This window comes from Elephas maximus, chromosome 7, assembly GCF_024166365.1.
Source record: "Elephas maximus indicus isolate mEleMax1 chromosome 7, mEleMax1 primary haplotype, whole genome shotgun sequence".
NCBI classification, from domain to species: domain Eukaryota; kingdom Metazoa; phylum Chordata; class Mammalia; order Proboscidea; family Elephantidae; genus Elephas; species Elephas maximus.
In genome coordinates, this window is record NC_064825.1 from 59403999 (window position 1) to 59476087 (window position 72089).

General features: G+C 39.8%; 3 protein-coding genes and 1 pseudogene across 3 annotated transcripts; all 4 read right to left on the reverse strand.

Moving 5' to 3' along the window:
* Nucleotides 1-31141: 31141 nt before the first annotated feature.
* On the reverse strand, nt 31142-32869 carry LOC126079273 (olfactory receptor 56A4-like). Its single transcript, XM_049890195.1, has 2 exons — nt 32621-32869; nt 31142-31837 (listed from the first exon to the last, which is right to left on the reverse strand). The coding sequence occupies exons 1-2, from the start codon at nt 32867-32869 to the stop codon at nt 31142-31144; spliced, it is 945 nt and encodes a 314-aa protein (XP_049746152.1).
* Nucleotides 32870-40611: 7742 nt separating this feature from the next.
* On the reverse strand, nt 40612-41580 carry LOC126080062 (olfactory receptor 56A4). The gene has a single exon (XM_049891377.1). The coding sequence runs from the start codon at nt 41563-41565 to the stop codon at nt 40612-40614; it is 954 nt and encodes a 317-aa protein (XP_049747334.1). The 5' UTR covers nt 41566-41580.
* A 16028-nt stretch (nt 41581-57608) lies between these two features.
* Nucleotides 57609-58557, reverse strand: LOC126079268 (olfactory receptor 56A4-like; annotated as a pseudogene).
* Nucleotides 58558-68192: 9635 nt separating this feature from the next.
* LOC126079274 (olfactory receptor 56A1) lies at nt 68193-69143 on the reverse strand. Its single transcript, XM_049890196.1, has one exon. The coding sequence runs from the start codon at nt 69135-69137 to the stop codon at nt 68193-68195; it is 945 nt and encodes a 314-aa protein (XP_049746153.1). The 5' UTR covers nt 69138-69143.
* Between the last annotated feature and the right edge of the window lie 2946 nt (nt 69144-72089).

Sequence of the window (72089 nt, forward strand, 5' to 3'; positions counted from 1 at the left end):
GAGAATCAATAAAATCAGAAGTTGGTTTTTAGAAATTCTACCAAACATTTAGAGAAGAGCTTACAACAGTACTGCTCAAACTATTTCAGAACATAGAAAAGGAAGGGATAATCCCAAATTCATTGTATGAAGCCAGCATAACCCTGATACCAAAACTAGGCAAAGAAAATTGTAGACCAATATTTCTCATGAATATAGATGCAAAAATTCTCAACAAAATTCTAGCCAATAGAATTTAGTATCATATTAAAAAAAAAAAAAAAAAAACTCACCATGACCAAGTGGGATTCATATGAGGTGTGCAAGGATGGTTCAACACTAGAAAATCAATCAACGTAATCCATCACATGAATAAAATAATCACGTAATTATCTCAGTCGATGCAGAAAAGGCATTCGATAAAGTCCAACACCCATTCCTGATAAAAATTCTCCATATAATAGGAATAGAAGAGAAATTCCTCAACATAATAAAGAGCAGACGGCACTGGGATACAAAATTAGGAGCCCTGGTGGCATAATCATTAAGCATTTGACTGCTAACCAAAAGGTTGACAGTTCGAATCTACCAGCCACTCCTTGGAAACCCTATGGGACAGTTCTACTCTGTTCAATAGGGTCACCAAGAGCCGAAATCAGCTCAACAGCAAAGGGTTAGGTTTTTCGTTTTATACAAAACTGATAGCCATCATCATTCTCAACAGAGAGAGGCTGAAAATACTCCCCCTGAGGACAGGAACAAGACAAGGATACCCTTTATCACCACTCCTATTTAACACCGTGCTGGAAGTCCTAACTACAGTAACAAGGCAAGAAAATGAATAAAGGTCATCCAAATTGGTAAAGAAGAAATAAAACTATCCCTATTAGAGGAAGATATGATACTATACATAAAGAGCACAAAAGACTAAGCAAGAGAACTACTGAAACTAATAGAAAGATTCAGCAGAATACAAGATAAATGTACAAAAACCAGTCTGATTCCTGTACACCAATAAAGAGAACTATGAAAAGAAAATCAAGAAAGCAATTACCATTTCTAATGGCCCCTAAAAAGGTTAAAAAAAAAAAAAACTTAGGAATAAATCTAACCAGGGATGTCAAAGACTTATACAAAGAAAACTACAAAACATTACCACAAGAAACCAAAGACCTACATAAAAGGAAAAATATACCTTTTTCATGTATTCATGGATGGGAAGACTCAACATTGTGAAAATGTCAACTCTACCCAGAGCAATCTACAAATACAATGGAATCCTGATCCAGATACCAACAGCATTCTTTAATGAGATGGAAAAACTAATCATTAACTTTATATGGAAAGGAAAGGGGCTCTAGATAAGTAAAGCATTATCGAAGAAGAAGAACAAAGTAGGATGGTTCACACTACCTAACCTCAGAACCTACTATACAGCTACAGTAGTCAAAACAGACTGGTACTGGTACAATGACAGACACATTGGCCAAAGGAACAGAACTGAGAACCCAGATATAAACCCATCCACCTACCATCACCTGACCTTTAACATAGGCCCAAAGTCCATTAAATGGTGAAAAGAGAGTCTTTCTTAACAAATGGTACTGGTAAAACTGGATTCCATCAGTAAAAAAAATGAAACAAGCTCCACACCTTAAGCCACACACAAAAACTAATTCAAAATGGATCAAAGACCTACATATGAAACCAAAAACTATAAAGATCGTGGAAGAAAAAATGCTAGCGGCCCTAACCCATTGCACTTTAGTCTATTCTGACTCGTAGTGACCCTACTGGGCAGAGTGGAACAGCCCCATAGGGTTTTCAAGGAGCTACTGATAGATTCAAACTGCCGATCTTTTGGTTAGCAGCCAAAAGCTTAACCAAATATAGAAAACATAAAATGAATAATAACTGTGACTTTGGGATGGGGAAAGAGTTCCTAAATATTATGCCAATAGCAGACACTCTTAGGGGAGATCTAGGTAGGCTTGCCTATATCAAAATGAAGATCTCTATTTAACAGAAGACATCATATTAAAAAAATAGGCAAACGTGTAATGGATTGAAATATGATATCAGCAATGTCTAAAATGGAAATAAAAAATGTTCAAAAATTTAAATTTTAGAATATACAAGGAGCTGCTATAAGCCATGAAAATAAGAGCAGGAATGGGAAAGAATGTAAACAAATAATTCACAGAAAGAAAAACCAGAATGACTAAAAAATTTATTTAAAAAAAAAGTATTCAGCAATCAGAAAAATTAAATTAAAACAATGCAAACTATTTTCAACCATCTTATCCATAAAAATATTTGATAACTGTCTTGGTCGTCTAGTGCGGCTATAACAGAAATACGACAAGTGTATGGCTTTAACAAAGAGAAATTTATTTTCTCTCAGTCTAGTAGGCTACAAGTCCAAATTCAGGGTGTCAGCTCCAGGGGAAGTCTTTCTCTCTCTATCGCCCATCTCATCAATCTTCCCTCGACTAGGAGCTTCTCTGTGCAGGGACCCCATGTTCAAAATGTCTTGCTGTGCTCCCAGCAGTGCTTTCTTGGTGGTATGAGGTCCCCAATTCTCTGCTTGCTTCCTTTTCTTTTAACTCTTGTAAGATAAAAGGCGGTGAAGGCCACACTCCAGGGAAACCCCCTTTACATTGGATCAGGAATGTGACCTTAGTAAGGGTGCTACAATCCCACCCAAGTCCTCTTTAACATAAAATTACAATTATAAAATGGAGGACAACCACACAATACTGGGACGAATGGCCCAGCCAAATTGATACACACGTATTTGGGGGGACATAATTCAATCCATCACAATAATATTTTGTGCAGCTGAGGATATAAAAAATTAACCAACTTCATGAAATTCTGATTAGAATACATAGATATCCTAGAGACACCCTAGTGAAAGTATGTTTGCACCCTATGTTTCAACAACTCCACTCCTGTGTACTCCTATAGAAGAGAAATGATTCCGACTAAAAGGAGTATGGTAAAAATGGAAAATAAATGTGGGAAGGATTGTTAAAGGTTTAACTGCTGCTGCAGGTCTGACAAAAATATTTGCACCTGAAGTGTCTGTGGGGTTAAAATGTTATGTGTCCCCTCGCCTTTGTCACCCCACCAAGTGTGGTTTGTTCTTCTGTCTTACCAAGTGACACATGTTTGTAACGGCTGGTTGGGTCTTAGCCTTGACCGAGTGTAGGAGGGCACTATTACCTTTCTGTAAAGATACACCATGGGAGGCAGGTGTGGACTTCTGAGATCCTGGAACCTGGACCCTAGGCCCTGCCTCTCCACCCCATACTGTGTGATGCTGGACAAGCCAGTCTTCCTCTCTGGGCTGAAATTGCCACATAAGAATGGTCCTACCTTCAGACTGTGGTGGGATTAAATTGAGTCAATAACAAAAATATATATACACAATAAATTTTTTTTCACAGGTCCAGAAAAAAATGGTAAATGAGAATGTTCCTCAGAATATCTTTTATTAACAGCATGGTCTCAACCCAAATGTTGCCTACATAAGCAAAAAAAAATGTACAGACAATGTAACACACTCGGAGTTAAAGAAAATGAACTAGATTTGCATATACATAGTATCTTGGATAGGTTTATTTTTAAAGAGACTGTTAAGTAAAAGATTAAAAACAAAATGATATTAACGATATATACCATCTCTAAAAACCAAACACTCACCCACATTGGGAAAAACTCTTTATTATGTATACAGCTATGGATGAATAATTAAAGGCAAACTAGAAAAAATCAGTATTAAACGCACCTTTTGGAGAACGAGGAGATAGGAATTGAGTTTGAGGGATAGTAGTAAAAGAATAATAATATTTCATTATTAATATTAATAAATAAAAATGTTAGCATAAAGTTAAAGAGAGGTCATGATATTAGTGTACCATGATGCCAGGAGTGTGAGTACCTCAACTCTCGGAAAAGAAAAATGAATAAATAAAAGAACAAACCATTTCCCATAACAACTATCAACTTCAAATCAAATCACGTTCTGTAATCTTTCATTGGAGCAAAAGAACCGGTATATGAATATCCTCTGTAGAAAGAAAAAAAACATTTTATATCTCAATAAGTAAGTGTTTGTGTTTTATTTTGTTTCGTTTCATTTTTATCACTATAATGTCATGGTTACAGTCATGACAAGTCATCATCTGTCCATTCAACAGCATGGATAGACAATACTTATCCTCCACTGAGCATACTCTTGAAGCCCACAAGAATTTGTGAGTAAACTTACTGCATTTTTGGAGGAGGCTGAGAGTATACCAGCACATATGGGTGAGAATGAAGGGGGGTATATGTAAGTCCTTCATAAATGAACAAAATGAAATGAAGAATGCCAAATCTGTTGCCAGCAAGTCCATTCCTAGAGGAAGGAAGTTTTAGTAAATCCCAAAGTCATGAAAGCAATAAAACTTTCGAGACAGATGCAAACCTGGACATACTGTAAATACAGCTTGTATATGCACTGGGAAACAAAAGCATTTGTGTAACTTGCTTGACAAAGGTGAGGGTTATTTTCTTAGAGCTCTTTAACGTGTGGGCAAAGAAAGTGCTGATAAAGTGCAATGGTCAAGACCTGAGAGAAGGAAGTAGTGTCAGAATCTGTCAGCCTGAAATTTGCATTTGCTTTGAGTGGATGCAACAAAAGATAATAGGGGTGGGTACAATAGGGATGGAGTCCTGGGTGGCGCAAACAGGCTGGACTGCTAACCCAAAGAACGGAGGTTTGAGTTTACCCAGAGGTATCTGGGAGGAGAGGCCTGGAGATCTACAGGCATACCTGAGAGATATTGCGAGTTTGGTTCCAGACAATTGCAATAAAGCAAGTCACACAAATGTTTTGCTTGTTTTAACAGTTGATCACATTATATTTTAGCAGAGTGCCTAGTAAGTATTGAGATTCAATACACTGTGTTTTTATATCTTATCAGCTAGCTAAATGGATGTGAAAAAAAGCTAAATGCCAATGAAAGAGCGTAAATTCCACTCACTGAATAACTTAAGCAGGACGTTCTAGGGACCATACAGAGCATGATGTGAAAGACTCCAGAAAACCTGACCCCAAATATTCAGCAGGCATCTCTCACTGCCAGAGGCAACTCATTTTTCTTAGCTTTGTTTGCACTTGCCTTTAAAATTCAACAGGAAGGGAAGAGACTGGGAACACTTTACTTTCATTTGAGGGAACTTAATCCTCACCTGTGGAAACCATGGTGGTGTAGTGGTTAAGTGCTATGGCTGCTAACCAAAACGTCAGCATTTTGAATCCACCAGCCACTCCTTGGAAACCCAATGGGACAGCTCTACTCTGTCCTACAGGGTCACTATGAGTCAGAATCGACGCGACCACAAAGGGATATATCGGCCTTCATTGTGAGTAAGTTATTAATGGTAGTAGCAGTAGTAGTGACTTAGTCATCTAATGTCCCATAACAGAAATACCACAAGTGGGTGGCTTTAACAAAAATAAATTTATTTTCTCACAGTCGAGTGGGTTACAAGTCCAAATTCAGGGCGTCGGCTCCAGAGGAAGGCTTTCTCTCTCTGTTGGCTCTGGAGGAAGGTCCTTGTCTTCAATCTCCCCCTGGTTGAGTTGCATCTCAGGTGCAGGGACTCCGTGCCCAAAGGATGAACTCTGCTCCTGGTGCTGCCAGAATTCTTGGTGGTATGAGGTCCCCAACTCTCTGCTTGCTTCCCTTTCCTTTTAACTCTTGAGAGATAAAAGGTGGTACAGGCCACACCCCAGGGAAAAGCCCTTTACCTTGGCTCAGGGAGGTGACCTGAGTAAGGGTCCTGTTACAATCCCACCCTAATCATCTTAACATAAAATTACAATCACAAAATGGAGGACAAGCACACATGTCCTAACCAAGTTGATACTCACATTTTGGGGGGGGACATACTTTAATCCATGACATTCCATCCTTTGTTCCCCAAAAAACCACATCCTTGCAACATGCAAAACATATTCATCCCATCATATCATACCAAAAGTCTTAATTCCAAGTTCAAAATCCAAAAATTCTTCATCTATGAAATCTAGAATACAAGTATCTGCTTCCAAGGGTAAAATGGCAGAACAGGCACAAGCTAGACATTTCTGTTACAAATGGGGGAAACTGAAGGGAAAGAAGGCATAACAGGCACCAAGGAAGTCAGCAGAACACATTACATTAGCCCTCAAAAATTTGAAAATAATTCTCTGTTCTCTGAGACAGTTTATACAACAGCTCTCCTCCAGATTCTAGGTATTGGCCACACTCTCCGGATTTTGAGGGGAGGCCCCTTGGCCCTGGGCTTCAACTCTGCCTTCCAGGCCCACTGGGACAACAACTCTGCTTCCTCGGCTTTAGGCGCGCCATTCTGCTCAACTATCTGAGTGGCAACTCCACCCTTAGAAACACCAGAGACCATGGCTCCACCCTTCGAAGCCCCTGAGGTCATGGCCATACCTTTTGAGACTGAGGCAGCTCAGCTTCTTGTGTTCTTGTCTCTTCAGCTTCTGCTTCATGGTTTCTCGGCCTCTCAGCTCTTCAGGCCTCATGCCCACATCTGTCCTTCCAGGGCAAGTGTTCCAAAGCTCAGTAGCTCCATTGATAAGTGCCCAGAGGCAACCCACTCCACCAGGAAGCCTCCTGCACACAAGCTCTCAGCACCCTCACTCTGTGGTTCAGCTCAAGTACCATTTCTCTCTGGTCTCCTGGTTCTTCTGCTTCTGGTTCTCTGCTGTTGCCGCTTCTCTGCCACTGCAGGTTCTCTGCTGTGCTGGTCCTCTGCCGCTGTCACAACTCTATCTATTCACAGTTTAAAAACTGCTTCCACATTTTAGGTATCTGTTAGAGCAGCACATGCCACTGTCTCGGTACCAATTTTCTTAGGCTGGGTTCTCTAGGGAAACAAAACAGTAATGAGTATAAATATATATTAAAAAAAAAAAAAAAAAAAACCCAGTGCCATCAAGTAGATTATGACTCATAGCGACCATGTAGGACAGAGTAGAACTGCCCCATAGAGTTTCCAAGGAGCCCCTGGCAGATTCGAACAGCTGACCCTTTGGTTAGCAGCTGTACCACTTAACCACTAAGCCACTAAGGCTTCCTTAAATATATAGAGACAGATTTATATTAAGGAAACAGCTCACACAATTGTAAGGGCTGGAACGTCCCAAGTCCTTGGATCATGATAGAGCCCTTTCGCAATTCATGGAGCCACAGAAGCTGGTGAACCCAAGATGAGCAGGTGGCAGAGTAGGGATCCAGCTCACAGGTTGTAACAGTCAAGCAATCCCCAAGGTCAGCAGGCAAGACCGCAAGTTTTCTCCTGAGTCAGCTACAGGGGCTGGCTAACCCAAGATAGGCAGGTCAGGGAGCAGGACTCTTGCTCACAGGCCTTGACGATCTGCAAATCCCAAGATGGACAGGTAAGCTGCTAACTCAAGTCCCAAGAACCGGAAGTCAGACAGGAGATAGCTGTTGGATCCAGAACAAGCCAATAACCTTTGCAAGTCAAGCAGGAGAAGGAAGTAGATGGTGGAAGGTGGAGAGATGAAGGCTGAGGGGGCAGTGAACTGCCACAGGCCCCATCCCTGCCAGTACCACTCAGCAGATTTCATCATGGAAGTGACCACATATCAAATTTTCAATAGGAAAGTGATCACAGCATTATACAACTGCCAAAACACTGAGAATCATGACCCAGCCAAGTAGACATACAACCTTAACCATCACAGGGTCCCTGCATGGAGAAGCTCCTAGTCCAGGGAAAGATTGATGAGAAGGCAGACAGAGAGAGAAAGCCCTCCCCTGGAGCTGACACCTTGAATTTGGACTTTTAGCACTTTACTGCAAAGAAATAAATTTCTCTTTGTTAAAGCCATCCACTTGTGGTATTTCTGTTACAGCAACACTAGATAACTAAGACACAGAGTAAATGAGAAGGAAAAGGAGAAGAAAATGGCCTGGCTGAAGGTAATTAAGAAGATTTACTTATGAACTCTAGGCACTGCCCATCATTCAGGGCTGACATTTAAAATAGTGTGGCCTTTTCCTAACTGCACTATGCCACTGGTTACTACTACTGCTACTACTATTAATAATAAGGCACTTACACTGGATGTGGATTTGCCTTCCCAGCACGCCATGCTTCTGCCAAAACTATCATCCATGGATGTACAGAATGCCTTATCCACCGTCATGGTATCCCACACAGCATTGCCTCTGATCAAGGGACTCACTTCACAGCAAACGAAGAGCAGCAGTGGGCCCTTGTGCATGGAATTCACTGGTCTTACCATGTTTCCCATCATCCTGAAGCAGCTGGCTTGATAGAACAATGGAAGAGTCTCCTAAAGACAGAGTTAAGGTGTCAGCCAGGCAGCAATAACTTGCAGGGTTGGGGCAATGTTCTCCAGGAGGCTGTATATGCTCTAAACCAGCATCCAATATACGGTGCTATTTCTCCCATAGCAAGGATTCATTTGTCCAGGAATCAAGAGGTAGAAATGGGAGTGGTGCCACTTGCTATTACCCCTAGAGACCCAATTACAAGATTTTTGCTTCTTGTCACTATGACCTTAGGCTCTGCAGGCCTAGTGGTTTTAGTTCCAAAGGGAGGAATGCTCCCAGCTGGAGACACATCACTGGTTCCATTGAACTGGAAGCTAAGAAAGCCGCCTGGCCACTTTGGGCTCCTTATGGCTCTAGATCAATGGCCAAAGAAGGGAGTTACCACACTGGCTGGTGTGATTGATCCAGACTACCAAGAGGAAATCAGATTGATATTACATAATACAGGTAAAGAAGAGTATGTCTGGAATGCAGGAGATCCTTTAAGGCATCTCTTAGTACTACCATGTCCTGTGATTAAAGTCAATGGAAAACTACACCAACCCAATTCCCACATGATTACTAATGGCACAGACTGTTCAGGAATGAAGGTTTGGGTTTCCTCACCAGGCAAAGAACCCCAACCAGCTGAGGTGTTTGCTGAGGGCAAAGGGAATATAGAATGGGTGGTGAAAGAAAAAAGGTAGTTCTAAATACAAGTTACAGCCACGTGACCAGTTGCAGAAACAAGGATTGCAATTGTTATGAGTATTTCTGCTTTGTATCTGTGCATCAGATATTTTTGTTTTTTTCACTTATAAAATATAAGATGCAGCTGGGGGCCAAGATGGCTGACTAGGTAGAAGCTACCTCGGATCCCTCTTGCAACAAAAACTCAGAAAAACAAGTGAATCGATCACATACATGACAATCTACGAACCCTGACCATCAAACACAGATCTAAAGACTTGACCTGAGTGAAAGAGACTGAGAATGAACAACCACGGGAAAGCAGCGACTGTTTTCGGAGCCTGGAGCCAGCATCCCAGGCAGGAAACCCTGGCACCGGGCTTTGGACTGGGCACAGGAGAGCTAAGCACCGCATCCTGAGACGGCGCAAAACATGGGATGCAGCCCTAGCCCCCAGAAGTGACCTCGGGGGAAGCCCAGCCAGTGCACACAGGCAGTGCAGCAACGCGGCTGACAGGAGAAGTCACCAGGAGGCATCGACTGGTTTTGGAGCCTGGAGTGCGGCGTCCCAGCCGGGGAACCTTGGCGCTGGGCTTTGGACTGGGTGCGGAGGAACTGATCACGGCTTCTGAGCCAGCGCAAGCAGGGGATGCAGGCCTGACCCTTGGGGCAATCTCTACCCAGCCAACACACACAGTCGACGCGCCCCTCGAGAATCTCAGATAAAACAGTCATCCCAAGCAAGGTAAGCAACTTTGTCTACATTCCGGGGTGCTACTTACTCACTCCTATTTATCTGAACCCTCCCCTTCCCTTCCCAGGTGGCTTCATTAACATTCGAATTTCCTGAGCCAGAGAGAGAAGTGCGCTGCAGTTTTTCTTTCCTATTTTTTTTTTTTTTTTTGATCTTTTCCTAACCCGTTCTCCTGGCCTGAGACAAGTAGCTACAAAAAACCTAGGGACCAAAAATCCTTCCCTAATTGGACTAAAAACACAGAACCAGCTCCAGCCAAGCATATGTGATTCACAGTCTTGGGCTTTCATCCCTACAGGGAACAAGGTGGCTATTATAATGCAAAGGCATTTCTGACAGGGATCTGACTGTAATTGTTTCAGCGGATTACTGGAAAGACAATTTTCCCAGGCCTGATATCTCTGCGTATTCAACAGAGACCTCACTGACACACAACAGGGAACTGAGGGCTGAAGTTTCTCCAGACCACCTAGCCTCCTGCCTTAGGGGTATAAGGAGGGTTACACCTACCAATCTGTACAGGTGCTTGCATTGGGGGCCTAAGGTACAGCCGCAGAGCCCACCCACCAAAGTGCTTTAGGAATAGAGACACACCTACCTCACTGGCACTTGGGGGAAGCCTGTCAGCATCCTGTCCCCCCTAGAGTGTGAACCCCTTCTGCTACTAGAATCTGGTGAACACAACTATCACCACTACTTCTCGAGGTGGATAGGTGACAGTCTGTACCACACACTTGATGACCCAAAATCAGATTCTACTCAAGAATAGTGAATGGACTCTTAGGCTTACATATCTGGTAACAGCCCAAACCAGCTGGTAATAGGACATAAGTGATTCAAGGGCTACAACAATCAAGACAGTGCAATCTAGTAGCACATCTACGTATATTGAAAGAAAACAAAACAAGATAAGACTCAGTGAGCAAATGTAAAATAAAACACTACAATACCTTAGAGATGGCTTGGAGACAGCAGTCGATATCAAAACACATAAAGAAGCAGACCATGATTGCTTCTACAACTCCCCAAACTAAAGAATCAAAATCTTTCCCAAATGAAGATACAGCCCTGGAATTGCCAGATGCAGAATATAAAAAACTAATTTACAGAATGCTTCAAGACATCAAGGATGACCTCAGAAATGAAATAAGGCAATCAACAGAAAAAGCCAAGGAATACACTGATAAAGCAGGTGAAGAACTCAAAAAGATTAGTCAAGAACATAGTGGAAAAATTAATAAGCTGCAAGAATCCATAGAGAGACAGCATTCAGAAATCCAAAAGATTAACAGTAAAATTACAGAATTAGACAACTCAATAGGAAGTCAGAGGAGCAGACTTGAGCAATTGGAATGTAGGGTGGGAGATCTGGAGGACCAGGGAATTGACACCAATATAGCTGAAAAAAAATCAGATAAAGAATTAAAAAAAATGAAGAAACCCTAAGAATCATGTGGGACTCTATCAACAAGAATAACTTGCGAGTGATTGGAGTCCCAGAACAAGGAGGGATAACAGAAAGTACAGAGAGAATCGTTGAAGATCTTTTGGCAGAAACTTCCCTGACATCATGAAAGACAAAAGGATATCTATCCAAGATGCTCATGGAACCCCATTTAAGATTGACCCAAAAAGAAAATCACCAAGACATATTATCATCAAACTTGCAAAAACCAAAGATAAAGAGAAAATTTTAAAAGCAGCCAGGGATAAAAGAAAGGTCTCCTACAAAGGAGAATCAATAAGAATAAGTTCAGACTACTCAGCAGAAACCATGCAGTCAAGAAGGCAATGGGATGACATATATAGAGCACTGAAGAAGAAAAACTGCCAGCCAAGGATCATATATCCAGCAAAACTCTCTCTAAAATATGAAGGCCAAATTAAAACATTTACAGATAAACACAAGCTTAGAGAATTTGCAAAAACCAAACCAAACCTACAAGAAATACTAAAGGAAATTGTTTGGTCAGAAAATCAATAATATCAGATACCAGTGCAACACAAGGTCACAGAATAGAACATCCTGATACCAACTCAAATAGGGAAATCACAAAAACAAATTAAGATTAATTTTGAAAAGAAAAAAACACTCCAAACAGGGAATCATTGAAGTCAATATGTAAAAGATCACAATAATCAAAAACAGGAACTAAATACAGGTGGCATAGAACTGCTATATGGAGAGGGATACAAGGCCATATAGGACAATACAAGTTAAGATTTACTTAGAAAAATAGGGGTAAATATTAAGGTAACCACAAAGAGGTATACCAAGTCCATAACTCAAAATAAAAACCAAGAAAAACATAACAACTCAGCAAACATAAAGTCAAACACTATGAAAATGAGGAACACACAATTTACAAAGAAAAATGTCTCAGCACAAAAAAGTAAGTGGAAAAATGAAATTGTCAACAATACACATAAAAAGGCATCAAAATGACAGCAGTAAACACATACTTATATATAATTACTTCAAATGTAAATGGACTAAATGCACCAATAAAGAGACAGAGAGTCTCAGACTGGATAAAGAAACACAATCCGTCTATATGCTGCCTACAAGGGACACACCTTAGACTTAGAGACACAAACAAACTAAAACTCAAAGGATGGAAAAATATATATCAAGTAAACAACAAGCAAAAAAAGAGCAGGAGTAGCAATATCCATTTCTGACAAAATAGACTTTAAACTTAAATCCACCAAAAAGGATAAAGAAGGACACTATATAATGATAAAAGGGACAATTGCCCAGGAAGATATAACCACATTAAATATTTATGCACCCAATGACAGGGCTGCAAAATACATAAAACAAACTTTATCAGAACTGAAAAATGAGATAGACACCTCCACAATTATAGTAGGAGACTTTAACACACCACTTTCGGAGAAGGACAGGACTTCCAGTAAGAAGCTCAATAGAGACACAGAAGACCTAATTGCTACAATCAACCAACTTGACCTCATTGACTTATACAGAACACTCCACCAAACAGCTGCAAAGTATACTTTTTTTTCTAGTGCACATGGAACATTCTCCAGAATAGACCACATATTAGCTCATAAAACAAACCTTTGCAGAATCCAAAACATCTAAATATTACAAAGCATCTTCTCAGACCACACGGCCATGAAACTGGAAATCAATAACAGAAAAATTAGGGAAAAGAAATCAAATACTTGGAAACTGAACAATACCCTCCTGAAAAAAGACTGGGTTATAGAAGACATTAAGGAGGGAATAAAGAAATTCATACAATGCAATGAGAATGAAAATACTTCCTATCAAAACCTCTGCGACACAGCAAAAGCAGTGCTCAGAGGTCAATTTATAACGATAAATGCACACATACATAAAGAAGAAAGAGCTAAAATCAGAGAACTGTCCCTACAACTTGAACAAATACAAAGTGAGCAACAAAAGAATCCATCAGGCACCAGAAGAAAAATACTAAAAATTAGAGCTGAACTAAATGAATTAGAGAACGGAAAAACAACTGAAAGAATTAACAAAGCCAAAAGCTGGTTCTTTGAAAAAATTAACAAAATTGATAAACCATTGGCCAGACTGACTAAAGAAACAGGAAAGGAAACAAATAACTCGAATAAGAAATGAGATGGGCCACAAAACCACACACCCAACTGAAATTAAAAGAATCATATCAGATTATTACGAAAAATTGTACTCTAACAAATTTGCAAACCTAGAAGAAATGGATGAATTCCTAGAAACACACTACCTACCTAAACTAACACAATCAGAAGTAGAACAACTAAATAGACCCATAACAAAAAAAGAGGTTGATAAAGTAATCAAAAAACTCCCAACAAAAAAAAGGCCTGGCCCGGACGGCTTTACTGCAGAGTTCTACCAAACTTTCAGAGAAGCGTTAACACCACTACTACTAAAGATATTTCAAAGCATAGAAAATGACGGAATACTACCTAACTCATTCTATGAAGCCACCATATCCCTGATACCAAAACCAGCTAAAGATATCACAAAAAAAGAAAATTACAGACCTAGATCCTTCATGAACATATATGCAAAAATCCTCAACAAAATTCTAGCCAATAGAATTCAACAACATATCAAAAATATAATCCACCATGACCAAGTGGGATTTATACCAGGTGTGCAAGGCTGGTTTAATATTAGAAAAACCATTCATGTAATCCACCATATAAATAAAACAAAAGACAAAAACCACATGATCTTATCAATTGATGCAGAAAAGGCATTTGACAAAGTCTAATACCCATTTGTGATAAAAACTCTTACCAAAATAGGAATTGAAGGAAAATTCCTCAGCATAATAAAGGGCATCTATACAAAGCCAACAGCCAACATCACTCTAAATGGAGAGAGCCTGAGAGCATTTCCCTTCAGAACAGGAACCATATAAGGATGTCCTTTATCACTGCTCTTATTCAACATTGTGCTAGAGGTCCTAGCCACAGCAATTAGGCTAGACAAAGAAATAAAGGGCATCCGGATTAGCAAGGAGGAAGTAAAATTACCTCTATTTGCAGATGACATGATCTTATACACAGAAAACCCTAAGGAATCCCTCAGAAAACTACTGAAACTAATAGAAGAGTTTGGCAGAGTCTCAGGTTATGAGATAAACATACAAAAATCACTTGGATTCCTCTACATCAACAAAAAGAGCATCGAAGAGGAAATCACCAAATCAATACCATTCACAGTAGCCCCCAAGAAGATAAAATACTTAGGAATAAATCTTACCAAAGATGTAAAAGACCTATACAAAGAAAACTACAAAGTACTACTGCAAGAGACTAAAAAGGACTTACATAAGTGGAAACACATACCTTGCTCATGGATAGGAAGACTTAACATAGTAAAAATGTCTATTCTACCAAAAGCCATCCATACATACAATGCACTTCCGATCCAAATTCCAATGACATTTTTTAATGTGATGGAGAAACAAATCACCAAGTCCATATGGAAGGGAAAGAAGCCTCAGATAAGTAAAGCATTACTGAAAAAGGAGAAGAAAGTGGGAGGCCTCACTCTACCTGATTTTAGAACCTATTATACAGCCACAGTAGTCAAAACAGCCTGGTACTGGTACAAAAACAGGCACATAGACCAGTGGAACAGAATTGAGAACCCAGATATAAATCCATCCACTTATGAGCAGCTGATATTTGACAAAGGCCCAGTGTCAGTTAATTGGGGAAAAGATAGTCTTTTTAACAAATGGTGCTGGCATAACTGGATATCCATCTGGAAAAAAATGAAACAGGACCCATACCTCACACCAAGCACAAAAACTAACTCCAAGTGGATCAAAGACCTAAACATAAAGACTAAAACGATAAAGATCATGGAAGAAAAAATAGGGACAACGTTAGGAGCCCTAATACAAGTCATAGACAGAATACAAAACATTACCAGAAATGACGAAGAGAAACCAGATAACTGGGAGCTCCTAAAAATCAAACACCTATGCTCATCTGAAGACTTCACCAAAAGAGTAAAAAGACCACCTACAGATTGGGAAAGAATTTTCAGCTATGACATCTCCGACCAGCGCCTGATCTCTAAAATCTATTTGATTCTGTTAAAACTCAACCACAAAAAGACAAACAACCCAATCAAGAAGTGGGCAAAGGATATGAACACGCACTTCACTAAAGAAGACATTCAGGCAGCTAACAGATACATAAGAAAATGCTCTCGATCATTAGCCATTAGAGAAATGCAAATTAAAACTATGATGAGATTCCATCTCACTCCAACAAGGCTGGCATTAATCCAAAAAACACAAAATAATAAATGTTGGAGAGGCTGCGGAGAGATTGGAACTCTTATACACTGCTGGTGGGAATGTCAAATGGTACAACCACTTTGGAAATCTATCTGGCATTATCTTAAACAGTTAGAAATAGAACTACCATACAACCCAGAAATCCCACTCCTCGGAATATACCCTAGAGAAATAAGAGCCTTCACACAGGTATATGCACACCCATGTTTACTGCAGCTCTGTTTACAATAGCAAAAAGCTGGAAGCAGCCAAGGTGTCCAGCAACGGATGAATGGTTAAATAAATTGTGTTATATTCACACAATGGAATACTACGCATTGATAAAGAACAGTGACGAAGCTGTGAAACATTTCATAACATGGAGGAACCTGGAAGGCATTATGCTGAGCGAAATTAGTCAGAGGCAAAAGGACAAATATTGTATAAGATCACTATTATAAGATCTTAAGAAATAGTAGAAACTGAGAAGAACACATATTTTTGTGGTTACGAGGGGGCGGGGAGGGAGGGTGGGAGAGGGTTATTTACTGATTAGTTAGTAGATAAGAACTACTTTAGGTGAAAGGAAGGACAATACTCAATACGCGGAAGGTCAGCTCAACTGGACTGGACCAAAAGCGAAGAAGTTTCCGGGATAAACTGAATGCTTCAAAGGTCAGTGGAGCAAGGGCGGGGGTTTGGGGACTATGGCTTAAGGGAACTTCTAAGTCAATTGGCAAAATAATTCTATTATGAAAACATTCTGCATTCCACTTTGAAATGTGGCGTCTAGGGTCTTAAATGCTAACAAGCGGCCATCTAAGATGCATCAATTGGTCTCAACCCACCTGGATCAAAGGAGAATGAAGAACACTAAGGTCACAGGATAACTATGAGCCCAAGAGACAGAAAGGGCCATGTGAATCAGAGACTTACATCATCCTGAGACCAGAAGAACTAGATTGTGCCCGGCCACAACTGATGACTGCCCTGACAGGGAGCACAACAGAGAACCCCTGAGGGAGCAGGAGATCAGTGGGATGCAGACCCCAAATTCTCATAAAAAGACCATACTTAATGGTCTGACTGAGACTAGAGGAATCCCGGCGGTCATGGTCCCCAAACCTTCTGTTGACCCAGGACAGGAACCATTCCCGAAGACAACTCATCAGACATGGAAGGGACTGGACAATGGGTTGGAGAGAGATGCTGATGAAGAGTGAGCTACGTGTATCAGGTGGACACTTAAGACTGTGTTGGCATCTCCTGTCTGGAGGGGAGATAGGAGGGTAGAGAGGGTTAGAAACTGGCAAAATTGTCATGAAAGGAGAGACTGGAAAGAGGGAGCGGACTGACTCATTAGGGGGAGAGTGAGTGCGAGTATGGAGTAAGGTGTATATAAGTTTATATGTGACAGACTGACAATTTGTAAAAGTTCACTTAAAGCTCAATAAAAATTATTTAAAAATATATATATATAAGATGCAAACGGGGCTAGTATATTTTTGGTTTACGTATGTTAGTTATATCATGTTAGACACATTATAACTTTGTAATTGTGTTTATTCAGAGATTGTGTATGGTTTGGGGAGATGTGTACAGATGCCAAGTTGAAAAGGCATGGACTGTGATGGTTAAGATTGTGTGTCAACTTGAATGGGCCATGATTCTTAGTGTTTTGGCAGCTGTATAACACTGTGGTTACTTTTCTGTTTAAATTTGTACGTGATGACCCCCATGATGAAATCTGCTAAGTGGTACTGGCAGGGGTGGGTCCTGTGGCAGCTCACCACCGCCTCAGGCTTCATCTCTCTGCCTTCCACCATCTACTTCCTTTTCCTGCTTGACTTGCAAAGGTTGTTGGCTTGTTCTGGACCCAGCAGCTGTCTCTTGTCTGACCTCTGGTTCTTGCGACTTGAGCTAGCAGCTTACCTGTCCATCTTGGATGTTCCAATCTTCATGGCCTGTGACCAAGAGTCCTGCTCCCTGACCTACCTATCTTGGGATCGCCAGCTCCTGCAGCTGACTCAGGAGAAATCTTGCTCTCTTGCTTGCCAACCTTAAAGATTTCTTGACTGTCACAGCCTGTGAGCAGGATCCCTGCTCTCCAACCTGCTCATCTTTGGTTCACCAGCTTCTGAGGCTCCGTGAATTGGGAAAGGACTCTATCCTGATCCAAAGACTTGGGACTTTCCAACCCCTACACCTGCATGAGCTGTTTCCTTAATATAAATCTCTCTGTATGTATTTATTCACCTGCAAGCAAAATTTTGTTGAAGATCATTCAGAAATGACTGTAGCAGTATATCAACAGGGAACTGCCATAAATTCAGGCAGTTTCAGAAGAGGACATGGAACCAGGGATATCATTGCTGATGTCAGATGGATCCTGGCTGAAAGCGGAGAATACCAGAAGGATGTTTACCTGTGTTTTATTGATTATGCAAAGGCGTTCAACTGTGTGGATCACAACAAATTATGGATAACATTGTGAAGAATGGGAATTCCAGAACACTTAATTGTGCTCATGAGGAACCTTTACAGAGATCAAGAGTCAGTTGTTCGGAACAAGGGGATACTGATTGGTTTAAAGTCAGGAAAGATGTCCGTCAGGGTTGTGTTCTTTCACCACACCTATTCAATCTGTATGCTGAGCAAATAATACAAGAAGCTGGGCTATATGAAGAAGAATGGGGCTTCAAGATTGGAGGAAGACTCATTAACAACCTGTGTTATGCAAATGACACAACCTTGCTTGCTGAAAGTGAAGAGGACTTGAAGCACTTACTAACGAAGATCAAAGACCACAGCCTTCAGTATGGATTGCACCTCAACATAAAGAAAACAAAAATCCTCACAACTGGACCAATGAGCAACATCAGGATAAATGGAGAAAAGATTGAAATTGCCAAGGATTTCATTTTACTTGGGTCCACAATCAACAGCCATGGAAACAGCAGTCAAGAAATCAAAAGATGCCTTGCATTGGAGGCGGAGCCAAGATGGCGGACTAGGCAGACGCTACCTCGGATCCCTCTTACAACAAAGACACGGAAAAACAAGTGAATCGATCACATACATAACAATCTACGAACCCTGAACAACAAACACAGATTGAGAGAGGGAGAACAAACTAATACGGGGAAGCAGCGATTGTTCTCAGAGCCTGGAGCCAGCGTACCAGTCAGGTACGGCACAAGCACAGAGAACTGCTCCACCCCCCTGAACTAACCCCAGGAGTGGGACCAGCCAGTTCCGAAGGCGGCGTGGGACGCAGACGGTGAGAGAAGTCCCCGGGAGGCAGTGACTGGTCTTGGAACGGGGAGAGCAGCGTCCCAGCCAGGGAACCATCCCGCCGGGATTTGGACTGGATGCAGGTACGGCATAAACATGGAGAGCAGCTCCACCACCCTGAACTAACCCCGGGAGGGGGCCCAGTTGGGCCGCGCGGGCGGCGTGGGACGCAGTCGGTAGGAGAAGTCCCCGGGAGGCAGCAACTGGTATTGGAGCGGGGAGAACAGCGTCCCAGCCGGGACACTCGGTCACGGCACAAGCACGGGGAGCTGCTCCACCCACCTGAACTAACCCCGGGAGACAGCCCAACTGGTTCGCGGGGGCGGCATGGCAAAGCGGCTGGAGGGACGAGAAGTCCCCGGGAGGCAGCGACTGATTTTGGAGTCGAGAGTGCACCGTCCCAAGGGGAGCCTTGACGCTGGGCGTGGGGCTGGAAGCGGAGGATCTGACCTTGACTCCAGCAGGCCAGACCCCGCCCGGGGGCAATCTCCACACACCCAACACACATAGGCGACGCGCCCTGTGGAAATCTCAGATATAATAGTCATTCCAAGCAAGACAAGCAACTCTGGCTATATTCTGAGGTGCTACTCTCCTATCTCTCTGTTCCCTCCCCCACCCTCCCCAGGCGGCTTCATTAACATCCGAATAGCCTGAGCCAGAGGGAGAACTCTGATAGGGATCTGACAAAAAGAAAAACACCAAGACATATTATCATCAAACTCACCAAAACCAAAGATAAACAGAAAATTTTAAAAGCAGCCAGGGAGAAAAGAAAGGTTTCCTTCAAGGGAGAATCAATAAGAATAAGTTCAGACTACTCAGCAGAAACCATGCAGGCAAGAAGGGAATGGGACGACATATACAGAACACTGAAGGAGAAAAACTGCCAGCCAAGGATCATATATCCAGCAAAACTCTCTCTGAAATATGAAGGCGAAATTAAGATATTTACAGATAAACACAAGTTTAGAGAATTTGCAAAAACCAAACCAAAGCTACAAGAAATACTAACGGATATTGTTTGGTCAGAGAACCAATAATATCAGATATCAGCACAACACAAGGTCACAAAACAGAACGTCCTGATATCAACTCAAATAGGGAAATCACAAAAACAAACAAATTAAGATTAATTAAAAAAACAAATACACATAACAGGGAATCATGGAAGTCAATAGGTAAAAGATCACAATAATCAAAAAGAGAGACTAAATACAGGAGGCATTGAACTGCCATATGGAGAGTGATACAAGGCGATATAGAGCAATACAAGTTAGGTTTTTACTTAGAAAAATCGGGGTAAATAACAAGGCAACCACAAAAAGGTATAACAACTCTATAACTTAAGATAAAAGCCAAGAAAAACGTAACGACTCAACTAACATAAAGTCAAGCACTATGAAAATGAGGATCTCACAAGTTACTAAGAAAAACGCCTCAGCACAAAAAAGTATGTGGAAAAATGAAATTGTCAACAACACACATAAAAAGGCATCAAAATGACAGCACTAAAAACTTATTTATCTATAATTACCCTGAATGTAAATGGACTAAATGCACCAATAAAGAGACAGAGAGTCACAGACTGGATAAAGAAACAAGATCCATCTATATGCTGCCTACAAGAGACACACCTTAGACTTAGAGACACAAACAAACTAAAACTCAAAGGATGGAAAAAAATATATCAAGCAAACAATAAGCAAAAAAGAAGAGGAGTAGCAATATTAATTTCTGACAAAATAGACTTTAGACTTAAATCCACCACAAAGGATAAAGAAGGACACTATATAATGATAAAAGGGACAATTGATCAGGAAGACATAACCATATTAAGTATTTATGCACCCAATGACAGGGCTGCAAGATACATAAATCAAATTTTAACAGAATTGAAAAGTGAGATAGGTACCTCCACAATTATAGTAGGAGACTTCAACACACCACTTTCGGAGAAGGACAGGACATCCAGTAAGAAGCTCAATAGAGACACGGAAGATCTAATTACAACAATCAACCACCTTGACCTCATTGACTTATACAGAACTCTCCACCCAATTGCTGCAAAACATACTTTTTTTTCTAGCGCACAGGGAACATTCTCTAGAATAGACCACATATTAGGTCATAAAACAAACCTTTGCAGAATCCAAAACATCGAAGTATTAAAAAGCATCTTCTCAGACCACAAGGCAATAAAACTAGAGATCAATAACAGAAAAACTAGGGAAAAGAAATCAAATACTTGGAAACTGAACAATACCCTCCTGAAAAAAGACTGGGTTATAGAAGACATCAAGGAGGGAATAAGGAAATTCATTGAAAGCAACGAGAATGAAAATACTTCCTATCAAAACCTCTGGGACACAGCAAAAGCAGTGCTCAGAGGTCAATTTATATCGATAAATGCACACATAGAAAAAGAAGAAAGAGCCAAAATCAGAGAACTGTCCCTACAACTTGAACAAATAGAAAGTGAGCAACAAAAGAATCCATCAGGCACCAGAAGAAAACAAATAATAAAAATTAGAGCTGAACTAAATGAATTAGAGAACAGAAAAACAATTGAAAGAATTAACAAAGCCAAAAGCTGGTTCTTTGAAAAAACTAACAAAATTGATAAACCATTGGCTAGACTGACAAAAGAAATACAGTAAAGGAAACAAATCACTCGAATAAGAAATGAGAAGGGCCACATCACAACAGAACCAAATGAAATTAAAAGAATCATTTCAGATTATTGTGAAAAATTGTACTCTAACAAATTTGAAAACCTAGAAGAAATGGATGAATTCCTGGAAAAACACTACCTACCTAAACTAACACATTCAGAAGTAGAACAACTAAATAGACCCATAACAAAAAAGGAGATTGAAACGGTAATCAAAAAATTCTCAACAAAAAAAGGCCTGGCCCGGACGGCTTTACTGCAGAGTTCTACCAAACTTTCAGAGAAGAGTTAACACCACTACTTCTGAAGGTGTTCCAAAGCATTGAAAATGACGGAATACTACCCAACTCATTCTGTGAAGCCACCATCTCCCTGATACCAAAACCAGGTAAAGACATTACCAAAAAAGAAAATTATAGACCTATATCCCTCATGAACATAGATGCAAAAATCCTCAGCAAAATTCTAGCCAATAGAATCCAACAACACATCAAAAAAATAATTCACCATGATCAAGTGGGATTTATACCAGGTATGCAAGGCTGGTTTAATATTAGAAAAACCATTAATGTAATCCATCACATAAATAAAACAAAAGACAAAAACCACATGATCTTATCAATTGATGCAGAAAAGGCATTTGACAAAGTCCAACACCCATTTATGATAAAAACTCTTACCAAAATAGGAATTGAAGGAAAATTCCTCAACATAATAAAGGGCATCTATGCAAAGCCAACAGCCAATATCACTCTAAATGGAGAGAATCTGAAAGCATTTCCACTGAGAACGGGAACCAGACAAGGATGCCCTTTATCACCGCCCTTATTCAACATCGTGCTGGAAGTCCTAGCCAGGGCAATTAGGCTAGACAAAGAAATAAAAGGTATCCGGATTGGCAAGGAAGAAGTAAAGTTATCACTATTTGCAGATGACATGATTATATACACAAAAAACCCTAAGGAATCCTCCAGAAAACTACTGAAACTAATAGAAGAGTTTGGCAGAGTCTCAGGTTATAAAATAAACATACAAAAATCACTTGGATTCCTCTACATCAACAAAAAGAACACCGAAGAGGAAATCACCAAATCAATACCATTCACAGTAGCCCCCAAGAAGATAAGATACTTAGGAATAAATCTTACCAAGGATGTAAAAGACCTATACAAAGAAAACTACAAAGCTCTACTACAAGAAATTCAAAAGGACATACTTAAGTGGAAAAACATACCTTGCTCATGGATAGAAAGACTTAACATAATAAAAATATCTATTCTACCAAAAGCCATCTATACATTTAACGCACTTCCGATCCAAATTCCAATGTCATATTTTAAGGGGATAGAGAAACAAATCACCAATTTCATATGGAAGGGAAAGAAGCCCCGGATAAGCAAAGCACTACTGAAAAAGAAGAATAAAGTGGGAGGCCTCACTTTACCTGATTTCAGAAGCTATTATACAGCCACAGTAGTCAAAACAGCCTGGTACTGGTACAACAACAGGCACATAGACCAATGGAACAGAATTGAGAACCCACACATAGATCCATCCACGTATGAGCAGCTGATATTTGACAAAGGGCCAGTGTCAATTAATTGGGGAAAAGATAGTCTTTTTAACAAATGGTGCTGGCATAACTGGATATTCATTTGCAAAAAAATGAAACAGGACCCATACCTTATACCATGCACAAAAACTAACTCCAAGTGGATCAAAGACCTAAACATAAAGACTAAAACGATAAAGATAATGGAAGAAAAAATTGGGACAACCCTAGGAGCCCTAATACAAGGCATAAACAGAATACAAAACATTACCAAAAATGATGAAGAGAAACCCAATAATTGGGAGCTCCTAAAAATCAAACACCTATGCTCATCTAAAGACTTCACCAAAAGAGTAAAAAGACCACCTACAGATTGGGAAAGAATTTTCAGCTATGACATCTCCAACCAGCGCCTGATCTCTAAAATCTACATGATTCTGTCAAAACTCAGCCACAAAAAGACAAACAACCGAATCAAAAAGTGGGCAAAGGATATGAACACACATTTCACTAAAGAAGATATTCAGGCAGCTAACAGATACATGAGAAAATGCTCACGATCATTAGCCATTAGAGAAATGCAAATTAAAACTACAATGAGATTCCATCTCACACCAGCAAGGCTGGCATTAATCCAAAAAACACAAAATAATAAATGTTGGAGAGGCTGCGGAGAGATTGGAACTCTTATACACTGCTGGTGGGAATGTCAAATGGTACAACCACTTTGGAAATCTATCTGGCGTTATCTTAAACAGTTAGAAATAGAACTATCATACAACCCAGAAATCCCACTCCTGGGAATATACCCTAGAGATACAAGAGCCTTCATACAAACAGATATAGGCACACCGATGTTTATTGCAGCTCTGTTTACAATAGCAAAAAGTTGGAAGCAACCAAGGTGTCCATCAACGGATGAATGGATAAATAAATTGTGGTATATTCACACAATGGAATACTATGCATCAATAAAGAACAGTGACAAATCTGTGAAACATTTGATAACATGGAGGAACCTGGAAGGCATTATGCTGAGCGAAATTAGAGGCAAAAGGACAAATATTGTATAAGACCACTATTATAAGATCTTGAGTAATAGTAAACCTGAGAAGAACACATACTTTTGTGGTTACGAGGGGGGGAGGGAGGGAGGGTGGGAGAGGGTTTTTTATTGATTAATCAGTAGATAAGAACTGCTTTAGGTGAAGGGAAAGACAACACTCAATACATGGAAGGTCAGCTCAATTGGACTGGACCAAAAGCAAAGAAGTTTCCGGGATAAAATGAATGCTTCAAAGGTCAGCGGAGCAAGCGCGGGGGTCTGGGGAACATGGTTTGCGGGGACTTCTAAGTCAATTGGCAGAATAATTCTATTATGAAAACATTCTGCATCCCACTTTGAAATGTGGCGTCTGGGGTCCTAAATGCTAACAAGCGGCCATCTAAGATGCATCAATTGGTCTCAACCCACCTGGAGCAAAGGAAAATGAAGAACACCAAGGCCACACGACAACTAAGAGCCCAAGAGACAGAAAGGGCCACATGAACCAGAGACCTACATCATCCTGAGACCAGAAGAACTAGTTGGTGCCCGGCCACAATCGATGACTGCCCTGACAGGGAGCACAACAGAGAACTCCTGAGGGAGCAGGAGATCAGTGGGATGCAGACCCCAAATTCTCATAAAAAGACCATACTTAATGGTCTGACTGAGACTAGAGGAATCCCGGCGGCCATGCTCCCCAGACCTTCTGTTGGCACAGGACAGGAACCATCCCCGAAGACAACTCATCAGACATGAAAAGGACGGGTCAGTGGGTGGGAGAGAGACGCTGATGAAGAGTGAGCTAATTATATCAGGTGGACACTTGAGAGTGTGTTGGCAGCTCTTGTCTGGAGGGGGGATGGGAGGATAGAGAGAGAGAGAAGCCGGCAAAATTGTCACGAAAGGAGAGACTGAAAGGGCTGACTCAAGAAGGGGAGAGCAAATGGGAGTAGGGAGTGAGATGTATGTAAACTTATACGTGACAGACTGATTGGATTTGTAAACGTTCACTTGAAGCTTAATAAAAGTTAATAAAAAAATAAAAAGATGCCTTGCATTGGGTAAATCTGCTGCAAAGGACCTCTTTAAAGTGTTGAAGAGCAAAGATGTCACGCTGAAGACTAAGGTGCGCCTAACCCAAGCCATCGTATTTTCAATCGCATCATATGCATGTGAAAGCTGGACAATGAATAAGGAAGACTGAAGAAGAATTGACACCTTCGTATTGTGGTGTTGGCGAAGAATATCGAGTAAACCATGGACTGCCAAAAGAACGAACAAATCTGTCTTGCAAGGAAGTACAACCAGAATGCTCCTTAGAAGCAAGGATTGGGAGACTGCATCTTACATACTTTGGACATGTTGTCAGGAGGGATCAGTCCCTGGAGAAGGGCATCATGCTTGGCAGAGTACAGGGTCAGCGGAAAAGAGGAAGACCCTCAACGAGGTGGATTGACACAGTGGCTGCAACAATGAGCTCAAGGATAAGAACAATTGTAAGGATAGCTCAGAACTGGGCAGTGTTTTGTTCTGTTGTGCATAGGGCCAGTATAATTAGGAACCGACTCGACAGCACCTAACAGCAACAACAACATATATATTTTTGCACATTACTGGTTTGCTTATCTAGAGAACCCAGCCTAAGACAGACTCCCAAGTCTGCTGTGCTCCCAGCTCTGCCTTTTTGGTGATATGAGGTCCCCCCTCTCTGCTTGCTTCCCTTTCTTTTTAACTCTTCCAAAATAAAAGGTAGTGCAGCCCACACCCCAGGGAAACTCTCTTTACATGGGATCAGGGATGCGACCAGGTTAAGGATGTTACAATTCCACCCTAATCCTCTTTAATATAAAATTACAATCACTAAATGGAGGACAACCACACAATACTGGGAATCATGGCCTAACTAATTTGACACATACTTTTTGGGGACACAATTCAATTCATGACACTCCGTTGGGCAAAGCCTGTGTATTGTCGACAGCATTAGCCCTCTAAAGGGTAGGGTTCTTGCGAGAATTGCTCACATATGGCACAATCGCTTTTACTGGGTTTAAGAGAAGTAATTATTATATAAAGTCTTCCCTCAGTGTCTTCACACCAACGTAGTGCTTGTAGCTTCTTCTGGATTCACAATAGTACAGTGTGTGCTCTGGTATGTGACTCTGCTCTTGTGGACTCAGAAGATATTCCTGTAATGACACTGAAATATGTTAGGACTCATTTCAACACTCGATTCGTTTGTTAATCGGACAAAGGTTTTATAAACAATTGCTCTGGTCCAGGAACTTTATTAGCCCTCAGTGGTACAGAGAGGTATCAAATTTGATATCACTGAAGAACTCTGATTGAAGTTATGTAAAACATAAATCAGTATGGATCCTAGGTGGGTTTTCTTCTAAATAAAAGGAATTGAGAAGGAATGAGGTACAATTTAAGTGCAGTAAATGACTTGATAAAGACAGAAAGCCTGAGATGGAGTTAGAAGTTCAGTGTTCTAGGCATTGCACAACCACAAACAAGATGTATGACTGAAAAAATAACAGTAAACTCACTGAGTCTCAGATTCCACATCTGTTACATGAAAGCAGTGAATTACTTATTTAAAAAACATGTTTCTAGTTCTAAGAGTTTATGAAACCATCTCCTGCCTTAAGACAGGCATCATTCCCACAGTTGAGTCTTTTTTTTTTTCTCTTTAAGCATTGTCAGGGAGATTAACCCCTACTCCCTCAAGAGGACAAGTGAAACTAAATGGGAACTTTGTATCAGGGGTAACATCCAAATACTACAGTTTGTGATTTTCTTCACAGGTCAAAGTCCAAGCCTGCCTGAAATATCTCTTCCACCACAACATTTACAGGTTCCAGATTGCACCCTTATTGCAAGCTTATTGTCTCCCCTGATCACAGGACTCCACATGTATTTACTTTTTGGCAATAGCTATGATGCCCCCACCAGACAAAGCGTTTCCCTCTGAAACGAGCTGAGTCATGCTATTTTAGTCTTCTGCTTGTCCCCAGGATTGGCATGATCCAAGATGATTTACAGGGGAAATAGCAATTCCATCCAGGGAAAGTTTTACTCACACTCAAAATTATGGGTTCCTGCCTTCTAACCCCAAAAAGAAAATGCCTCAAAGTCCACTCTTAGTGTGATTCCCAAAGTCTGGATAATTTAGCTTTAAATAAAATATTTGATGAAAGGTGTAGTCTTCTATGCTTTGTCAATTTCTTTAATCCTACATCTAGTAATGAAAAGAATTTTAATCTTGAACTTTTCCTCATAGTCTTTGGTCTCACTGCTGCTGGACTCTTATTACTATCTGCTTGACAATGAAAATGCATTTATATCTCTCTAATAATAAGCAATAGTTACAGGCAAAATTAGGTTTAAATTCTGTTCACACAGTAGATAAACTATTATACAGACCATTATAAGTAAAATCACACTCTTAAAAACAATGGTATTCACAAGGTCTTAATCCAACATGATTATTATTAAATGCCAATGAGGATATTTCTGAAAATAAAAATTGAATCTACTTCTAAAGCAAGTCTAAACCACCACCACTGTTATGAAGCAGATAATTGCTTGTAACTTCTAAATGATATCTGTCCAACATCTTTCCATCAGTGGTCCAAAAATAATGGATCTGACTGTGATTCAGACTAATTTATTTCAGAGCAAATCCCCACTTTTCCATTAACTGGCAGAAAAAACCTTCAATTGAAATCGATCCGAGAACTAAGAAATTTCTAAATTATTTCTACTAAAATAGAGTTTTGAAATTGATTTGTATTATTGAAAACTCTGCTTTTTTTTTGTCTACTTGAAATTTAAAAAATTTTAAACTTATTTTTTAAAAATGTTATGCCAGATTTCCACATGAAAAACAGCAAAGAGAGAAGCTCAGTGGCTGTATCCCACTCGAAGCACATGATATGAATTAGGCTTTTATTCCAGATACTGTCTTAAAACCTCAGGGAAACAGATAGGGAAGCAAGTTAATTGGATAAAATAGTTTGCTCGGTAAAAACTTGGCCACAATAAAATTTATACTGCTAAGCTCTGATTTCTCTTTCTCTCTTTTCTCTTTTCCTGCTCTGCAGAAAGGAGAAAAAGAAGCCAGGGAGTTTAAGGATGAATGATGACTTCTTCCTGCTAAAATACTGAGAGTGGCATATAAAAGCATGTCTAACGAACCCAAAACCCTGCAGTGACAAAACTGAAGATGAATCAGGTTTAAGCCTAGGAATGTACCTATGTAAGTCTAAAGGGGGAATACAGCAATGTTTAATTAATGTTTATTAGTGACTAACAAGGAATATTAGCATTAGAAAAGAATGGTTATTAAAGTTAAGAGTTTATTGTAAAGGAAACGATTACATCACACTTTTTAATCTAAAGTTTAAATCTTACTTAAACAGATTTTCACAGTTTTATGCATAAATACTTGAAATTAGCTGATTTTGTGCCATGGTTTTTTAATTTTAAAAAATTCAGAGAAGAAATAAGATATACAGAATGCTTTATATTTTAACATTCAGTAAAAATATGAATGGAAATCTGGCCCTCTGAACCACAGAGCAACCATTTAGATAATATTAAAATGAAGAATTTTTTTGTAACCTAATATTGCCTGGTATTAGAGACTCTTCTATCACAACTAGGCTTATCAGTCAGATACCTGAGAGGGCATTTCAACTAACAACGGAAATTTATCCAGTAGAATATTGTAGTGTCCTACCAGGCATCCCAGTGGCCATACAGGAAAAATTTTGGACGTTTCATCTATGTTTAGCACTTAATATGCACCAGACATCCTAGATGCTAAGGATAGCAAAAAAGCAAAAGTCTAAGTATATTCTGGAGAAAAATTCAAGACATTAGATACTTAAATTAATAAACAAATCATTCCCCAAAATTATAAATGCTATAAAGAATAAAAGACAGTATAATGTATTACTGTCTCCTGAAGTGGGAGAGGAGGCCACTTTGGATGTGATTATTAAGGAGGTACTACTGTCTATGGAAGGAACCCTGGTGGCGCGGTAGTTAAATGCTCAGCTGCTATCCAAAAGGTTGGGTGTTTGTATTAACCTGCTTCTTGGGAGAAAGATATAGCAGTTTCCTTCTGTAAAGATTTACAGTCTTGGAAACCCTTTGGGGCAGTTTTATTCTGTTCTATAGGGTTGTTATGAGTCAGAATTGACCCTGCTGTGGAAACAGGTTTGGTTTTTTGGTTTGGTACTCTCTATGGAAGTGGTTTTTAAACTGAGGTTATAAATGTTGAGAAGTCAATAATTTGAACACACAGCATGAGGCTGTTCCACTCATATGGAACAGTAAGCACAGTGGACTAAGCCTAGAACAGGCACAAGTCCAAGAAGTAGTGGGTGTGCCAGCAGGGGGGTGGGATACAGACATGGGGTGGCGGAGGCAGAAATCCAGGGTGGTAGCCACTCAGGAGATGTCACTGCAGGTAGAAGGACCTCTGGTTTCAAGACAACGGAGGCCTGGCTATGAAAAGGTGACTGTCAGGGAGCAGGCCTACCAGAAGTATGGCAGTCAGTGCAGGATATTTAAATAGCAACTCTGCTCAGAACCAAAGTAGAGGTCCAATCCTACAAACCAGAGATATACAAGAGAAAAGATTGGAGTTTAAAGGCCAGGTTTCTATTGTCATAATAGCTCTAGAAAGCAAGTGCTACCACACAGAGATGTTATGTATTGGTTAAGTTTAATAGGAATGGTGGCTCAATACTAAAGCATCTGCCTCAAATGCTGATTGGTTACAGGGATTCATCCTCCATCAGTCCCATACTGGACACTACTGGGGGCAGAGCTGAGCCATATGGTAGAAGATGATTGAATCTGACTGGGGGTAGAGCCATAAACTCCAGATGTAGGGGAAAACAAACTATCCCCAGACACTTTACTAGGGATTCCAGGAACTGGGGAGTGGGGGGGTTAGATATTCAACTCTGTTAGTGAATGGTTTCATCTTTCTTTCCATCGATTAAGTATTTGATCACATCTTGCTATGAATGTCCTTAAACCTTGCATTAAATTTCTATCTTCCATTTTGAATATAGGAATTCCATTGCTCTGCTGAATTATGTTAATGAATGTTTGTTCTTATAAAAAATTGCATAATTTTTCATGTATTTGCTAAACCAACATATGAAATTTTATTAGTAAACAATACTGTCATTTAGATTAAGACTTAAAGTTTTAAATACCATCTATATTCTTATGACTCAAATTTCTGTCTCTAGTTTAAACCTCGCCCCTGACAAGTACTGTATCTCCAATTGCTTATTTTTACTTCGTCATTTGGGTATTTATTAGTAATTTAAAAAGTACAGTTGAGGAGAAGAGTCTTCTGTGGAAATGGAATTAAGTGTCCAAAGCTGAACTTTTAATATTCCATGCCAAGCTACCTCCTCATTTAATAACAAATGTATTTTTTCCAATTGCTCTGGCTGAATCCTTGGTCTTGTCCTTTACTTCTCTCCATCTTTTATCCCCTAAATATGGAACCTCTGCCAATATTGTGACCTACACTTTAAGTCTCACTCACCACCTCAGCACAGGCCATTATCATTTCTCACCTGGACTATTGAAATAAAATCCTCACTGGTTTCCCTGACTCTACCCTTATCACTCTGGCATATCCCTTGCTGTATGAACAAAGAATAATAGGCACTCAGAATAAAAAGACTGAAAATTACATGGAAGATGTTGAATACTTCTTTAATTAATGAGTAATTGGCGAATCGGTAAGAACAAGAGATCCATATGAAGAAGAAAATGGATACATAAATGGTTCAACAAGAATTTGCAGAGGTGGTAGTGAGAGTAAATAATGTGATATAAGTTGAGGAAGGTTTGATTTCAAGATGAAGGTCGCAGCGTGGATGTGTTACTTGTTTATCTAAACAGTCACTAAAACATCTCAAACGTCTATACTCCCTGAGTTCTGACTCACAGGCTCAGCGCTGGTACTTGAGTAGCTTGACAATCCCCTGCTTGATTTCCTGGGTTCGTACCCCATAAACTATGGGGTTGAGAGCTGGTGGGACGACGTGGTGCAGGACATTGAGAAGAATGGGCACTTCTGAGGGCACTTCCTTTCCTGCTTTGTTTGTGAAGATGAAGACAAGAAGCAATGTGTAGAAGAAAAGTATAAGGATGAGATGAGAACTACAAGTACTCAAGGCTTTGGTGGCTGCACCCCCTGAGTTCAGATGCATCACAGCCCTCAGGATGAAGCAGTAGGATAGCAAAATGAGCACCAGATCAGACCCTAATAGGCACCAGACACTCACAAATTGATAGAGCTTACTTAGGCGAATATCCTCACAAGAAAGCCTTGCTACAGAAATGGTAGCACAGATACAGTTCTCCACCACATTGCTGGCACAGTAGGTAAGCCTGGCAGCCAGAACTGGGGTGGGCAGTGTGACCAACAGATTGCGGAAGACAATAAAGATGGCTGCATTAATGACAAATTGTTCAGTGATGATGGATGGGTAGCGAAGTGGGTGGCAAATGGCCACATAGCGATCATAGGCCATGACCAGGAAGGTGGAGGACTCCATGGGAAGGAAGGTATTCATGATGAACATCTGCAGGAAGCAGCCCGCAAAGCTGATGGGCTTCATGTTGAACCAGAAGATGAGCAGGACCTGCCAGAATCATTGTTCTCAAAAACCCTGTACATCCATTCTCACCCTAGAGGACCTAATCCTTGGGAAAACCCTCAAATGGCTTCAAACATTCATCTCTCCAAACCCTAACTCCATAACCCCATCCAGGACAGCTTCCTCATTGCAAATACCTTCTATGTGCATCCTGATCTCCAGGGCCTGACTCAAGCTATTGTCTCTTCTTTCCATCCATAGGCCACACCCTTTGTTAATTTTATCTATTTATTTCTAGTTCTGTCCTCCCTGAGCTCTTACTCAAATTCTAGCTAGAAAGATCTACCCATAAAATGTAGCAGAGAAACATCAAAGTCAGTAAGAACAATATTTATGTGGACACTCACCAACCCCTCCATACACATAAGAAATATCTTCAAATTATGTTTTCTAGCTCATGTATGACATAAACACACATCCAGTTACATTAGAGAAAGGCAATTCTAGAGCTCTTCGTTGTAGGGATGGAGGTAATTCAGGAGGAAGGGGGATCTCCCTAGAAGTAAGAAGAGGGCTGGACTTTGAGAACATCATTGACTCATACACTAAGTGAGGGCCTGGCAAGTAAGAATTAATGAATCCTTAGAAAGGAATGGGCAGTAAGAATGAGAGGGGCCTATCTGGAGCTGTGAGGAACTTGGTATGATAGTATGGGTGATTCACTGAGGATTTTCCTTTGAAGGGGCAGGGGGAATTATAATAGCAAACCAAGTGCTGTTTAGAGAAATATGAGTGAGTGCCTGAAAGAGAGCTCAGGGGCTGCCTGACCTTGGGAATGACTGTGAGGCAGAGGATGACATCCAGCATGGAGAGAATGGCAAGCAGGTAGTACATGGGCTGGTGCAGACAGGCCTCCTGTCGGATGGCAAGTAATAACACAAAGTTGGCCCCAAGGGCCAAAGCCAGGAGAGGAGCTAGAGGTATAGACAGCCAGTGCTGTGTGTCCTGCATCCCTGGAAAGCAGATCATTAGGAATTCTGTCACCTGGGCTGCTGTGTTATTGGGAAACAATGCCATGATTGGTAGGTGGACCTGGAATTGGCTGAAAGAAAACAGACATTAATTCAGGATTTGACTGTGTCATTAATGGCCTTTAACAGATCTGCCTCCATTCTAGGCTTTCAAGCTTCTCCACCATTGTACTGACATAATAATGTAATGTTCAAATTGAGGCATATCGCTTCCCTGTTAAAAGCATTTCCTTTACATTCATAACTTTATGGATTAAAAATAGCTCCCTTAATATGAGTATGATCCAACTCCAGACAGATTCCCAAATTCCTTCACACACACAGACAGACCTAGCTACACCTCTAGAATGTGCTTTGCTTTGTCTCACCTCTGCATTTTTATGTGTCGTAGTCTTCTCAGAGAATCCCATCTTGCCCTCAAATTTCTAACTTCTACTTGTCACATTCTATTTGTCCCAAGTGAACATTTTCTCTTGGATATATTTTCTCCAATTATTCCATTTTTGTGCATAGGTGGATACCTTTCCTTCCCATTGCTCCTTAAATATCCTGAGTATACTGATAATAAAGTGTTAATAAAACTTCTCTCTACTCAATGAGTATTTTTATACTCATTGGTGTTTCCTACTTTTCTTTCATAAAGACCACGCTCCCTCTGGCCTATGATGGAGACTTGTCTTTTTTTATTACAGAACAGAGAAAAACACCAGGGACCTCACAACATAATAAACACTCAATACGCACAGTTCAGATAGGTAAGAAGGAAAGATTATTAAAAGCATCGCAATGATTTTGATTGTTTTCCTTTATTATTTAGCATCTCCATCCCTTGTTCTACCATAAACCATTGGTGCTCTTGCTCAACACTAAGCAAAAGCCTGGAAAGAAAAAAGCATCAAGGAAAAAAATAACAATTTGGTGGTGAAAAAATATGTACAGAACAAGTTAGTGGTGAGAAAAAATGAATACAAAAATACCTCTGCAGTATCTTTTGAGTGTGTATGTGTGTGTTTGGTAAGTAACTGCTAACTAAATACTCTTCATTTCCTGGTAAAAAGAGAAAAGATGAGGGAATGAGTTTTCCAAGACAAAGGAAGAACTCAAGGAATACATAAACATGCCCTAAGATATGAGGAGCTTCAATTCTCTTTAAGAATCCTCTTAACCATCGCTGGTAAAGAAGTTGCCAGATTCTGCTGTGCTCCCCTCAAAAAGACAAGAAACATCTCTTACAGATGGATATTTGGGCTTGCTGTTGGGGCACTTCTAGGAACTAGGGCACAGAAAAAAAAAATCTCCCTACCAAGGTTAGATTTTTTTTTTTTTTCCAAATGTATACTGTGGGTGTCTCATCAGGCTTGTCTTTCATTTAGTCCCATGGCTCTCAAAAGTAAGTATGCATCAGAATCACCTGTGGAGCTTGTTAAAATGCAGATTGTTGGGCTCTACCCCCAGGGTTCTCAATTTTATAGGTCTAGGGTGGGCCCTGAGAATTTACCTTTATAGCAAGTTTCCAGGTAATGCTGATGCTGCAATTCCAGGAAGAGCACTTTGAGAATGATGGACCTACCCTCAGTTGTGATATTGACCTAACCATTGATTCAGACTAACCCTAATCCCAGACTGCTGCCTCAACTCAGCCAGCCAAAGTCACAGCTCTGCTCAGCTTCAGGTGTCAGATTGGCTGGTTCTATAACTATCTTCAGTTAGTTATTTAAACATATTTATTTAAACATAATTCTGCCCAACCACCAGCCTCCCAATTTGAAAGCCATGTTCCTCTTGTGGACTCTCTAGGAAATAACTTTCAGTTCCTTTTTACACTTGTATCTCTCTGCTTGGAGCTCTAATTCTTCACAAGTCACGTCTCCTCAGATGATCAAAACACCTCCATAAGGTCAAGGACAAGGTCTCCATTATGTTTTCTCTTCTTAGAGAGAAAGCCTGACACTTACAGCATGCTTCTAATATTCAAAGACAAAATCTCCTCTTCAGTCAACCTCACTGCCAGAGACAGATCTAAGCTAGCCTTCCAGGAGTTCAGCTGACACACATATTCTTCTGACATCAGTGATCTTCAGGATCCTCACACTTCAGCGTCTATAGGGTGCAATGACCTTCTCTGAAATAAACAGTGCATGAAGTCAATTGTCACTTATGTTTGGTTTTCCCGTGTTCTGTTCCCGAACATACCTACAGAGAAAGTCTGTCCCAAAAAGCAGTCTTGACCAGCCAGCTACTTTCAAGCAGTGTGTGGCTCTTCAACTTCTCACTGCCCTCTGTTTGTGGCTGGAACCCCCTGGAAGACTTTATGAACATGGTATCTCCATTATAGCTCCTCTCCTGTGCCTGGAAAGATGAAGAATTCGCTTAGGAATCTGTTTCCCTTAGGATCCTGTCTCCCTGCAGATGCACACACATTTCCAGGGTGAAAAGAAAGATTTCTGCATTTGAATTTAAACGAAGTGAAACAGCAGTGCTCTCTCCTGAGGTGTCAGAGTTACATGAACTGAGACTTATTATTTGTTACGGAAAGTAAAATTAGTTAGGGATATGGAGGATATATATAAGAGACCCTTTAAGAAGACAAATGTTATTAATAAAGCTGGCTTCATTTTTCATATTAGTGTCATTCTTTAAAAAAATATTCCTAAAACGAGTACTTCATGATTTATCTTATCATTAATTTGTATTGTTTTAGAAATATCTTCACAGAGCAAAAATAAGTCACTTAAAGCAATTGTACAGAATCCCAAACACACATTCAAAGCATATAATGGTAATTAGACTGTAGTAAGTTAAGGAGACAAGTTTTAATTGTTAGGATAATCACAATCCATATCAATGATAAGGTTAAATGCAAACAAGCCAATTAAAATGCAAAAATTGTAAATATGAATAAAAAAGACCCAATTGTCTGCTGCCCACAAGAAACCAACTTCAAATACAAAAATATGAATAGATTAAAAGGATGGGAAAGACATATCATGACAAAAAGGAAAATAATCAATCTCCCTCATGAATACATATACAAAAGCTCATAAAATACTAATTCAAATCCAGTGATATGTGAAAATGATCATTTATTATGAACATGTGTAACAATATTTGAAATTGATTAATGTGATTTGCCACATTTACAGAATAACAAGTGAAGGCACGTGATCATCTCAAGAACAGCAAAAAAAAAAAAAAAAGCATTTGACAAATGTAAACACTCACCTAAAAACAGCAAAATATAATAGAGGGGAATTTCCTTGCTCTCATAAAGTATATTTCCAAAAGACCTATAGCAAACACTGTAATCAATGGTTAAGTACTAAAGATTTTACTCCTAAATTTAATTCAAGCATGTCCACTATCACCACTTCTTTTCAACATAGGACAGAAGGGTTGAATCATTACAATGTCTGTAAAAAAACATATAATACCTATATTTAAACAGAAAAAGAAATTAGGGGCTTATACCACTTCTGAGATTCTCAAAACCCCATGCACTGAAATGTTTACCCTGCAAAGACATATCTGATATGACCATATTCCATTATATATATACTTCTCCAACATTCCATTATACAATCTACTTCATTCCACGTATCATTTCACCCTTCCAACCTATTGTAGTCCACATTTTATTAATTTATTCCATTAGTATTTGCTAAACATGTTATATATGTTTGTTACCCTGTGTTATCCAGTAGGAAGTACAAAAATGAGTGAAATAAATCCTGACCTAATAGAATTTTTGAGATTAAGGAGAAGGCAAACCATGGGGGAATGGAATCCTTCTGGAAAGGGGAATGAGCAAGATTCTTAATGTTCGTAAGTTTTAAGCTTGTTTTAGAACTATCAAGCCTATAGGCTCACAATTCAAATGCTGTTAAAATTAGTGAGGCTAGCACTGAAATTTTAATTCAACATAAAGTATTCCACATGGCATCAAAAAGAAAAATTGCAGATAAGTCAGGAGGACCTTTATAAAAATCACAACAGAAACAGAGGTTTCCTTGTTCATGTGCCAAGTAGTTTCTTATCATTAAAGGAAATTGAGCAAATCTTGCATGGATGTTTAGTAAAGATTCTTTAGAGGAAAATAAAAGAGGATTCTAGATTTTATGACTTTACACATCCCATACATATGAAATTCTAGGTGCCCAGAAATCAGAAACATGACAACCAATATGGAAAATCTACCAACTGTTTTTCATGTTTTAGTTATCTAATGTTGCTATAAGAAAAATACCAAAAATGGGTGGCTTCAACAAACAGAAGTTTATTTTCTCACAGTGTAGTAGGCTAGAAGTCTGAATTCAGGGTACCAGCTTTAGGGGAAGGCTTTCTTTCTCTGTAAACTCTGGTGAATGGTCCCTGTCTCAATATTCCCCCGTGTGTAAGATGTTCTCAGAGCAGGGACTCCAGGTCCAAAGGACATGTTTCACTCCTGGATCTTCTTTCTTGGTGGTTGTCTTAGTCATCTAGCGCTGCTATAACAGAAATAACACAAGTGGATGGCTTTAACAAAGACAGGTTCATTCTCTCACAGGCCAGTAGGCCAGAAGTCCTAATTCAGGGCATTAAATCCAGGGAAAGGCTTTATCTCTCTGTGAGCTCTGGAGGAAGGTCCTTGTCATCAGTCTTCCCTTGGTCTGGGAGCATCTCAGCTCAGGAACCTCAGTTCCTGGCACTGCTTTCTTGGTGGTATGAGGTCCCCATGGCTCTCTACTCACTTCTCTCTTTTATATCTCAGAAGAGATTGATTTAAGACACTATCCAATCCTGTAGGTCTCATCAATATAACTACTGCTAATCCATCTTATTACATCATAGTGATAGGATTTACAACACATAGGGAAATCACATAAAATGGTAGACAATTACACAATAGTGGGACTCGTAGCCCAGCTAAGTTGACAGATATTTTGGGGGGACACAATTCAATCCATGACAGGTGTAATGAGGTTCCTCTCTTCTCTGCTCATATCTCTCTCCTTTTATCTCTTTTAAGATAAAAGGTGTGACTCAAACAAGGGTGTGACTTAAGTAACGGTGTGACTTGAATCACATTCTCTTGTAAGGCTGTGACTCAAGATATACCCAACACTGATCCTGCCTCATTAACATATAGAGGTTAAGATTTACAATACATTTTTTTTTTATCATCACAAAATGGAGGACAACCACACAATACTGGGAATCATGGCCTAGCCAAGCTGACACATATTTTGGAGGAACACAATTCAGTCCATGACAGTGTGTTTCAAGAGGTAAATTACAGAGAATTTGAAACTTTCCAATTAAAAAAAAAAAGGAATAGTAATATTGGAATGATAAATTGTGTACATATGTGTAGCCAGTCTATAAGCACACAGCTCTCAATAGCTAATTTGAGATCTTTTCTTTTCTTTCTAGTCTATGTTCAGGGGTAATCTAACAATCTTTCATTGTGAAGAGCAGTGAATCTACCTGAACAAATCCAGCCAGACTGTGAGCCAAGTGCCAACATCTGAAAGGAGGCAGCAGGACCAAGAATTTAAGAGATGACTGAGGACAAGGACTAAGGGTGCCACAGCTTATCACTTTGAGCTTGGAATATGGAAAGGATTTTATAAAACAGTGCACAATAATCTAGAAATTCTACTGGGGACTGAAGGGGACATATATGACAGGGTCATTACCTCTCCAAAGTACATAAAATAACAAAGAGCATCCTTCTTGCAGACATTAGAAGAAGCAGTGTACATAGGTAAAATAATAAAATGAGCTCTCAGTATCAGTTATTTCCATGTTTCAGACTCTACTAGAAAAGCTTCTCATGAATTATGTCATCTAAATCTCGTAATAATCGTGTAAGGGGGTAATTATTCTTTTTAAGTTAGAAAACTAGGGCTAAAATTGATAAACCAAAAGTCAAGCAGCTTATCAGCAATCATCATTCTTTTTAAATTAGAAAACTAGGGCTCAAACTGATGAAACAAAGTCAAACAGCTTATTAGCGGTTAAACATTGTATCTGAGATTTAAATAAAAGTCAGTCTCATTCCAAGATCAACAGTCTTAAGCTTTATGACATGTAAAATTATATTGAACTATGAGTCATATGATGCTCTTTGTTAGGTACTTTGGAGAATGTACTATATTAACATCCTGATTCTTGCCCTAAAAAGATTTCAATAAAAATAAGAAGCAAAACATGTGTATGGGAATTATTCAGTTTTATACTAATGAAACAACCAAAATAAGTAAAGCATTGTATTATCAGTTATAAAAGAAAAAAATTGAAATGATGAAAGAAACACTTTCCGAGACTCAGAATAGTTTGTAGTCTACTATTGGGGAAGATATACACAGGGCTTAAGATGATCAGACTAATTCCACTGAGAAGAGAAAAGGAAGGCATTGTGGAGTAGATGGACTTTAAACTGAGATTTATAACATGGGTATGTTTGCCAAATGAAGACACTAATTTTAGGCTTTCCAAGTAAAAGAGGATACAGCAGCATTTCTACATGGAAGAGGAGACTTTAACAAAAAAAATAGAGAAGTCATAATCTGAAAATAATGAGCTGTAGCTGACTGGATTCCAATATTATTGGGTGAAAAGGAGAATATTTGAGATGTCTTGTATTTTGGTTAGAATAACTCTTTAAAGTTATAAAACAGAGAAGAGAGAGGAGATCAAAGCTATTATTTTGAAGAAAAACAGTAATATAAAAAAATTATTTTGAAAGAGCCCAAAAATTGTTAGCTTTATCATTGATCAGCCATATTCAGAGACATTCTTGAATAATGCTTATAAAGTAATACATATATGAAGCTCTCAAATACTATCCAAAAAGAGGCCTGGTTATCAATGTAAATTAATCCCAGGAAATATTGACCAATACATAAGCCCCACCATATTCAAGGCATGATCAGGAAGGGAACTTAATAGCAGTAAAACACTCATCCTTATTCAGCAAACCTGCTAATTTGGATGCCTGATTGCTATGGGAAGCTATGCTGGTTCCAACACGGGATAACAGGACTGACACAACAGGACTGAAAGTAGGATGAAAAAGTCAATTTAGGTGCATACCCAAGATAGGCAGGAGAGGGTAGAGATGCAGATGGTGCCTGAAATCTAATGATGAAGCCAGAACTTGGATAATCTATTGCACATCTGAAGAAAAGGACACACTCTTTCACTTAAAACACACACAAAAATAATTCTTCTTAAAATAGAAAATACTCTTTAGAAAGAAGGAAAGAACTATAAGTAATTCATCTTCTAAGAAGTGACGTTAGCTAAAAATATTAGCAAGATCTGGCAAGACTAGAGGAGGCAGTGGATGGCATGTGTCACTCACTCACCTATAAGAATCAAAACTCTGGAGTTAATTCTGTGTCTCCACAAGAGACCCATTCACGGCACAAAACCAGGTTGAGCTGTATCAGGCTGAATCAAGAGAGCTAATACACATCTGTGTATTAAGCCATTCGGGAAATTGAGAGGCATTTGAAAAGATTGGAATAACATTTGTTCTTTAATTCATTAACCATTACACTCTAATTAATATCCTGCGATTATGGCTAGACAAGTCTCTGGATAAACTCGCAGGTAACTCCAGAATATAAAAAATGCAATAGAATTTTCTTCAAACAACAGCCAACATATGGCTGTCTCCACAATCAACTGAAACATTGGGGAAACATAAATCCAAATTTATTTGTACAGCACCTATGTAAATTTCCTATGTACCATGAGAATTATTGTATATTATCAGTTTCTGTTCCCATGGCAAGGTCTCATTCATTTCATGTCTAACAACCTTCTCAGCAATTTCTGGATTCCCTGCTTGATCTCCTTGGTTCTCATACCATGAACGATGGGGTTCAGAGCTGGGGGTATGAGGTGGTGCAGGATGTTGAGCAGGATGGGGACATCTGGAGGAATTCTCTTTCTAGCAAGGTTAGTGATGACCAGAACCAGCAGGACTGTGCTGAAGAAGAGGATGAGGATGAAGTGGGAACCACAGGTGCCTAGAGCTTTGGCCGCAGCTCCCTCAGCCTTGATTCTAAGCACAGCTTTCAAGATAAAAGAGTAAGAGAGAACAATAAGGATGAGGTCAGAGCCCAGCAGGGTCCAACCTATCACAAACTGGTAAAGTTGATTGAAGGTGATGTTATCACAAGAGAGTTTGGATACAGACATGTTAGTACAGATGCAGTTCTTGATGATGTTTCTTGAACAGTATCTGAGTTGGGAAGAAAGCATGGGAATAGGCATAGTAAGAAGACCATTCCGGGCCACAACAAAGATGGCAGCCCTAGACACAAATTGATCAGTGATAATGGATGGGTACTGCAGCGGATGGCAGATGGCTATGTAGCGGTCATAGGCCATGACCATGAATGTGCAGGACTCCATGGTCAAGAAACTGTTCATGATAAACATCTGGAGGAAACAGGCAGAGAAGCTGATAGATCTGAGGTCAAACCAGAAGATGGCCAGGACCTTGGGGATGACAGTGAGGCAGAGCACAATGTCTAGCAGGGAGAGGAGGCTGAGCAGGTAGTACATGGGCTCATGCAGGGAGGCCTCGAGCTGGATGGTGATCAGGAGTGTGGCATTGGCCCCCATGGCCAGAAGGAAGAGGAAGCTGAGGGGCAGAGATAGCCAGTGCTGCCAACTCTGGAAGTTAGGGAAGCAGATGAGGATAAATTCAGAGACTGGAACAGTGGAGAAGTTGCTAGGTGATGCCATGTGCTGAATCCTGATCAGACGTTTCAGAACAGACACTTCTGAAACCTTGGAAGATAAAACAGAAATAAACCCATCCAGACAAGATGAATACCCATGGGGAAATAACTTATTTCTAAAAAACATTGAAAAATAACAGTTGAGTGCCTGGCACTATTCTAAGTGTTTTATAGTTACAAACCCATTCATTCTGTTAAAACCCAGTAGAATGACCTGTTTACTGATTTGTTTGGAAAATTTCCTTTTTATGTCCCTTTTATTACTCTTTATAATTTCTAAATTTGGCTGATATTTTACAAGATCACCTTCCCTATGAGAGAAGAATCATTGTCATTTCAAATTATACAGATGAGGAAACAAATCCAAAGGTAAGTAAAGATGTTTTACTGAAATCACAGTAGTGAAGCCATAATCTGAAACCATGAACTCTGAAACCATAGCTGAAGCCCTCAGCTACTACATTTTTCTGCTTCTACAAAAATACATATGCAAGTCCTCCTATTAGGGAGATCACCATAGACTCTACCAAAACCAGCAGAACTGCTCTGTAGAAGAGGATGAGAATGAGTTCACCTCATGTATGAGATGAAGCTGTCTGTCCTTCCTACAAGAGAAGACATCCCAGGCAAAGGAGACATCAGTCCTAAGTGGACCGCAAGAGAATATTTGAGGACATTATTAGAGTTATGACTGTCATTTATGCACAAAATAGGAACTTACACACACACACACCAATTGCCATCAAGTAAATTCCAACTCATAGTGACCCTATAGGACAGAGTAGAACCAACCACCCCGTAGGGTTCCCTAGGCTGTACATCTTTACAGAAGCAGACTGCCACATCTTTCTGGTGAGTAGCTGGTGAGTTCGAACTGTCGATTTTTGGATTAGCAGCCAAGCACTTAACCACTACACTACCAGGGCTCCTTGACAGGAACTTAGAGATGAAAAAGGTACAGACTTTGAGATTTAGAAAAAATATGAAAAAAGATTCTATTGTATAAGATGGAAGGTTGAGATGAGACCAAGAAGTTTCAGGTGTCAGTAATTTTGGCCCAACAGCAGTATTCCAAGAGTGAGGGATAGTAGCAACTGCCATCTTCATCTCACTGCACCTGAATTCTATGCCAGTCACAAACCCAGACTAAACAGGTGTTCACGCATTCCTGACCCACTACACCAAAACTAGTAGCAAATAAATTTAAGGCACTTGTGAAATAACCTGTCCTGTTGTTGCCACACTAAGACTTATTTCAGAACATTGGTTGATATTAGGTATAACAGTAAGTCAGACACCACGTCCAGCAGGGAAAGGAGGCCAAGCAGGTAGCACATGGGTTCACGCACAGAAAGTTCCCCCAGTGATGATCAGGATGGTGGTACACAGGAGTGCATTCCCAGAGACCCTATTTGTTTGAGGAAGTTCAAGCTCAGCCAGTTTTTATCAGCAATGGAGGTAGATCTAATGAGTGTTTGATGTCCCTGGAGTCTGCTTCGCTCTCTATTCTGGGAGAGCAAAAGCTTATTTCTCAATGGTGAGAGGTAAACGTGAATGTTTGAAGGTTGGAAGAAATACATTTTCCCTCCTGTTTTGCCTGATATGTCACACTCCATCCATATAGCCTATAGCAGCACTGTTCAATAGAAGTATAAAGTGAGACCATGTAAAATTTTAAATTTCTAACTGCCATATTTAAAAAAATAAAAAGAGGTGACTAATTTTAAAGAATTTATATTTTTTAAGTCAATATATCCAAAATACTCTCATTTTAACAGGTAAATATTTAAACATTATTACTTTTTATTTAAACATTATTAAAGAGCTAATGACATTCTTTATTTTTTTTTTCTATTAAGTCTCCAAAATCAGCTGTGTGTTTTATACTTACAGCACAGGGCAATTCAGACCAGTCACAATTCAAGTTCTCAATAGCCATGTTGGCTGGTGGCTACTCTGTTGGACAGCACAGGCCTGTTGCTTGGAGGAGCTAAACATTTCTCCTTTTATTTTATTTAATATATGAGTTTATTCTTGGTGTTGGCCACATGACTTCTGACAGCTCTTGGGTTGTATATGGGAACTTCTTTCACTTGGTTCCCTTTCTGGGTGAACTCAATATTATAGGTTTTAGTCTCTGTTTCAACACTCTTTCATGAATGTTCCTGCAGGGATTGCTTAGTAAATTGATCTTTCTGACTCCAATATGGGAATACCCCATTAAAGCAGAGGGAAACAACACATCTAGAGCTCTCAGCATAAGTCAACCCAAACCTTAACCAGAGACCTATATTTTCCAGGAAACCCTCCTCCTTGACTCACAGTAGATATCCTGCTTCCTTCTGTTCTTACCTTAAACCAGTGAAGATTTGTTGCTGTTGTTTTTGTTTTTAGAAACAATTTCACTCTTCAGTAAAAAGCACCAAAATTTCCAGATATGCCCAAATGTGGCATAGGAATGCCATTCTTTCACATAAAAGTATTGGAAACTGGAACTGGGTGCTGTTACCAAAGGTAGCAAAAGTGCTAAGCTTCAAAAGGTGGAATCACAATTAAATAACTCTAAGCTAAGCTTCAGAAATAAATTCAGATAAAAACCTATTTACCCTATTAGTCAGACCATAAAAACTTACCTGTGGCCAGATTCCAGCTACATTAACAAGATCTATTTTTGCAAAGTCATCTGCTTTGTTTCCAGTTGATTGCTGTGTTTTGTAGCATTTTTTTTTTCCTGGATCAATGAACCAAAAATAAAGAATTGACTCTACATCTAGTCTAGAGTCTTCTAGGGAGCATAGTCACTCAAGCAATAGAAAAATGTACTCTGCCCTAGTCAGAGAAGCAGGAAAAGATAATGATAGCCAAGACAGGATGAGACAAGAAGCCCAGGCTAAAGTAATCAAGGCAACTAGGAATACTTCTATTTATGACTCTTTGTTGTACCATCTGGCCCAGCCCCTCTGAGCCTCCAGAGGATGTTTTTATGACCCTCAGCTCCACTATGTCCCTTCCCGCCCCACAGCCAAAAGGTGCTAAGGCCATTTTAGGCATCTGGACCTGGGACCTAAGGCTCATTCCTCAGGAGGAGGGATACACAGAAGGAAAAATTCAGTACAGAAGTGGTGGTGAACAGGTGGACAGTTGAAATCAGAGAGACTTGGGGAATCTAAGTAAAGAGCACATACAATTTTTTAAATATAGTTCCATACTTAAGAAAGAGCTTCCTCTCATATATTAGGTGTACTCCTGGGAAAAATTATGTTTAAAGTGAGGATTTTAGTGTTATTCACAAATTAGGGTCATTTCATCATGGTGAGGGTGAGTGTATGAAAATGGCCTATGAAACGTAACATGGTATGGACTTATCATATTCTTTATTACCCACAGCAAAACAGCTTAATAGAAAATTAGAATGGGTTGGGGAACCATTTATCATTAAAGATAGGTCATGATGTTGTTGTTGGTAGCTGCTATTGCATTGATTTCAACTCATGGCAATCCCATGTGTGCAGAGTAGAACTGTGTTCCATAGGGTTTTCAAGGCTGAGAACTTTCAGAAACAGATCTCCATCCCTGTCTTCTGAAGCACCTCTGGATGGATCCAAACCTCCAATCTTTTGTCAAGTGCTTAACAATTTGCAGCACCCAGCCACGTAGGTCATGATAAGAGCTTGAAAATTTGATTCATTCATTGGGTGAGTATGAGCTGCCTCTCATATCTGCCTTAGTAAAGGAGAAATGCCTTAGAAAGCTCCTGGCTACCAACAATGGGAATAAAGGAGATGGAAAGGATGCTAAGACACAGCCCCCTCTCTTTCCCCCCCTCACAAGACCTGAGTGCCCAGGCCTGAGATTGCAATTGTGTATTGAAAATGATGAGCTTATCGTTGTGTAAAATACTATCTCTATTTCTTCAAACTTGTTTCTGTGTATTCCTAAGGGAATCTTGATCAACCTCACCTCATGGGGCTAAGCTAGGACTGACTCATAAGTAATGGCCCTGCCTACAGATATAGTCCTATCATGCTTTACCTTCCACCACTGTCACCTCTTCCTGGGGATGGACAAAAAGGAAGGCTCCAGCGAGGCTTTCTATACTGCCAGATTTATGTGTTGTCAATATGCGTTGGAAACCCTGGTGGAGTAGTGGTTAAGAGTTTGGCTGCTAACAAATGGTCAGCAGTTTGAATCCACCAGGCACTCCTTGGAAACCCTGTGGGGCTGTTCTTCTCTATCATATAGGATTGTTATGAGTCAGAATTGACTCAACAACTGTAATTTTTTTTTTTTTTTTAGTATGTCTAAACTAAGGCATGTTTATAACTCAGGAAGACTCTAAATTAGGGAGGGCACTCGATGAGAGAAAGGAGAAATTGTAATAGAAAGGAGAGAGGTAAACAAAGGTGTTAACATCAAGGAAAAATATTATCATTCCTTTTCTATTGAGAACAACTCAGAACAAGAGAATAATAGCTTAGCAGCTTCTCTCAGATAATGTGCCCAGTCACAGCTGATTCTGAAAAAAGTTGTAGAGCTTCCTCTACCCCAAGAAGGAAAATCATACTGAAGTAAGGAATCCACTTGATAACCTGGCCAAAAAAAAAGGGGAGGAATATAGATTGATTTTGGTCTCTGTTTATTATTTTGGCTTTTTTACAGGTAAAACATGTTTTTTTAGTGATATTACTTTGAACTGCCAGGACTAAGGTTGCAAAGCAGCCAAGCATCTGTACATTGGGACTACGAATCAAGACAATACTAAGACAGCTGTCTGGTTTTGATGAAAGCAAATTGCTGCTTCTCCCTAGTGTGTCAGAGCCTGCTTTGTTCCCTCAACTACACCAGATGGGAATGTGGAGAGAATGTTTTGAGGAAAGGATATTGGAAGTCCATAGCTCAACAGATGTGAGCACAGGGTTGGTCTTGTAGACAGAAATCACCAATGGCTCTCCTTTGGAGCTCCACAAGGGGTGATAGCACACCCAGAAAGAACTGTATGCAGAAGTAGAATATATTCAATTGAAATTTTTATGGGGCATCCAATAGTTTTGAGTTCCAAAATGAGCAAGAGAATTTTTCAAGAAGAGTTTATAGTGATGGAAATTTTGGCAGCAGATATTGGTGGGTGCACAACATGATTGATGTAATTGCTGCACTTGAAAAATGTTGAATTAACAAATGTTGTATTATCTATTTTTTTTCCAACAGTAAAGAAAAAAAAAAGGAATGTAGAAACTGAGGAGGGTTCAAGTGGCATGGATACCTTCCACCCAAAGGAATACAGAGTAAGGGATAATGATCCATGTCCTACTCAGAGGGCAGAAGAAAAAGCAGTGTGCTTAGAAAATAATAATAATAAATGTAGCAATAATAGCTCTAATTTAACACGTATTTAGCACATATAAGAAAGTGTACAAAGACCTCTTCATGATTAGTTTATTCACTTTTCAGCATAATAAGAAGAATCATTATCATCATTTTAAAGATTAGGAAACCAAGGCTCCAAGAGTCCAGCCAAAGTCTACAAAATCCGAGTAGCCAAGTCTAGCCAAATGTGTTTATCTGAGATTGAAATTCTAGTTACCCAGATTCTTAATCCAATCCCACCGGTCTTAAACCATATAAAATGTCATTTATTTCTGGCTGAAAAAAGACTCTGTGTTAGGTACTATAAGAACACAGAATAGTATAAGATTTTATCATTGTTACCAAGTAGTTTTCAAAGGAAGACAGAGACGATACATTCACTGATAAAATATTCCATCTTGTTCAACACATTTTTATTTTAAATGTGTCTATAAAGGGAAACCATGCTAAATTTAAAAAGATGAATAAAACACTCTCCAAAATAAAATAGCTACTCCAGGTGCAAAAGTAATTTCATTTGAGAGAATCAGGAAAGAAAGGCCTCTTGTAGAAGGTGGCATTTTGAATTAAGCCTCAGAGGAAAGATGGGATTTGGCAAATCACGATACTCATAAAAGGAGCTTGAGGTAGGAAGGATCAAATGATTAAAGACACACAGCAAAGCATGTCTAGGAATATTCAGGAAATAGTGAGCAGTCAATTTTGGCTACCAAACCAAAACAAACAAACAAAAAACAGTTACAACCCAGTCAATTTCATCTCATGAGAACCCCATGTGTTGCAGAATAAATCTGCTCTCCATAGGGTTTTTAATAGCTGTGATCTTTTGTAAGCAGCTTGCCAGGCTTTTCTTCTGAGGTTCTTTTGCATGGGTTTGAACTGTCGATCTTTTAGTTAGTGGTCAGGTACTTAAACATTTGCCCCACCCAGGAACTCCTAATTTTGGCTACCCCCCAAAAAAACACACCCATTGCCATCAAGCTAATTCTGACTTACAGCAACACTATAGGACAGAGCAAAACCGCCCCACAGAGTTTCAAAGGAGCACCTGATGGATTTAAACTTTTGGCTAGCAGCCGTAGCACTTACCCACTTCGCCATCAAGTTTTCCTACAGTGGCAGTGAAAACAGAGAGTGCGAGATAAGTCTAAAAGGACGTTAGGGCCAGAGCATAAAAAGTCTGTAATAGAAGAGAAGAGGATCAATGCTGTAACACATAAAATTTTTTTCAATTAATTTTTATTAAGCTTTAAGTGAAAGTTTACAAATCAAGTCAGTCTCTCACACAAAAACTTATATACACCTTGCTACAAAACTCCCAATTGCTCTCCCCTAATGAGATAGCATGCTCCTTCCCTCCATTCTCTCTCCTCCTGTCCATTCTGCCACCTTCTGGCCCCCTCTGCCCTCTCATCTCCCTTCCAGACAGGAGATGCCAACATAGTTTCAAGTGTCCACCTGATCCAAGAACATTACTCCTCACCAGCATCCCTCTCCATCCCATTGACCAGTCTAATCCCTGTCTGAAGAGTTGGCTTTGGTAATGGTTCCTGTCCTGGCCTAACAGAAGGTCTGGGGACCATGACCTCCGGGGTCCTTCTAGTCTCAGTCAGACTATTAAGTCTGGTCTTTTTATGAGAATTTGGGGTCTGCATCCCACTGCTCTCCTGCTCCCTCAGGGGTTCTTTGTTGTGTTCCCTGTGAGGGCAGTCATCGGTTGTGGCCGGGCACCATCTGATTCTTCTGGTCTCAGGCTGATGGAGTCTCTGGTTTATGTGGTCCTTTCTGTCTCTTGGGCTCATAATTACCTTGCATCTTTGGTGTTCTTCATTCTTCCTTGCTCCAGGTAGATTGAGACCAATTGATGCATCTTAGATATCTGCTTGCCAATGTTTAAGACCCCAGACGCCACTCTCCAAAGTAGGATGCAGAACATTTACTTAATAGATTTTATTATGCCAATTGACTTAGACGTCCCCTGAAACCGTGGTCCCCAAACTCCCACCCTTGCTACGCTGGCCTTCGAAGTGTTCAGTTTATTCAGGAAACTTTATTTGCTTTTGGTTTAGTCCAGTAGTGTTGACCTCTCCTGTATTGCGTGTTGTCTTTCCCTTCACCTAAAATAAAACTTATCTACTATCTAAATACCTCTCCCTTCCTCTCTCTAACCCCCTCGTAACCTTCAAAGAATATTTTCTTCTCTTTTTAAACTATTTCTCCAGTTTTTATAATGAGGGTCTAATACAATATTTGTCCTCTTACAACTGACTAATTTCACTCAGCATAATGTCTTCCAGATTCCTATGTGTTAGGGAATGTTTCATGGATTCATCATTGTTATTTATCAATGGGTAGTGTTCCATCCTGTGAATCTACCATAATTTATTTATCCATTCATCTGTTGATGGGCTCTTTGGTTGCTTCCATCTTTTTGCTATTGTAAACAGTGCTGCAATGAACATAGATGTACATGTATCTGTTCACATAAAGGCTCTTATTTCTCTAGGCTAGATTCCAAGGAGAGGGATTGCTGGATCGTATGGTAGTTCAATTTCTAGTTTTTTAAAGAAGTGCGAAGTCAATTTCCAAAGTTGTACCATTTTACACTCCCACCAGCAGTGTAGAAGTATTCCAGTCTCTCCACAACCTCTCCAACTTTTATTATTTTGTGTTTTTTGGATTAATGTTGGAGTAAGATGGAATCTCATTGTAGTTTTGATTTGCATTTCTCTAATGGCTAATGATCGTGAGCATTTCCTCACGTATCTCTTAGCTACCTGAATGTCTTCTTTAGTGAAGTGTCTGTTCATATCTTTTGCCCATTTTTTAATTGGGTTATTCGTCTTTTTGTAGTTGAGTTTTTGCAGTAACATGTAGTTTTTAGAGATCAGGTGCTGATCGCAAATGTCATAGCTAAAAACTTTTTCCCAGTCTGTAGGTAATCTTTTTACTCTTTTGGTGAAGTCTTTGGATGAGCATAGGTGTTCGATTTTTAGGAGCTACCAGTTATCTGGTTTCTCTTCTGCATTTACAGTAATGTTTTGTGTACTGTTTATGCCATGCATTAGGGCTTCTAGCGGTGTCCCTGTTTTTTCTTCCATGATCCTCATTGTTTTAGATTTTATATTTAGGTCTTTGATCCATATTGAGTTAGTATTTGTGCATGGTGTGAGGTATGGGTTTTGTTTCATTTTTTTGCAGATGGATATCCAGTTACGCCAGCACCATCTGTTAAAAAGACTGTCTTTTCCCCAATTAACTGACTTTGGTCCTTTGTTAAATATCAGCTGCTCCTATGTGGATGAATTTATGTCTGGATTCTCATTCTGTTCCTTTGGTCTATGTATCTGTGTTGTACCAGTACCAGGCTATTTTGACTACTGTAGTGGTATAATAGGTTCTAAAATCAGGTAGAGAGAGGCCTCCCACTCTGTTCTTCTTTTTCAGTGATGTTTTACTTATCTGGGACCTCTTTCCCTTGCATATGAAGTTGGTGATTTGTTTCTCTGTCTCATTAAAAAATGTCATTGAAATTTGGATCGGAATTGCATTGTATCTATAGATGACTTTTGGTAGAATAGACATGTTTACAATATTAAGACTTCCTATCCATGAGCAAGGTATGTTTTTGCACTTATGTAGGTCTCTTTTGGTTTCTTGCAATAGTGTCTTGTAGTTTTCTTTGTACAGGTCTTTTACACCTCTCGTAAGATTTATTCCTAAGTATTTTATCTTCTTGGGGCTACTGTAGATAGTATTGATTTGGCGATTTCCTCTTTGATGTTCTTTTTGTTGTTGTAGAGGAGTGCAACTGATTTTTGTATGTTTATCTTATATCCTGATACTCTGTGAACTCTTCTATCAGTTTCAGTAGTTTTCTTGAGGATTCTTTAGGGTTTTCTGTGTATAAGATCATGTCACCTGCAAATAGAGATATTTTACTTCTTCCTTACCAATTTGGATGCTCTTTATTTCTTTATCTAGCCTAATTGCTCTGGCTAGGACATCCAGCACAATGTTGAATAAGAGTGCTGATAAAGGGCATCCTTGTCTGGTTCCCGATCTCAAGGAGTATGCTTTCAGAATCTCTCCATTTAGGGTGATGTTAGCTGTTGGTTTTGTATAAATGACCTTTACTATGTTGAGGAATTTTCCTTCTATTCTTATTTTGCTGAGAGTTTTTATCATGAATGGGTATTGAACTTTGTCAAATGCCTTTTCTGCATCAATTGATAAAGTCATGTGATTCTTGTCTTTTGTTTTATTTATCTGGTGGATTACATTAATTGTTTTTCTAATGTTGAACCATCCCTGCATACCTGGTATGAATCCCACTTGGTCATGGTGAATTATTTTTTTGTGATATGTTTTTGAATTCTATTGGCTAGAATTTTGTTGAGGATTTTTGCATCTAAGTTCATGAGGGATATAGGTCTGTAATTCTCTTTTTTTTTTTTTTGTGGTGTTTTTACCTGGTTTTGGTATCACGGATATGCTGGCTTCATGGAATGAGCTTGGGAGTATTCCATCCTTTTCTATGCTCTGAAATACCTTTAGTAGCAGTGGTGTTAACTCTTCGCTGAATGTTTGGCAGAACTCTACAATGAAGCCATCAGGGTCAGAGCTTTTTTTTTGTTGGGAATTTTTTTGATTACCTTTTCAATCTCTTGTTACAGGTGTATTTAGTTGTTCTACCTCTGTTTGTGTTAGTTTAGTTGTTCTACCTCTGTTTGTGTTTCTAGAAATTCATCCATTTCTTTTAGGTTTCCAAATTTGTTACAGTACAATTTTTCATAGTAATCTGATATAATTCTTTTAATTTCAGTTAAGTCTGTTGTGATATCACCCAACTCATTTCTTATTGGTGTTATTTGCTCCCCGTCCTGTTTTTCTTTTGTCAGTCTGGCAAAAGGTTTATTAATTTTGTTAATTTTTTCAAAGAACCATCTTTCAGTCTTGTTAACTTTCAATTATTTTTCTGTTATCTAATTCATTTATTTCTGCTCTAATTTTTATTATTTACTTTCTTCTGGTGCCTGAGTGTTCCTTTTGTCGCTCTCTTTCTATTTGTTCAAGTTGTAGGGATAATTCTTTGATTTTGGCCCTTTCTTCTTTTTGGATGTGTGCGTTTATTGATATAACTTGACCTCTGAGCACTGCTTTCGTTGTGTCACAAAGGTTCTGATAGGAAGTGTTTTCATTCTCATTAGATTCTGTGAATTTCTTTATTCCATCCTTAATGTCTTCTATAACCCTGTCTTTTTTGAGCAGGGTATTATTCAGTTTCCAAGTGTTTGATTTCTTTTCCCTGCTTTTTCTGTTACTGATTTCTACTTTTATGGTCTTATGGTCAGTGAAGATGCTTTGTCATATTTCAATGTTTTGGATTCTGCAAAGGCTTGCTTTTTGACCTAATACGTGGACTCTCCAGAGAATGTTCCATCTGCACTAGAAAAGAAAATATACTTTGCAGCTGTTTGGTGGAGGGTTCTGTATATGTCTATGAGGTCAAGTTGGTTGATTGTGGCATTTAGATCTTCCATGTATTTATTGAGTTTCTTTTTGGGTGTCCCGTCCTTCACCAAAAGTGGTGTGTTGAAGTCTTCTACTATAAATGTGGTGCTGTCTGTCTCACATTTCAATGTTGTTAGAGTTTGTTTTATGTATCTTGCAGCCCTGTAACTGGGTGCATAAATATTTAATATGGTTATATCCTCCTGGTATATTGTCCCTTGAATCATTATATAATGTCCTTCCTTATCCTTTGTGGTGGATTTAACTTCAAAGTCTATTTTGTCAAAAATTAATATTGCCAATCCTGCTCATTTTTGATTGTTGTTTGCTTGATACATTTTTTCACCCTTTGAATTTTAGTTTGTTTGTGTCTCTAAGTCTAAGGTGTGTCTCTTGTAGGCAGCATATAGCTGGATTTTTTTTTAATCTATTCTGCAACTCTCTGTCTCTTTATTTTGTCCATTTAGTCTATTACTTTCAGCATGATTATAGATAGGTATGAGTTTAGTGCTGTCATTTTGATGCCTTTTTGTGTGTGTTGTTGACAGTTTCATTTTTCCACTTACTTTTTGTGCTGAAAGTTTTTCTTTGTAAATTGTGTGCTCCTCTTTTTCTTTATAATTGAATTTGTTTTTGCTGAGTATTTATGTTTATCTTGGTTTTTATTTTGAAGTGTCAGATTGTTAGTCTTCTTTGTGGTTACCTTAATATTTACCCCTATTTTTCTAAGTATAAACCTAACTTGTATCTCCCTATATTGCCTTGATTTCCTGTCCATATGGAAGATCTATGCCTAATTTATTTAGTCACTCTTTATTGATTATTGTCATCTTTTGAGTAATGGCGTGACTGATTCCCTGTTTTGAGTGTTTTTTTTTTTTTTCCCTACCTGAGTTGATATCTGGATGTTCTGTTCTGTGTTCTAGTGTTGTGTTGATATCTGATATTATTGATTTTTTAGCCAGAGAATTCCCTATAGTATTTCTTGTAATTTCAGTTTGGTTTTTGCAAATTCTCTAACCTTTCATTTATCTGTAAATCTCTTAATTTCACCTTCATATTTGAGAGGCAGTTTTGCTGGATATATGATTCTTGGCTGGCAATTTTTCTCCTTCAATGCTCTGTATATGTCATCCCATTGCCTTCTTGCCTGCATGGTTTCTGCCAAGTAGACCAATCTTATTCTTATTGATTCTCCTTTGTAGGTGACTTTTCACTTATCCTTGGCTGCTCATAAAATTTTCTCTTTATCTTTTGTTTTGGGAAGTTTGATGATAATACATCTTAGTGACTTTCTTCTGGGATCTACCTTGTATGTGGTTCGATGAGCATCTTGGATAGATATCCTTTCAACTTTCAAGATGTCAGGGAATTTCTCTGCCAACAAATCAACAATCCTCTCTGTATTTTCTGTTATTCCTCCCTGTTCTGGAATTCCAATCTCGCAAGTTATTCTTCTTGATAGAGTCCCACATGATTCTTAGGGTTTCTTCATTTTTTTTAATTCTTTTATCTGATTTTTCTTCAAATACATTGGTGCTAAACACCTTATCTTCCATCTCCCCAATTCTGCATTCCAATTCTTCAATTCTGCTCCTCTGACTTCCCACTGAGTTTTCTAATTCTGCAATTTTATGGTTAATCTTTTGAATTTCTGAATGCTGTCTCTCTATGGATTCTTGCAGCTTATTAAATTTTTCATTATGTTCTTGATTTTAATTTCTTCAACTGCTTTATCTGTGTGTTCCTTGGCTTTTTTTGTGTATTGCCTGATCTTGTTCCTGATGTCGTTCTGGATGTCTTGAAGCATTCTGTATATTAATCTTTTGCATTCTAGATCTGGCAATTCCAGGAATACATCTTCATCTGGGAGAATCCTTGATTCGCTACTTGGGGAGTTTGTTGAAGCAGTTGTGGCCTGCCTCTTTATGTGATTTGATATCAACTGCTGTCTCTGAGCTACCTATCAGTTATTGTAATAATTTATTTTATGTTTGCTCACTGTGTCCTAGCTTCTTGCTTTCTTTTGTTTCCAAATACCCAGATAGGCTACTACAGTGTACTAACTTGATTATTAGAGCCTTCGAAGAACTAATGTCCTGTTACCAGATGGCTAGAACTGTTACCAAGTATTTGAGCCTCGGAGTCCATTCACCATTCTGGTATAGATTCAGCTCAGGTGTCCTGATAGTCAGTCTCCTACTGTGTGGTGTAGACTCTCACCTACTAACTTAGAGGAGTAGTAGTGATGGTTGTATGCACTGGTGTCTGGTAGCAGTAGGTGGTCACACTCTGAGGAGGGCAGGGTGCTGACAGTCTTCCTCCAAGTGTCTGTGAGGAAGGAGTGTCTCTGTTCTCTAGAATGCTATGGTGGGTGTGCTATGCAGCCATACCTTAGACACCCAATGCTTATACCTGTAAAGACTGGTAGGCACCACTATCCTCAGACCACTTTCATGGGTGGCTAGTTGGTGTGAATGGAACCTCCAGCACTCAGTTCCCTGTTGTGGGTAGGTGAGGGCTCTGTTTAATAGGCGGAGTGGTATCAGACCTCCAAAACCTGCCTCTCCACTGCACAACTGAAACAATTACAGTCAGATCTCTAACAGATTTGCCCTTGCTTTATAAGAGCCACCTGGATCCATGTAGGGGTGAAAGCCAAAGTCTGTGGATTGCTTATGCCTGGACTGGAGCTGCTTCTACTCTGAGTTTCCAGATTAGGGGAGTCAAGAAAGTATTTTTCCCCCGTTTGTTCATTTGCTCCTTTTCCCAGGCCAGGAGAATGGCTCAAAGAGGGCGCAGGAGGTTCTATCTCAGGCTCAGGGAAATAAACTGTTAATGAAGCTGGCTAGGGCAGAGGGGGGAGGGATCAGACAGAGAGGATAGAGCGCTTTCAGAAGAAGGAGCTATTACGTCCACACAGTATGTCAAGAGTGCTATTTTATCTTAGATTCCAGAGGCATGTGTAGCCTGTGTGCACTGGCAGGGTCCCCGCTGAGATTGTCCCAGGGGGTTAGGGCTATGTCCCATGCTTGCCTTCTTTTACTGAAGCAGCTTTGCCCTAAACTCCACAGCCAGACCTGCAGCCATCACACCAGAGGGTTGGAATGTCAGCACTAGGTTTGCCTTTTTTCGCTGAAGCAATGCTTCATAAATGCTGCAGCCAGCCCTGCTGTAGACACTCCACAGGGTCAGGGGAGTGCCACTTTGCTTGCCTGCTTTTGCTGAAGCTGCCGTGTCTAGGGACTCTACCATCAGCTCCACCACATTCACACCAAAGAATGGCACCAAGAAATTGGAGCTGAGGTGCTGCACAGGCTCGGCAACTCACTGCTTCTCCACCGTCTCTCAAAATCACTCAAATCGATTCCTTAGTTCTGTGTTTGATGCTCAGATTCATAGATTGTTATATATGTTATCAATTCACTTGTTTTTTCAGGTCTTTTTTGCAAGAGGGTTCAGGAGAAGCTTCTGACTAGTTAGCCATTGGCCCCACCACCAAAAAATTTTTAAATACTGTAGAAAAATTAAATTTAATACAAGTCATTTGGGAAAGATAGGCTTTAATACAGAGGAAAGTAGAAGAGTTTAATTGAGAAAATTGTTCAAATGATGCTTGAGAAAATTATGAACTTGAAGGTCTTAATATTCTTCCCCAAAACAGAGAGGTTGCTGCTGTGAAATATTCCTTGGAGATAACGGATTAATATGTAGCATGGTTAGGAAGGAGACTGAAAAATTATAAAACACACTTATCTGTCAAAACCTAACCCTAGAGCTTCCATGCCTGGAAAACTGTGGGAAGCTTTACCAGCCACAGCTCAGGATGGGGCTGGGACAAAGAGGGCAATAGAGGGAATGAACAGAACAGTTAATTTATCCTAAGGATGGGCAGGTCATGGTGGGATAGGGATGGGGCCTGACATTTGATTGAAAATTTTAGCTTCCATAGAGTCAGTTACCACTTGCAGTCAGATCAGTTATGATGCATGATGACCCCATGTGTGACAGAATAGAGCTGTGCTTCATAGGGTTTTCAATAGCTAAATTTTTTCAGAAGTAGATCACCAGGCATTTCCTCCAAGGCACCTCTGGGTAGACGTGAATTCCCAACTTTTCATTAGCAGCCAAGTGAATTAACTGTTTGCACCAACATGGACTCCTATAAAAAAAAAAAAAAAAATTTTTTTTATAGGAGTCCATGTTGGTGCAAACAGTTATAGTCAGGTAAAATAAGACAAAGTAAAGATTATAAAGCCATGAAGATAAAGATGATTAAAAAAGGAACATATAGCATTTAAAAAGGCAACCTCTCTAAACGAACACCCAATCTCCTTTAAAAATAAATAATTAAGAAAGAAAACTTTAATAGAAGGAAATATATAATAATCGGAAAGGCACACCCAGAAAGGTGACACAGATGGAAATTTTTAACAGGGTTTGACACAGTGGTTAAGAGCTCTGCTGTTAACCAAATGGTCGGCAGTTTCAATCCACCAACCACTCCGTGGAAACCCTATGAGGCAGATCTACTCCTATAAGGTCAGTATGAGTCAGAACTGAGTCGTAAGCAACAGGTTTTGGGGTTTTTAGGGGGGTAGAACCTATGGAGCCAGTAGATGGCACACCTGCCAAGGATTCCAAAGAAGAGGGTTGGGAGTGCTCAGAGCAAACATTCAGCCCCAGCAGCCAAAGTTTTGGAATCAATGTCTGCACTTATTTGAGCACAAGCAATCCCCTCATAGCACAAAAGCCAGGCAGAACTCTGCTAGCCTGAACCAGGAGACAAAAGAGGCATCAATGTCCTTTGCAAAAGAGGAGGCAGGCAGATCTATTTAATGGCATCATATGAAGATTGTTGCTTTAATGGGCAAACACTCCCCCTCTAATCTAGCTCCATTTGACTAAGGCTTGTCAAGGCCCTCCATTAGGAATTAAGTCAAGAAAAATTTCCAGGTAACCACAGAATCCAGGAAAGAGAGGTTTTCTTTGAAGCAATAAAAAACAAAATCAATAAGTGAATGTCTTCATTACTGCCAGAGATCTGAGGAAAAAGCAGAATCAGAACTCAGTCTAGGATTAAAAATTCACATTTCCTTTACAACATAAAAACAATTCCCTGTTTTTATTAATGATTCCAAAGGTGAGTCTGATCCTTTTTACCTTTTACAACTTCCTCAGCACCTTCTGGATTCCTTGCTTTATCTCTTTGGTTAGCACATAAACAATGGGGTTCAGAGCTGGGGGTATGAGATGGTGCAGGGTATAGAGCAGGATGGGGACATCTGAGGGAACTCTGTCTGACCAGGTTAATGATGACCAGAACCACCAGGACTGTGATGAAGAAGAGCATGAGGATGAAGTGGGAACCACAGGTGCTCAGGGCCGTGGCCTCAGCTCCCTCAGCCTTGATCCTTAGCACAGCTTTCAGGATGAAAAGGTAGGAGAGAATAATAAGGATAAGGTCAGAGCCCAGCAGGGTCCAGCCTGCCACAAAAAAAAAAAAAAAAAAAAAAATTGATAGAGTAGATTAAATGTGATGTCATCACAAGAGAGTTTGGACACAGACAGGTTAGTGCAAATGCAGCTTTTGATGATATTCTCATCTCAGTCTGGCAGAAAGGATGGGAACAGGAAGAGAAAAGAGAGCATTCCTGGCCGCAACAAAGATGGCAGCCCTAGACACAAATTGGTCAATGATGATGGATGTGTACCGCAGGGGGTGGCAGATGGCCACATAGCGGTCATAGGCCATGACCATGAATGTGCAGGATTCCATGGTCAAGAAACTGTTCATGATGAAGATCTGGAGGAAACAGACAGAAAAGCTGATACACCTGAGGTCAAGCCAGAAGATGGCCAGGACCTTTGGGAAGACAGTGAGGCAGAGCACAATGTTTAGCACGGAGAGGAGGTTGAGCAGGTAGTACATGGGCTCATGCAGGGAGGCCTCCAGCCAGATGGTGACCAGAAGGGTGGCATTGGCCCCCATAGCCAGGAGGAAGAGGAGGCTGAAGGGCAGGGACAGCCAGTGCTGACAACTTTGGTAGTTAGGAAAGCAAATGAGGAGGAATTCAGAGACTAAAGCAATGGAGGAGTTGCTGGGTGATGTCATGCAAAGTATCTTGATCAAGTTGGGAATCCAGGGAACCTTTAAATGTAGGACAGAAGTATATCAGCATAGAAAATATGTGTGGTATATGCACTGGAACTTGGGGTCCACTGGTATATTTAGCTTGTCCCAATGAAGTTTTAAAATCATCATTATCATCATCACCACTGACATTAAATTCAGTACCTATCTATCATGTGCCAGGCACTGTACTGAATGCTTTATATTCACTATTCATTTATACTGCTTCATCCTTTTAAAAAACACTTGTTTTTGCTCTTGAGCTGATTCCCATTCATAGCCATCTTGTATGACAGAGTAGAACTGCCTTATAGAGTTTCTTAGGTTGTAATCTTTATGGGAGCATATTACCAGGCCTTTTCTCCCAAAGAGTGGCTGATTGGTTTGAACTGAAAACCTTTTGGTTAGCAGCTGAGTGCTTAACCATTGTGTGTCCAGGGGTGTAATTAATATTGTTATCCTAATTATACAAATTATGAAAGAGAGGCAAAGCAAAACAAAGTAGTTTGATCAATATTAAAAAGAAAAAAAAAAAAAGCATTGTTGTCAAGTCAATTCTGACTCATAGTGACCCTACAGGACAGAGTAGATCTACCCCCATAGAGTTTCCAAGGAGCTCCTGGAGGATTTGAACTGCCGACCTTTTGGTTAGCAGCCATAGCTTTTAACCACTACCCCACCATAGTTTTTTAGACAGTCAATAAGTGGTGAAACCAGGACTGTTTACCATGGAGCCTGACTCTAGAGTCCATGCTCTCAGCCTGACATTATTTAGCCTTGACAAGGGCAATTACTTAACCAAGCCCTTCCTTCAGGAGGTTAGCCAACTCCTTGGAGGAAGATCAGGAAAAGCCGAACCTTCTACGCCATAGAATTGAACAAAGTCAGTTGAATATTGCAGAGGAAAAAGTAATATTTGATGGAATAAGGTTCTGGGGAGGTAGTAGAGGATTAATTCAATTTTATTAGTGAGGACTTTTGGGTAAAATGGGGACATGAACAAAGTATCTTCCTTACTCCACTATTCTATTCATACACATACATACACACATAAAACTTATATATTTGGAAACCAGGGGTGAGTACTGTCTACATGGCAAAAACTGTGACTCCTGCGTTAGGTACTTTGGTAATGGGACAAAATTGAAGAAGAAAAAATTGAAGGTGGATCTCCCAACAAAAAAATAAGTAAATAAATAATAACCACGCTGGGCCCCAGGCTGCATATCTTAGTCAAATTGCCAGGCAAGAGCAAGTGCCCAGTTGCCCAGAGGAAAAATGCCTTTTCCTCTGAGGTAGGAGAAAAATATCTGTGTTCATGGACACTTTTGGAGGTGAGAGGATAGTTCTTTCTGTTCTGTTTGTACAAAGCACAGTTACAATTATGGGCTGAATTGTGCCTCCCCAAATATGTTTTAGAATCGTAACCCCTATACCTGTGGATGCAATCTTGTTTGGAAGCAGGATTTTCTTTGTAATATTCATTAGATCATACTTGAATAAGGTGGGTTCTAAATCTAATCACTTATGAGTTATAATAACGGCTGATTACACACACACACACGCACATGAGGGAGAAGACAAGTGCTATGCCAGGATCGTTTACAAGCCAAAGGACCAAAGACTGCCCAAGATTACCTTACAGGGGAAACAATTGACATGGCCTAGACCCCGATTTGGACTTTTAGCTTCCAGAACTGTGAGAAAATAAATGTCCTTTAAAGTCACTCACTTGTGGTATTTGTGTTACAACAGCACTAGGAAACTAAGATGATTACTTTCCAGATAGTTTACTTCTTAGACAGCTAAACATTTTCCCCTTTTGTTTTGCCTCAAAACAGGGATCAATCTTGCTGATAGTACCCTGCAGATTCATTTTTCCTGTTCCCTTTGAACAATGGTCCAAAATAATTGTTTTTCTACCTTATGCCATCCCCCAAACATGTGAAACTGAAGACTTCTGATTTGGGAAATGAGGAATGGTTAGCCACTGGGGCATTACTTTGATCTCCAATATTTCAACTCCATCAGTGAATATTCACTGAGGGGTGGTCATGGAACTTCCTTGTTCTGGGTGATAATGAACAAAACATGGTTTCTGACCATGAGACATGGGTACTCTGGAAATACCAGATAGATCTTAAACTAATCAAAATTACAATGTAAGGTCCAAACCCAGCTATAATTGCCTAAAAGAAGGAGAACTCAACTTGGTTCATAGATGACTTTGTACTAGGCCTCCTAGCCACGATATGAGTGGGGACCTTTGAGCCTATGGAAGTTTTGAGGCCGCAAGCCTTGTGTGGCCACAGAATGACTCAGCCTCATTTCTGGATGAAATCTTAGGTCACTGGCTACTACTGATTATATACCAGGGTCTATGTCGCTTGGCAGGGTTAGCATCTACAACACCAGACCATGTTGAAAGAGTTTCATCTTCTTTTCACACCAAGATCATGGACTCCTCCCTTCCTCATTCTCTCTGTCCCCATATTTTTCCTGGCCCCAACTCAAGACTCACCAGCTTCCAAAGGCTGCACTGCTACTGTTTCTGACTGTTGAATGCCAAACCTTTAAATTGAGCCCTTCCAGGGCACTGGAGGCTGATTTTATGTGTTCTGGGTCCGCTCTACTCCTTCTCTTCCCACAGCTCATGGGAGCTAGTGCCCTTATTAACCACCTGGAGCCTGGAACCCTATGGTCCATTTCCTAGGAGGGTATAGTATAAAAGGCTAAATTCAGCATTGAGAGTGGAGTGAGGGTGGGAGAGCTCTAAGGCACTTGGGGAGTCTAAATAAAGGAAAAGAAACTATGGGGAAAAGGTAAGGAAGCTGAGTGGAGGGAGACCTCTCAGGAAAACTTTCTTTGGATACAATTTTTGGAAAGGAATTGAATAATACCATCCTCAGCACTATAACTTTGTGCAGGGAGGTGACAGAGGAACATTTCCAGCAATCAAAGGAGCATGGACTATGGGTAAATGAGGGGACAAAGAAGCATTTCTCTATGAGCCCTTCTCATTCAGGTGAAAACATCTGTTGTCTGGACCCAAGCAAATCCCTGGAGATGACTCTGGTTGACCCACACATTCTCATGTCCAAGATTTTGCCTTCATGGCTGTTCTTTGTATAAACTCTGTTTCCTAAGTAAAGTCACCATCCTGAATTGATATACAATAGGAAAAAAAGGACCTAGGAAATACTCTTTGCAGTCTCCAAATGCTTCTTAGGTTAGGTTAGGAATAAAACCAAAAAAACTAAACCCATTGCTGCCAAGTCTATTCCAAGTCATGGCAATCCCATGTGTTATAGAGCAGAACTAGGCTCTCTTGGGTTTTCTTGGCTGCAAACTTTATGGAAGCAGATCAACAGGATTTTCTTCCATAATGCTACTGGGTGGGTTTGAACTGCCAACCTTTCTATCAGTAGATGAGTGCAAACCATTTGCACCACCCAGGGACCTTAGGTTAGGAATAATCCAAACCTATTGATGTCAAGTTGATTCTGACTCATAGTAACCATATAGGTCAAAGTAGAATGGCCCCGTAGGGTTTCTAAGTCTATAAATCTTTGCAGAAACAGACTACCACCTTTCTTCCACAGAGTGGCCGGTGGGTTGGAACTGGCAGCCTTTGGGTTAATGGCTGAGTAGTTAAACACTGTGCCATCAGGACTTCTAGTTTAGGAATACTCAGGCTAAATGTAGGATCATCTGGGCTTTGGGCACAGGAAGCTTAAGGATAGTACAGAAAGTAGAATCTGGTTCTAAGTCTCACACTTTGCTACCTACAATCACTGGAAAATGAAACATATGGGTAAAAATGTGGGCTGAATGTAATACCATTCCCTTCATGCACAGACTACTCTTCTCCCCTTACCTCTGCCTTGCTACTTAGAGGTCGTGGGTGAAGCTGCAAGGACGTTGGCATCATCAAATAGAGCTGATAAATATGCTAAATGAAGAAAACTATTTCGTGAGTGAATCATTGCTCAGTAAAATCTGTGTTGTTAAGATCACAAAGTTTACTCTGGGCAAAATATTCTTCCTCTCAGACCTTCTTATAAATGAATAACCTCTATCCACCCTCAGATCGTGGGGATATTTCAAAAGAGTAAATTGGAGGCTTGAGTTTGAACCCTTGCTCTGCCATTTCCTGACTGCTTTTAATTGGCCAATTTACATAAACTTTCAGAACTGTAATTTTTTTGTCTGTAACATGGAAATAAAGAACTGTCCAACACAGGATTGTTACAAGGAGAGAATTATTTTTACTTTTTCATTTAACAAGCATTAATTTGCACCCTGTTATGTACAAGGCACTATGCTACATGTTAGGAATACAGTACATCAAAGAATGGTTTCTGCCATTCTAGACAGATCAAAATTTAACATATAATCACAAAGCATTATACTAGTAATAATAATAATGATCTTCATTGAGTTCTTAATGCGTCTTATTATCACTGATTAAAACCTGTTTTGCACTTAACCTTCATAACAATCTAGTGAGGTACATATTCCTGAGAATATCAGATGATAATTCACAATTCACTGATGAAGAATCAAAATAATAGAGTTATTAAATTACTTGTCCAAGGTAGAAAAGGACTTTAATCCATGTGGTTTGACTCCAGAGGATGCTCCAGAGTCAGTCTGCTTCCCAAACCGGCTCAGGATAACTCAGCTCTCTTAACTGTGTTGTTGTTGTTAGTTGCATTGAGTTGATTCCAACTCCTGGCAACTCCATGTGTTACAGAGCAGGACTGCTCCATAGGGTTTCCTTGGCTGTAATCTTAATGGACACAGATTGCCTAGTCTTTTCTTCTGCGGTACCACTGGATGGGTTTGAACCACCAATCTTTAGGTTAGCAGTGGAGCACAAGCTGTTTTTGCCACTAGGAACTTTCTCTTAACTATAGTTGATGTTTTTATAGATATAATTGAATAAAAAAAATAAAATTATAAAAGAAATGCCCTTATCCTTATTTGTGATTTGTGAGGTTATGAAACTGAAATTTGGAGAGTTCAAATTCTTTCCCCAATTCATATAGCTAAAGATAGCACAGCCAGGGTATTAAACTTAACTTCCAAACTTAAAATCTAGGACTCTTTATGCTAAAAGTGAATGTCAGAAAGCTTCTTCTCAAGAGCATTTTCATACATTTAGTCTCAATCCCTTGATCAATCCACCACTCTCTGGAGACTAGGAAGAATGACACATGGTGATCATTACAGCATGTTTATTATCTTGGTGAGCTGTGCATTCCATTTTAACTAAGGAAAAGTTGAGTGCAAGAAGAAAGTGAAGTTGGTGGCACCAAACAGTATTGACCCCACAACAGGAAAAAGAAACATAGAAATGCTCTCGTTGGTATTGATTGGCTGAGTAAACAGAGTGTACAGAGAACAAAGAAAAGAAAGAAAAATTTGAAATTGTACCTAAGAAGATTCTTAAGGCCTGATTATAAGCACATGAAAATATTAAGAGACAAATAGATCAGAAGCCTGTCAGGTTTTTGAGGGGATTTATTGACAAATAAACATGAGCTTGGCTTCTAAAAAGTTTTTTTGTTAAGAAACTACCCATTACACTTCCCCTTGAGTGTTCAAGATCTCCAGTTTTCTGAATATAGATTTGTGGGCCCTCTTTCTTTCACACATCAAGCAGAGGTTGAGAATTAAGAATTCACTCCAGTAATGCTATTCCTGCTGATTGCCACAAGGAGACAATGTTGGCTTGGCAGTGATGAGTTTTCTTATGCTCTCTGCAATAATGCCTTTGCTGTTCAGGTTTCTCAGCTGTGCAGCCTTGATGTCCCACACTGGGTACCTGAGGTTACAGCTCTCATTGTTAACACCCATATGCTCGGAATATGCCCCAAAGTACAACAGAGTATCAGGAAGGCTATGTACTATGAGGTTTATGAAACCCCACTTTGTACTTTGAAAATGTAGTATTGTTCCCTCAGCAATACTCAGGTCTTTGTTTTGAGCACTGGCCACCAACATAGACACTCTTTTTCCTCCAAATAATTTCATTCCAGGGAACCTGTTGCTCTTTTAGGCATTGGGTCTTGATTTAAGCTGGCTCTGGTCCTGAATAGCTATATTCAATGGCATCAGGTTTTCTTCTCAAATGGTTCTGCGTGCAAATTCCTCATACAAATGTAACTAACCTGAAAATCATAGAGTGAAGTGAGTGTCTGTAGGTAAGACACTTCTCTCCACCTCCTCCTGTTCTTAATACACCCTCTCTCAGTACAAAGCATAGTCAGATTCTATTTGCAAAGTCACTCTTTACAGATTTTCTCAGTCAAAATTAACAGACAAAACATCTCTACCTCACCAACTTAAAATGTCTTTAATTTATGCTACTTCATTTTACCCAACCAAGATAGTGTTGAAGGATTTCTACTGAGAGGATGTTTTTCACACTATGGGAACTTTTCAGCAGAGTTGTGTCTGTCATTCTAGCTCTGACTTTTTGAATTATCCTGCTCCTTGAAAACCCTATGGGGCAATTCTACTCTGTCCTGTAGGTTGGCTACGAGTTGGAATCAACTCAACAGCAACTGGTCTGGGTTTTTTGTTTTTTGTTTTTTTGGCCTTACTATTACTCAGGGGGCAGTGGTGGTTCAGTGGTAGAATTCTCTCCTTCCATGCAGAAGATCCAGCCAAGGCACCTCCTGTGTCAGTGGAGGCTTGCGTGTTGCTGTGATGCTGGATAGGTTTCAGCAGAGCTTATAGGCTAAGAAGAAAGGCCTGGCAATCTACTTCTGAAAATTCAGCCACTGAAAACCCATGGATCACAACAGTCCAATTCCACTGTGCACAGGATCACCACCCATTGGGGGCTGACTCAAAGACAGCTGACAACAATAACTACCACTCAACTAAAGATTTGCGTAGACACAGTGTGTCACCTCCACTCAGCCACCTCAGTACCATAAGTAAGGGAATATTTCCTGAGTACTACAATGTGCCAAAAGTTGCGCTAGTCCCTGTGAGGGATGACCAGTGGTGTGTAGGTCCCTACATCCTTTAAAGCTCCCTAACAAGTTAGTAGTGTCTATTCCCATCTGTTTCCAGTCCAAATTTCTCATAATTGTCTTGGTCATCGTACATCAATCTAGAGAAGCCCAGGTCAGGAATTAAAGTCTGAATGTTGCCCAGCTGACAGAGACTCCTGTTTGAGTCTCTTCTAGGTTTGAATTCCAGAGGGTCCCTGGGTGAAAGCATAGCAGGGGTAGAGAGAGAAAGCATTCTTGGAAAGAACAAAAGAGTGGACAAATGTTTCAAAATATCACCTGACTACAGATGTATTCTACCCCTATTGCACTTCATGCTTTCTACAAAAACAGTTCAAAAAAAAATGAAACCTCATTTTTACAAAGAATCATCCACAGAAGGCTCTTATGAGAATTAAACATATTATACACAGATACTGATATATTGAAAATATTCAAAACATATTAGCTTTTATTTTCTTTTTTATTACTATCATTATTATCAGTACATAAGGACATTGAGATTGTTAGTCTCATTTTAGGCTTTTTAGCCTCAAGTTGGCCCATATGTCCTCGAGGGTGGTGGTAGATAAAACTTTTCCAGCAACCATTGGAGAGAAGCCCTGTTAGAGAATCCCCTTCTAACAATGACAAACATTAGGTTGCTACTGCAAAGTGTTGTGTGTGTGACTTCAGAAGAACTCTGCCCCTGGATTCCACGTCAGCACTGGGCTGCAATTACTCTATCTAGTTCCTATAGTGTGGGCAAGTCTGTCTCTATTCTTGCTGCTCACTTAATGCCAAATTCTTCTATAGCTCGGAATGCTGCCCCTATAAACATTATCCCATGTCTCTTTGCCCACCTGCACTGGGGCACTTGATTCTGTGTCCAGTTCCCGGGGGAGCCATTGTGTAGTGCAGGTGCTATTGCAGCTGTCCCTTTTATAGTCATAAGCTTCCAGACACAGAAACAATTGGAGCTGTGCCCTTGATTAATGTTTGTCTGTCAGCCCCAAACCCCCCTGTCTATACTCTCTTTTATGATACTGGGGGTAGGACTTTGGGATCCTTCTATCAGCTGGTTCCCTCTTAGTTTCCACCTAAACATAGCACCAGAGGGAAACAAGAAGGTTGAAGCATGAGGGAAGGCACTTGTTCCTTCCTGTCTATCCCTGTCTTGCCAGCATCCCTTTAACAATGGCTACTTTTTTTTTTTTTTTTTTTATTTATCTTGTCAGTGGAGTTAATTCCAGTCTCCAGAGTTTTTGGTTTGTGGGTTGGTTGGTTGGTTATTTGAATGGGGTTTGGTTTTGGTTTTAGAACTCTCAGAACCAGCCTCGCCGAACCACCACAGGAGAAGCAGCACCAGCAGTGTAATGACCCATCCTCAGAGGTTTTAGTCCCAACTCTAAGAGGCACTCCCTCTGAACTTCTGTGGCACCAGTACCAGATAGGGCAGTACCCCCTTCTCAGAGATCTGAGCCCCCATTCCATCTGAGCCTTTAGATTCAAATGACCCAATCTCTTCCCTTTGTTCACTCCAACTTTAAGAGTAGAAGGTTCTACCTGCAGGTACTATCTCTGTGTGTTACCTCAATGTCCCCTTTGTGGTTTTCAAGTAATCAACCTCAATTAACCAATCGCTTATAATATATTCTCTAAAAATAACAGGTTTGAGTGTGTATTTGCGTGTGTATGTTTTCTCCTAACAAAACCTACTGTCATCCAGAAACTTGACACTATGTTATGTCTTCCCACCTTCAACTAGAGTTCTTAGGCACAGTCACCAGACCAAATAAGACTTGGTTTTAAGTTCACTGCATGTGTAGTTTAAACATATAGGGAAATTAGCCAAACCACTGTCCTACTCAGTTTCCCTCTTTCCTGTCCTATTAGTGCCCCTTCCCCACACCTGCCTCCCTATCTGTATCGTCATTACCAAGACTTCCCTGAAGGTTGTGAGGCTATGAAAGATAGACTAGAAAGCTGGTATTGTTTATATTATTACGAATGCTCTTTTTTGAAGTCCTGCAGATTTTTTGTCAGGCAGGACTCTGCCTTCTCTGAAAACTCCATGGCCCTCAAGGAAAAAGATACAAGAAGGAGATACATATGGATACCAAGGATAAAACACAGGCCAAAGGAGAGTGGGATAGAGGTCTGGTCTCCAGCTTCAATAGTACTCAAACTGGTATTTCTGTGGGTAGAAAGAACTTAGGCTCTAGAGTCTAGATTTCAATTTCTACTCTATTGTTTCCCAGATATGTGATCTTTGGCAGTTTCCCCCCTCTAATTAAAAGCATCAGTTTTCTAGTATGTATACATACTAGAGTAATAATGCCTGCAGGGATGTTCTGAGAACTTGCTTAAATATGATCGTGTATATAATTGTGTAGGTTCAATGCAGATACTCAAGAAATATGGATTTCTTTCTCTTGCCTACCTCCACCTGAACCAGGCAAAGAGAGTAAAGAAAGGAATCAGGGTTGGTTATGAACTGAGCCCCAGTGTATTTAAAAATGGTCACTCCCCATGCTGTTCTCTGCCTCACAGCCTAGGCAAAAATCACTGAGGAGGAAAGAGGAAGAATTAGCAACCTATTTCACATATTCACATCCCTCTCTGCAACAATTTCTGAATTCCTTGCTTTATCTCTTTGGCCCGAATCCCATACACAATAGGATTCAAGGCAGGTGGAATGAGATGATGAAGGACATTGAGCAGGATAAGGATGTCCATGGGAATCCTCTTTCTGGCCACATTTGTCAGCACCACAACCAGCAGGATGGTGCTGAAGAACAGGATGAGAATGAAATGGGAGCCGCACGTGCTCAGAGCCTTGACTGCAGCCCCCTCAGTCTTGAATCTTAGGACAGCTTTTAGAATGAGGGTGTAAGACAGGAATATAAGAATGAAGTCAGAGCCCAGAAGGGTCCAGCCAGCCACAAATTGATACATTCTGTTAAGGGTGAAATTGTCACAGGAAAGCCTGGACACAGACAGGTTGGCACAGATGCAGTTCTCAATGACATTTTTCCCACAATAATGGAGTCGGGCAATGAAGATAGGAATAGGTGCAGCAAGGACAGCATTTTGTGCCACAATGAAGACAGTAGCCTTGGCCACAAATTGGTCAGTGATGATGGATGGGTATCTCAGTGGGTGGCAGATGGCCACATAGCGGTCGTAAGCCATGACCATAAATGTGCAAGACTCCATGGGGAAGAAACTGTTCATGATGAACATCTGGAGGAAGCAGGCAGAGAAGCTGATAGACCTGAGGTCAAACCAGAAGATGGCCAGGACCCTAGGGATGACAGTGAGGCAGAGCACGATGTCCAGCAGGGAGAGGAGGCTAAGCAGGTAGTACATGGGCTGGTGCAGAGTAGCTTCCAGCCAGATGGTGATCAGGAGTGTGGCATTGGCCCCCATGGCCACAAGGAAGAGGAGGCTGAGGGGGAGGGACAGCCAGTGCTGCCAACCCTGGTAGTTAGGGAAGCAAATGAGGAGGAATTCAGAGACTGGAGTGGCAGAATAGTTGCTGGATGATTCCATGGGATGAATCTTCAGTTGAGGGGGCTTCTCTTGATTATTTGCAGGGGCATGTAAAAAAGAAAAATTTTTTAATTGTTTCAAAAGTATGCTTTTCACTTACTCTTCAGGTAGATAATGTTATGTAAGAGACCTTTCCTAAATAAGGCAAATTTCAGTCAATATCCTAAAGCTAGAGACAAATAATGCTGTAGTTCATGGAAAGAAAAATTAATCAGTGGAAAAACTATAAAGATTTGAAAAGAGGATAAATGATAGGGAGTAAACTCAAAATACATTAAAATATATTTAAAATTTGCAACAAATTAGGTTAGTATGGTACCAGCAAAAGAAAAGTAAAATCCTAATAGCATAAAAGAGATAGGACAAGAACACACTGTAATTTTTGCAATAACTTATTATATGAAAAAAAAAAAAAAACCTGTCGTCAAGTAGATTCCAACTCATAACAACCCTATAGGATAAAGTAGAATTGCCCCACAGGGTTTCCAAGGCTGTAAATATTTATGGAAGCAGACTACCATATCTGCTACATGGGGTGGCTGATGGGTCAGCTGCCTTTCGTTAACAGCTGAGCGCTTTAACCACTGTGCCACCAGAGCTGTAGTATATGACAAAGGAGGCAGTATACCTATGGTGGATAAGAAGTTTCTTTAACAGGTGTTTTTTTAGACAATTGCTTCATATTCAGGTGGAGGAGATGGAGAGATCTTTGATTAAACCCTCACTTCCTATCATAAAAAATCATACACCAGTATAATTTGAGATGGATAATCTTATTACATCTCTTTTCCAAATTCATGGTATAATAGGAGGAAATAGAATGTAAAAGTTGATTAGGTCAGGCTTTTGATAAAAGCCCAATCCTATATGAATATATTCATTTTTTAAAGTCCTGTACCTGAGGATCCCAGTCTCCTGGATTAAGCATAACAGAAGAGAAAAAGGTGTTTTTACTGTAAATTTTTGATCACCAACATTAAATAGGCTCTCCCTATTGCCTATCCATCCTACAAATATTTACGGGTCAAACTCCTTCTCTTGCCAAGCCCCTTTTCAAAACTCCTTCATTTTTTTCACATCTCAAACTCTATTTCCTCTCTCAGAAGGTGACATCAAGTACTATCTCACAGAGAAAAATCGGTTACATTAGCTTACATGGGGAACCTTTTGTTTGCCAAACAAACAATACAGAAAAACCAGAACAAACCCATTAGGGGTCTCTGACCATCACACAGGAAAGCCATAATTATGCTTGCAAGCCCTATCTCACAGAAATAAAGGACAAAACTAACACATCCAAGAAGCATCACCTAATAGAATGCTCAACCTACTCAACAACGAGGTTCCAGCTCGTCTCCTGAGCTTCATGCTTTTCAAAAGGGACCCACCGCTAAATACATAAAAACTTCAATAATACCTTACCTCTAAGATTCAGAGGTATAAAAAGTGGTTGGTATACCTTTAATCCAATAGTAATGAAAGAGTTAGTTCCAGAAAATGGTTCTCAAAAAAATCACCAATGGCCTCCCCATTGCTGAATCTTGTTGAAACATTTGATCAAATTCTCCTCCTTGAAATATACTCTCTGGTTTAATTTGCATCATGATCTCCTGGTTTACTTCATACATCCTGGTCTTTCCTCATTTTTTCTTACAGGTTCATCATCCTCTACCTTGGTGGCACAGTGGTTAAACATTTGGCTGCTAGCCAAAAGGCCAGCAGTTAGAGTCCACCAGCCACTCTTTGGAAACCCTACAGGGCAGCTCTGCTCTGTCCTATAGGGTCGCTATGAGTCAGAATCAAGTCAACAGCAACTGGTTTTAGTGGTCTACCTTGACATCAATTTCAAAGTTAAGTCCTAGATCCTCGTTGCATTTCTTCTCTCCTCTGCTCTACTCCTACCCTCTTTCACCTCTTTTTTTCTTCTCCATATCCTCAGGCAATTATCATCTCTATGCAATGATTACTAAATTATACCCCTGATCTAGCCCTCTCCAATGGCCTACTTGACATAACAACTTGAGTCTCTCAAAGATATCTGAAACTCAAAAAGTCCAAAATTTACTCAATTTTTCCCTGAAACCCAGTCTTTTTCTAGCATCTCCTGTCTCAGCGAATAGCACAAACATCTAGCTTGCTCTAGAAGCCAAAGCCTAGACAACAGCTTGAACATATCATGCACTGTCTTAACCCATTATAAACCCACCACCAAGACCTTTCAATTTTTTCTTTTAATTAGCTCTTGAATCCACCCATTCCTCCATTTCTCTGTCACCACCCAAGACTAAGGTACCATTATCTCTTGAATGAAATACTGAAATTACCTCCTAATGCATTCGAGGTTTCTTTTTAAACCAATTCTATCCTGAAATCAGATAAATATCTTTAAATCTTAAACTTGTCACTCATTTGCTTAAAATATGTCAGTTGCTTCCTGTTGCTAATAGAACAAAAAACAAAATCCTCAACCTGAACTTTATTAGATCATAATAAGTTCATGAGACAAGACACCTTGTCTATTTTTTTTTTAATTACTGTGTATACAGCCCCAGTGGTTAAAAACTCAGCTGCTAACCAAAAAGTTGGCAGTCTGAATCCACCAGCCCCTCCTTGGAAACCATATGGGGCAGTTCTACTCTATCCTATAAGGTCTCTATGAGTCACAATCGACTCGACGGTATCAGGTTTTTTTTTATTTTGGTTATGTATACAATGTTATTTGTGGAAGGTGAGAGCAGAAGCAGGAAGAATGAAAGCTGCAATAGTCCAGATAAAAAGTGATCAGTATCTGAACAAATGCTGAAGTAATAAAGATGGGAACAAAGGACATATTTCAGTGATACTGTAGACAGAACTTAGCGACAAATTAGTCACAAAAGAGAAGGTAGGTGATAAACTCAGAATGACACCAGGTGTTTTTGACTTGAATATTATAATAAGTAGAATCACCAA

Excerpts from the sequence above, each read along its gene's own strand:
- LOC126079273 (XM_049890195.1), bottom strand. The coding sequence starts at position 32,869 with ATGGCATTGTTTCCCAATAACACAGCAGCCCAGGTGACAGAATTCCTA. Across the intron at positions 31,838-32,620 it reads GCCTCACAGTCATTCCCAAG|GTCCTGCTCATCTTCTGGTT; the intron begins GTCAGGCAGCCC and ends TGATTCTGGCAG.
- LOC126080062 (XM_049891377.1), bottom strand. The coding sequence starts at position 41,565 with ATGGCATCACCTAGCAACTTCTCCACTGTTCCAGTCTCTGAATTTATC.
- LOC126079274 (XM_049890196.1), bottom strand. The coding sequence starts at position 69,137 with ATGGAATCATCCAGCAACTATTCTGCCACTCCAGTCTCTGAATTCCTC.